At 36.7% G+C, this 70,323-nt stretch overlaps 8 protein-coding genes across 14 annotated transcripts; 3 read left to right on the top strand and 5 right to left on the bottom strand.

Moving 5' to 3' along the window:
- Positions 1-19,982: 19,982 nt before the first annotated feature.
- Positions 19,983-26,292, bottom strand: LOC140879888 (PH, RCC1 and FYVE domains-containing protein 1-like). 2 transcript variants are annotated; one of them, XM_073283846.1, is made up of 9 exons: positions 25,296-26,292; positions 25,045-25,131; positions 24,470-24,559; positions 23,710-23,790; positions 23,396-23,548; positions 21,209-23,275; positions 20,896-21,042; positions 20,533-20,825; positions 19,983-20,336 (listed from the first exon to the last, which is right to left on the bottom strand). In XM_073283846.1, the coding sequence occupies exons 1-9, from the start codon at positions 25,341-25,343 to the stop codon at positions 20,243-20,245; spliced, it is 3,060 nt and encodes a 1,019-aa protein (XP_073139947.1). In that variant the 5' UTR covers positions 25,344-26,292; the 3' UTR covers positions 19,983-20,242. The 2 variants fall into 2 exon arrangements, with proteins under 2 accessions (XP_073139947.1, XP_073139948.1); XM_073283847.1 differs by having other exon boundaries at positions 19,983-20,334; positions 20,740-20,825.
- A 235-nt stretch (positions 26,293-26,527) lies between these two features.
- LOC140879603 (uncharacterized) lies at positions 26,528-28,292 on the bottom strand. The gene is made up of 7 exons (XM_073283391.1): positions 28,196-28,292; positions 28,062-28,097; positions 27,849-27,986; positions 27,651-27,737; positions 27,512-27,559; positions 27,362-27,438; positions 26,528-27,200 (listed from the first exon to the last, which is right to left on the bottom strand). The coding sequence occupies exons 1-7, from the start codon at positions 28,268-28,270 to the stop codon at positions 27,053-27,055; spliced, it is 609 nt and encodes a 202-aa protein (XP_073139492.1). The 5' UTR covers positions 28,271-28,292; the 3' UTR covers positions 26,528-27,052.
- A 2,428-nt stretch (positions 28,293-30,720) lies between these two features.
- On the bottom strand, positions 30,721-33,330 carry LOC140879601 (uncharacterized). Of its 4 annotated transcripts, none has more exons than XM_073283383.1 (9): positions 33,203-33,330; positions 32,882-32,998; positions 32,607-32,689; positions 32,020-32,103; positions 31,802-31,877; positions 31,624-31,696; positions 31,349-31,422; positions 31,059-31,248; positions 30,721-30,977 (listed from the first exon to the last, which is right to left on the bottom strand). In XM_073283383.1, the coding sequence occupies exons 1-9, from the start codon at positions 33,294-33,296 to the stop codon at positions 30,908-30,910; spliced, it is 861 nt and encodes a 286-aa protein (XP_073139484.1). In that variant the 5' UTR covers positions 33,297-33,330; the 3' UTR covers positions 30,721-30,907. The 4 variants fall into 4 exon arrangements, with proteins under 4 accessions (XP_073139484.1, XP_073139485.1, XP_073139486.1 ...); XM_073283384.1 differs by having other exon boundaries at positions 31,059-31,182; XM_073283385.1 differs by having other exon boundaries at positions 31,059-31,152.
- Positions 33,331-34,696: 1,366 nt separating this feature from the next.
- Positions 34,697-37,432, top strand: LOC140879602 (sphinganine C4-monooxygenase 1-like). Of its 3 annotated transcripts, none has more exons than XM_073283389.1 (3): positions 35,093-35,221; positions 36,392-36,486; positions 36,653-37,432. In XM_073283389.1, the coding sequence occupies exons 2-3, from the start codon at positions 36,451-36,453 to the stop codon at positions 37,202-37,204; spliced, it is 588 nt and encodes a 195-aa protein (XP_073139490.1). In that variant the 5' UTR covers positions 35,093-35,221; positions 36,392-36,450; the 3' UTR covers positions 37,205-37,432. The 3 variants fall into 3 exon arrangements, with proteins under 3 accessions (XP_073139489.1, XP_073139490.1, XP_073139491.1); XM_073283390.1 differs by lacking the exon at positions 35,093-35,221 and adding an exon at positions 35,879-35,894; XM_073283388.1 differs by lacking the exon at positions 36,392-36,486 and having other exon boundaries at positions 34,697-35,221.
- A 10,487-nt stretch (positions 37,433-47,919) lies between these two features.
- Positions 47,920-48,663, top strand: LOC140878215 (uncharacterized). The gene has a single exon (XM_073281822.1). It carries the CDS (start codon positions 47,920-47,922, stop codon positions 48,661-48,663), a length of 744 nt encoding a protein of 247 aa, XP_073137923.1.
- Positions 48,664-49,540: 877 nt separating this feature from the next.
- On the top strand, positions 49,541-51,247 carry LOC140883410 (large ribosomal subunit protein eL34). The gene is made up of 4 exons (XM_073289857.1): positions 49,541-49,699; positions 49,887-49,966; positions 50,715-50,824; positions 50,920-51,247. Exons 1-4 carry the CDS (start codon positions 49,621-49,623, stop codon positions 51,011-51,013), a joined length of 363 nt encoding a protein of 120 aa, XP_073145958.1. The 5' UTR covers positions 49,541-49,620; the 3' UTR covers positions 51,014-51,247.
- Positions 51,248-53,637: 2,390 nt separating this feature from the next.
- On the bottom strand, positions 53,638-57,453 carry LOC140881499 (uncharacterized). Its single transcript, XM_073286858.1, has 8 exons — positions 57,279-57,453; positions 56,531-56,865; positions 55,919-55,990; positions 55,502-55,566; positions 55,171-55,324; positions 54,798-54,896; positions 54,592-54,681; positions 53,638-54,055 (listed from the first exon to the last, which is right to left on the bottom strand). The coding sequence occupies exons 2-8, from the start codon at positions 56,813-56,815 to the stop codon at positions 53,912-53,914; spliced, it is 909 nt and encodes a 302-aa protein (XP_073142959.1). The 5' UTR covers positions 56,816-56,865; positions 57,279-57,453; the 3' UTR covers positions 53,638-53,911.
- Positions 57,454-58,670: 1,217 nt separating this feature from the next.
- On the bottom strand, positions 58,671-63,378 carry LOC140879880 (probable apyrase 6). Its single transcript, XM_073283833.1, has 8 exons — positions 62,560-63,378; positions 61,955-62,067; positions 61,706-61,813; positions 61,553-61,607; positions 60,069-60,260; positions 59,895-59,962; positions 59,554-59,750; positions 58,671-59,199 (listed from the first exon to the last, which is right to left on the bottom strand). Exons 1-8 carry the CDS (start codon positions 63,149-63,151, stop codon positions 58,923-58,925), a joined length of 1,602 nt encoding a protein of 533 aa, XP_073139934.1. The 5' UTR covers positions 63,152-63,378; the 3' UTR covers positions 58,671-58,922.
- Positions 63,379-70,323: the final 6,945 nt, after the last annotated feature.

The raw sequence follows: 70,323 nt of genomic DNA, 5'->3' as shown, positions 1-70,323 counted from the left end.
CGATACATGAAAGACATCATGTATTCCAGATAAGGATGGAGGCAAAGCTAATCGATAGGCAAGATTGCCTATTTTCTCAAGAACTTCATACGGACCGATATATCGTGGAGACAACTTCCCTCGCTTGCCAAATCGTACAGTGCCTCTGAATGGAGAAATCTTCAGAAACACCCTATCCCCTTGTTCAAAATACAAAGGTCGACGTCGGATATTGGCATACTTCGTTTGTCTATCCTGTGTTGTCTTCATTCTCTTCTGAATAAGCTTCACTTGTTCAGTCATATCTCGAATCATATCAGGTCCAATGTCAGGTACCTCTGAAATATCATCCCAGAAAAGAGGTGATCGACACCTTCTACCATACAGAGCTTCAAACGGAGCCATTTAAATACTCGATTGATAGCTGTTGTTGTACGAGAATTCACAAAGAGGTAATGACTTTTGCCAACTAGTGCCAAAATCAAGCACTACAGCTCTCAACATATCCTCCAATGTCTGAATGGTATGCTCAGACTGTCCGTCTGTCTGTGGATGATAGGCTATGCTCAAGTGTAACTGAGTACCCAAAGCACTCTGTAAACTGTGTCAGAAGTGTGACGTAAATCAAGGATCACGATCTGATACAATAGACTTCGGCACTCCATGCAATCTGACAACGTCTCGGACATAAAGCTCTGCCATCTGATCGTGTCTATATGTCATACGATAAGGTATAAAACACGTTGATTTCGTCAATCTATTGATAATCACCCAGATAGCATTGCAACCTCTAGAAGATCGAGGTAACTTCGTCACGAATTCCATGGAAATATGATATCATTTCCATTCCAGCACAGATAAAATCTGTAACAAACCAGGAGGTTTCTTCCTTTCAGCCTTCACCTGTTGGCAATTCAGACATCGAGACACAAAATCAGTGATATCAGACTTAATTGGTTTCCACCAATATCGAGTCTTCAAATCGTTGTGCATCTTCCTGCCTCCAGGATGAATACTATAACGACTACAATGCGCCTCTTTTAGTAGTTGTTGTCGCACATCAGAAATATCAGGCACTACAAGGTGATTGTTTACATACAAAAGATCATCTCGAACCTGGTATTCAGACACATGCCCTGATCGAACTTTCTCAATCGAATTTTTCACATTCTGATCAAGTTTCTGTGCTTCTTTAATTCTCAAAAGTAACTCTGGTTCAACTTGAATTTGATAAAGTCGCAAAGGCTGATAATTCATATCAAATACTAATCCAGAACAACAACAGTCTTCAATCAAATGGGATATACCAATCGTCGATAGAGATAAAGAACATACCTTTCGACTCAGTGCATCCGCAGCTGCATTCGATTTCCCCGAATAGTATTTAATTTCACAATCAAAATCTTTAAGCAAGTTAAGCCATCTCCGCTGTCTCATATTCAGTTCTGACTGTGAAAACAAATATTTCAGACTCTTGTGATCAGAATAAATCTCAAACTGTTCCTCGTACAAATAATGTCGCCAAATCTTCAAAGCAAATACGATGGCGGCCAATTCAAGATCATGAATCGGGTATCTGGTCTCATGAGGCTTCAACTACCTCGAGGCATAAGCAATCACATGCCCTCGCTGCATCAAAACACATCCCAAACCTCGATGAGAAGCATCACAATAAACAGTGAAACCACCAGTACCTGAAGGAATCGTCAAGACTGGTGCACTGGTCAATCGCTTCTTCAACTCAATAAAATTGGATTCACAGGCTTTAGACTAGATAAAAGGAGCATTCTTCTGAGTTAACTGAGTAATCGGCTTCGCAATACTAGAAAAATCTTTAATGAACCGGCGATAGTACCCAGCCAAACCCATGAAACTACGTATCTCAGGAACAGATGTTGGTCTCGACCAACTGATCACTGCCTCGACCTTACTTGGATCAACAGCTATACCATATCCAGATATAATATGTCCAAGAAATACAACCTGTTTCAGCCAAAACTCACATTTCGACAGTTTAGCATACAGTTTCTCAGATCTCAGAGTCTTCAACACGGTTCTCAAATGCTCTGAATGATCAATCAAATTCTTCGAATATATCAGAATATCATCAATAAAAATTATCACAAAATCGTCGAGATATTTCTGAAACACATGATTCATCAAAGCCATAAACACAGCTGGAGCATTTGTAAGACAAAACGGCATAACTATAAACTCATAATGGCCATACCTGGTTCTGAAAGCAGTTTTCGGAATATCAGAATCCCTAACTCTCAGCTGATGGTATCCAGATCTCAGATTGATCTTGGAATACACAGAAGAACCCTGCAACTGGTCAAATAAATCATCAATACGAGTCAAAGGGTATTTGTTCTTTACCATTGCCTTGTTCAGTTGCCGGTAATCGATACACAATCTCATTGAACCGTCTTTCTTGCATACAAATAATACTGGAGCACCCCAAGGAGAAACACTGGGTCGAATGTATCCCTTGGCCAGTAAATCTTCCAACTGATATTTCAACTCTTTCAATTCTACTGGTGCCATTCGATAAGGTTCTTTAGAAATCGGTGCAGTACCTGGCATCAGTTCTATGTTGAAATCAATCTCACGATACGGAGGTAATACTGGAATCTCATCAGGGAAAACATCCGCAAATTCACTAACCACTGGCAAATCAGCCAGGTTCGGGCTAGTTTTCGAAACATCAACTGCATAAACAATAAATCCCTCTGCTCCTTTCTGCAAAATTCGGGTCATTGATAATACAAAAATCAGAGGAATCTTAGCACGAGAACTCTTACCATAGAATTTCCATTCTCCAGCCATCTCAGGTCTGAACCTTACTATCTTCTGGAAATAATGTACGGTAGCTCTGTACTTGTTTAGCATATCAATCCCGATAATGCAGTCAAAATCAGACAAACCAAGCACAAAAAAATCTATCTCTATCTCATTACCGTCATACTGTAACAAACAATTCTTAACTGTCTGAATAGATATAAGACCTCTCCCCAAAGGAGAAGAAACAGATACTACAATAGGTAATGTTTCAACAGGCAAAGCATGTAAGGATGCAAATCGTGCAGAGATAAACGTATGAGATGCACCTGTATCTATCAATACATATGCGGGATAACCATAAAGAGAACAGTTACCTGCAATCACGTCATCTGGTGCTCCTTGTGCCTGTTCCTCTGTCAGTGCAAAGACATGAGCCTGTTGTCTCTGTGGCTGACTGCCTGTCTGATTCCCTCCTGGCCTTGGCTGTTGCTGTGGATGTGATGGTTGGAAGGAATGAACAGAAGAGGCTTGCCTCGCAGGTTGAGCCACTGATCATGATGACTCTGCATCTCGTGACTCTCCAAAACCTCTCTGAGGACACACCCTCGCAAAATGGCCAGTCAGATGGCATATATGGCACCTCCCAGATACACCTTGGCACTAATCGATTGGATGACCTCCACCACAATTGTTACAAAACACTCTTGAATTCTGTTTCGTGCCACTGGAACTCAAAGAACTGCTCCCTGACTTTTTAAACTGTTTTCCCCGAGCTTGCAAATATCCTTTCTTGCCACTGCTACTACCACCACTTTCAAATCGAGGAGGTTGTTGCGAGATTGGAGCTGAGGTTTGTGACTGTCTTGGAGGCTGAGCGATATACGAAGCTCTTCGCTGTTGTATCAAACCAGCTTCCGCTCCTTTGGCACTGTTCAAAGCATCAGCAAAATTATTCGGTCGCCTTGTGTTCACCAAAGTAAAGACCTCCAGAGTCAGTCCATTAATGAACTGATCAGCCATTGCCTCATCACTATCAGCAACATGTGGAGCAAAACGTAGCAATGTAGTGAATTTTGCAACATAATCTTCAATATTTAAGTTGCCCTGCTTCAAGTTCGCAAATTCTGCACCTTTATCTTTGCGGTAAGACACTGGGAAGAAGCGTTGGTAAAACTCAGTTTTGAAGACATTCCACGTCAGTACAGTTCCTCTATGCTCCAAAGTTTTCTTGGCCGTGGACCACCAGCTCTTCGCAATCTCATGCAACTGATGTCCAATTAATCTGACTCTCCGCTCATCACCATAATCAAGCGAATCAAACAACATTTCCATGTCATCGAGTCATCCTTCACATACAACTGCATTTTCAATACCGTTCAGAGTAGGCGGATGGTATGATTGAAATCTTTTCAATAATGTTTCCATCGGAGTGGCAGTCATATCTGTCATATCTCGAGAGGTACTTCCCTGTTCATTGCTCGGGACTGTAGCTTGAGGTACTATCGGTGTTATCACTGTTTGTTCCGGCAGAGGAGTAGGAACCTGAGGTCTAAGAGGAGGTCGTCCTGGTCTTCGAGACATATCTGATTATCAAAAGGGTTAGGATACCACAATCATCAAATCTATCTCAGTCCTCCTCTGATCATCTTACCTCTGATCAAGACTCGGTTCTGATTCAATCTTAAAAAAAATAATCGAAGTACTCAACAAGACATGCTTCCAATCAATTCCGATAATCAGGTAGCATATCATAATTTATCAGAACACATGCCTCTAATCATTCCAGATATTCCAGTAAACATGCGTCTTTAATCATCATAAATCATACTTTCAAATAAAATAAATACAACATCATGTAATAAAATACTTGAAAGTAAATCATGCTAGCATTTACCACATGTAATTCAGTCATGTAATTAAATCATAACATAATAAAATAAATAAGCAAGGAAGATGACTCGATCTACCCCACTCACTATCTAACTCAGTCCAAAATTTTCTCGCTCTGATACCACCTGTTGCGATGACCCGACTTCTAATCTCTCATTAATCAAATCATCATAAATAATAGACAAAGAATCAAAGTCTAAATAAAGTTAAAAAAAAAAAATTTAAAGTTGGACACCTCGCTCGATCGGGGAAAAACACCCGATCGAGCGAGCCCTCAGCTCAGCTTCTCGGGTTTGCAAAGTTTTGGCCTCGCTCGATCGGTCATATTTCACCGATCGAGCGAGCCAAATGTGCTCAAGTTTCTGCCTTCGAAATGAAGGCCTCGCTCGATTGGCAGGAATCGCCCGATCGAGCGAGCACATGTCCAAAAGAAAAGGAACAGAAGTTTTTGCTGTCAACAACTAGCCAATCTTTCTCACATGCTCAAGAAAATTCATAGTATACTTGTACACCAACAATTCAATCTTGTAACCACAACTACCATACATCCTAAACGAGATATAGCTGAAGAGGAACAAGATCACCATAACTATAATCAAATCTCATGCTAGAATCAACTATCATATAAAAGTCATTATGCTACATCATGTTGTCTTAAGGATTTATAACATCAACTCAAATCCTATATACATCAACAAGACAACAACTTAATAACCAACAAGTCTTGGTACAAGTAGCTATAACATGATCATGTTTTAAGACTCAACACAAACATTGACAGCTCCAACCATCTAAACTCAGATCATCACGCTATTCTATCATCTCTTCCATCCCTTGTTCTTCAAGATCGCTTTTGCCATGTTCCACTCCCGCCTATTGCCATGACATATACAACACAACAATAGCCGGATAACTCCGGTGAGAAATATATTTCTCAGTAAAAGCAACTAAACATGCATAGCAAAGCATATATCAAATTCATGATATAAAAGTAACTACAATGCATGTTTTAAAACAAGGTTCTCTAGTTCATCATTTGGGATCCCGAGAAGAAGATATCATAACTAACCACCGACTCTCCCAATCGAGGTGGGGCTATTTATCTTGCTTCTCTAGACTTTGAAGCCATTATATATGTAAATCAGACGCTAGGCTAAGTCAACCACCCAGGCCATACATATATAATCCCTCAAATCGTCTAATCGAACGTTTCCGTTCATTTCAAAATCAAAGAAACAAGTCTTACAAGATGAATGCAATATATATCAATAAGATCACATTCATTAACATCAAGACTTATTCAACCATTCATAGAAAAGCATATAAAAGCAACTAAGCAAATAGGTATGTGATTTAGGGAACTCGATACAAACCATCTCGAGTTATAATCCCATTCAACATAGTAGTCCACTTTTACCTTTCAAATGTGATGTTTAAGGTGATTCCAAGCTATCCCAATCTGAACAACACAATAACTAAATCTGTATCAAAATCTGCCCTCAAGTTCAATCCAATTCTATTGGCAAAATAGACTCCAAACCTTGCTTCAACTCGTTCCCGGTTTGACGTTGACGTTCTTGAACTCAAAATACTTCAACCACAATCTGAAATGAAGTATATACATCCAACAACATCAATACAATTCAATCATATCCCAACTCAATAAAAGAAGATAGCAAAACAGTTCACAATCACAAGTCCGGCGGCGTAACGGCATAAAGTCGGCAACCGAAACTCAAAGCTACCTAAACTCACAATCATATACAACATATATCATGTGTATACCACTAAAACCCAGCATATCAGATGCTAATAATGTCTCATTAAAGCTGCTAAATCATCACAATAGCATACAATCACCGTTTCTGAATCCATCTTCACTATAACAAGATATAACACTTCAAAAACTTCATACAAAACACAACGTACTGATCTCTGCCATTTTCGAATTCTCAAACATGATGAACCAAAATAAAACTTACATCAAATCAAAGGCCTCGTTGTAAGGATTCCAGAACACTTTTCGGAATCGAATTCGGATAACCGGATCAAAAGATATGGTAATTTGAAAATGGTGAAGAAACTTAAGGATTCTTGTTCTTCTCCTTCGGTTCTCCTTGGAAATTTCTGATGAAACATGGTAATATACACGTGAGGACTTATCAGAATAACAAGTGTCCAACAAATTTCCCCTATTTGCACTTTGGCCCCTCAAGTATTCAAAATTTGCAATTCAGTCCTCAGTCTTTCATTTTATTCAATTTCAATCCTAAATAATTTAAGAATATTAGAATTTAAATCAAAACTCTAAATATTCCCAAATTAAATATTCTCGGATTAAAATTAAATAATTCCGGGCGTTACAATTTGAATGTAATAACATAATAATTAATATATTGCACTGAAATTAATTACTATTAAAATTATGTAAATTTATTTAAATTTTAAAATAAATTATAGTTTTAAAATGGAAAAAATTTTGGTAGGGACGTAAATTGGCATGACATTAAGTGAAACGACTCGATCCTACTACTACTATTTTTTTTTACAAATAAATAACTAAATATTTAATATAAAATATATTTAAAAACTATGCATCCATAAATGAATAAATAAATAACTAATATTTAATATATTATATATATATTTGAAACGTGTAAATATATATATTAAATAATTACTTTCTAAAATAATTATAAACATAAACAATTTCCCATAAAAATATTCCAACTAAAAAAAAACCATAATAAGAATTTGCATGCAAATAAAATAAGTATAACCCATGCAATAAAATCATCATCAACCTCTCAATAAAAATTCTCATCTAAAATCCATAAACCCATAATTAAATCATAAAACATGTGCGAAAAACATAATAATATTCAATTCACTGAAAACATGACTAGTGATGGTCACGGGCTAGCCAACTGTCGGGATCTCATACGTCCTCACCGCCAGTCGGGGCAAAATTCTCTACATCAGTGTCTACCTGCTCACCTGCACCATTTAAGTCTAGTGAGCCTAGAGGCTCAGCACGCTCTATCTCATAATAACAACATGAATAAAAGTGATGCACCATATAATACATGCAAGATCCATAATAAATAATACATATATATCCATGCATGTCTTATTAATACATGTATCATAATCATCACATAACATAACATACATACTCGTACGTAATCATCATGCATCATAATAAGGGCATATCGTCATTTAAAAATTCTGAAGGTTATATCCATGCTGTGTGACGTGTCATGTTGATTGATCAATCTAAAACCAGCGTACGTGGCGGTGGGATCCCCACCCACCTCTTGGCCCCTTCACCAGGCTGACCCCGGATCCGTAGGCAAAATAATCATAATCGTATGGAAAGGCAATCGGGCCCCAGCATCCCGACCCACAGTCCCGTGTCATATGAAAAGGTCTTCGGGCCTAGGCATCCCATCTTCAATCCCGTAGGTTGTCACACACCCACTTCAACTCCCTTAAAATATTTTTCATTGTCCAACATCACACATATACATATAGCATCATGCACATACATAAAATTTTTCATGATCTTATTTTCATAAAATATTGCCCGTAAATATATATTTAATTATTTAATAATAAATGTAAAAACAATAATTTTTCATACTTAAAATATTCATGCAATAATTAAATATATATTTACGGACCATGCATAATTTTCATGGATTGATTCAGGCTGCTGACTTCTAAGACTTAGGCCCATAAACTTCCAAACTGGCCCAATAACTCAACTTAAGCCCATTAACTTAAATTTAAGCCCAAATAATTTATTTAAGCCCAATAAGACATATTTGGTCCAATAACCAAGCCCAAGCCCATTTATCACCTAGACTGGCCCAATATTCTAAAAACTGGCCCAATAAATTCTACGGGCTCTAGGAGTATAAAAATTATTGGACTAACTTAAATAATTATTTAAGCCCAATTTATTAAACCCATGAAGCCAAATAATTAATTAACCCAAAATAGGCCCATAATCTCACTTAAAATATTAATTAAATTAAAAATTAAAACACCCGAACCTGACTAACACAACCCGGACCCGGACCCAACTGACTTGACCCGAAATTATTTTAGACCCGACCCGTACCCAAGACCCAAGCCCGACCCACCTAAAAACCCATAACCCGGAATTTTTTTAAAAAAAGAAAGAAACCCAATTTCCCGAAACCAAGCATGACCTGCACAAATTTTATGCTTGTCTCGGCCGTGTAGCAGCAGCCCTTTATGGCCTGCTGCCAGATAGCTCTGGCCACCCACCGGCCGGAGCTCCATTGCTTAGACGTAGCCCACGTCTGGGCGGTTCCAACGAGCCAAGCCTCGACTAAAACCAATCCCTACACAGGCCTAGCGAACCACTTCCGGAAATCCCGAAAACTGCCGACTTGTGAAGCAAACAAAAGTAGAAGGTTTCGGCCTTCATCCTCTTAGCCTCTAGCGACCGAACCAACATGAACTCTAGACCTATAGGGACCCTGGTACAACCCCTAACTAGTAGCAGCAGCCATGGCCGATCACATGAGAAGAAGAAAAAAAATAGAAACGTCAATGTTCATGGCTTTAAAAGAAAAACTGCATACACATACACGCATAGCTCCAATTAAAAACGAATATAACATGCTAAATCATATAATTCATGCTCATATCAGAATATAGGACTTAGATGGTGGCCAAGGAAAGAATTCAAACGTGTTTTAATTTATTTTTTGACGAAAAACAAGATCACGACGCGTAGGACGATCAACGGGACGAACGGCTTCAAATCCATGGATTAAATCTTCAAAAACTTGTGTGTGAAAGTGTGTTTTCTCCTGAATAACGTGATGAAAGAGAAGGAGATGGAGGCTAGGTATTATACGTGAAGAAAGATTGAAGATAATAGGCTAGAATATTATTTGTTTTTTAAAAATATATTGAGTTAGTATTTTTGGAAGATAACATATCATATTTAATACAGAAAAATATATAACTCTTAAAAGTTAAATATATTTTCATAAATTTTCGTAATATATATTTATATAATTTTTAAAACTCCTTAAAAGTCTTTTAAATAGCTTATTTTTGTGAAAATTGATTTCATATATATCTATATATATATAAACTATTATTTTATGAAAATAATACCTTAAAATAATATTTTAAGGCTCTTAAAATTATCTCAAAAATATTTAGAATAAAATCCATATATTTCGTCCGTCCACGGTCCCGACTACGCGATCGAAAAACTTTATTTCTAAAAATCTCATAAATAACATAAATACGGGTTAAATGCTATAAATAATATTTAAATCATGCAAATAAATTCAAGTAATCCACATAAAGTCATTTAACTCATTTTCTAAATTTTAATTTAATTATTATTCCTAGTTATGCATGCGAAATCACCTAAGAAAATTTTGGGTGCTACAACTCTCCCCCCCTTAATTTGAATTTCGTCCTCGAAATTAGATTACGTACCAAATAACTCCGGATAACGAGTCCTCATGTCGGCCTCAGTCTCCCAAGTAGCTTCCTTCTCGAAATGATTCAGCCACTGGACCTTGACCATCGGAATAGACCGCGTCCTAAGCCTCCTTTCCTCACGAGCCAAGATCCGAATGGGTCTCTCCTCGAATGCTAGCTCTGGTGACAATTGTAGAGGCTCAAAATCCAACACATGCGACGAATTTTACACGTACTTCCGAAGCATTGATACATGGAACACGTTGTGAACTGCCGCAAGGCTCGGCGGTAGGGCCAAACGGTAAGTCAACGTGTCAATCCTCTCTAAAATCTCAAACGGATCAATATACCTCGGGTTGAGCTTGCCTCTTCTACCAAAACGCATTACGCCTTTCATAGGCGAGACCTTCAAGAATACATGATCTCCTATGGCAAACTCGAGGTCTCGTCGTCGTCGATCAGCATAATTTTTTTGACGACTCTGTGCGGTCCTCATCCGCTCTCGGATCTGAGTTACGATATCCGTTGTCTGCTGCACAATCTCGGGTCCTAGCAAGGCCCTCTCTCCAACCTCGTCCCAATGCACAGGAGACCTACATCATCTCCCATAGAGAGCCTTGTATGGAGCCATACCTATAGACGCCTGAAAACTGTTGTTATAGGTAAACTCCACTAAAGGCAATCTCGACTCCCATGAGCCCTGGAAATCAATCACACATGCCCTCAAAAAATCCTCAAGTATCTGAATTAACCTCTCCAACTGACCATCTGTCTGAGGATGAAAGGCAGTGCTGAACAATAACTTAGTTCCCAAAGCTGCGTGCAAACTCTTCCAAAATGCAGAAGTGAACCTTGGATCTCGGTCTGACACGATAGTCACTGGAATACCGTGAAGTCTGACTATCTCCTTTATGTATAGTTCTGCAAACTGAGTCATAGTAAAAGTAGTTCTCACCAGCAGAAAATGTGCAGATTTGGTAAGTCGATCGACAATCACCCAAATTGTTGTGGATCCTCTAGTGCTCCTCGGTAGCCCAACTACAAAATCCATAGAGATATTTTCCCATTTCCACTCCGGAATGGGAAGTGGTCGTAATAATCCCGCTGGTATCTGATGCTCTGCCTTGTCTTGCTGACAAGTCAAGCATTCGGAAACAAATTGACCAATATCTCTCTTCATACCCGGCCACCAATACAAGGTCCTCAAATCTCGGTACATCTTTGTACCCCCTGGATGGATGGAATACGGAGATGCATGAGCCTCGGACATGATATCTGCTCTCAACTGATCAGTACTCGGTACCCACATACATCCTCTGTATCGAACAATGTCATCATCCACTGTATAAATAAGACTACCCTTCAACTCATCCTTGCGCCTCATGCGCTGCAACTGCTCATCAGTGGTCTGTCCCTCTCGAATCCGATCCTGTAAGGTCGGTTGTAATACGATAGTGGATAATCTTGGTGCATGCCCACTGGAGTATATCTCTAGGTCAAACCTCTGAATCTCATCCTGTAGAGGTTGCTGAACTGAAACACAAGACAACACTAAAGTCTTCCGAATCAAAGCATCGGCTACTACATTAGTTTTACCTGGGTGGTAGCTAATGTCGCAGTCGTAATCCTTAACTAACTCCAACCACCGGCGCTGTCTCATATTCAACTCCTTCTGGATAAAGAAGTACTTGATACTCTTGTGATCAGTGAAAATCTGGCACTTCTCACCGTACAAGTAATGTCTCCATATCTTGAGTGCAAACACAACAGCTGCAAGCTCTAAATCATGCGTCGGATAGTTATGCTCATGAGTCTTCAACTGTCTCGACGCATAAGCAATCACCTTACCATTCTGCATAAGAACAGCGCCTAAGACCATCTTAGACGCATCTGTATACACCACAAACTCCTCATGATCCATTGGAATTTCCAACACTGGTGCAGAAGTAAGTTCCTCCTTAAGCTGATCAAAGCTCCTCTGACACTCTTGACTCCAAACATACTTGGCATTCTTTTTGGTCAATGATGTCAAGGGTACTACTATAGAAGAAAAACCCTTGATGAACTTACGATAATAACCGGCTAAACCCAAGAAGCTGCGTATCTCAGAGGCATTCTTCGAAATTCCCCAATTCTGGACAGCCTCGACTTTTGATGGATCCACTGCTATGCCCTCCTTAGAAACAATGTGGCCCAAGAATGCCACCAGCTCGAGCCAAAACTCGCACTTGCTGAATTTCGCAAACAATTTCTGCTCTCTCAAAGTCTGCAAAGCTGTCTGCAAATGATGTCTATGCTCCTCCAAGATCCTCGAATATATCAGAATATTGTCAATGAAGACAATGACGAACTGATCAAGATATGGCCTAAAGACACGGTTCATGAGATCCATGAAAATCGCTGGAGCATTAGTCAGGCCAAATGGCATCACCATAAACTCTTAATGCCCATAATGTGTCCGAAAAGCAATCTTGGACACATCCTCCTCTCTGACCCAAAGCTGATGATAACCCGATCGCAGATCGATCTTAGAAAACACTGAAGCACCCTGCAACTGATCAAATAAATTCTCTATCCTCGGCAGTGGATACTTATTCTTCACGGTGACTCTATTCAGCTCTCGATAGTCAATACATAACCTCATGCTGCCGTCCTTCTTCTTCACAAATAAGACCGGCGCACCCCAAGGTGACACACTAGAGCGGATAAAGCCCTTCTCCAAAGCTCTTGTATCTGATCCCGCAACTCTTTCATCTCAGTGGGAGCAAGACAATACGGCGCCTTAGAGATAGGCACAGTACCCGACATCAGCTCAATGCTGAACTCCACCTCTCTGACTGGTGGGACTCCTACTACATCGTCCGGAAATACATCCGGAAACTCACGAACGATCTCAACATCTGCAATAGATCTAGAAGACGGCTAATCCGCTGCAACTACTAAACTTGCAAGGAAGCCCTGGCAACCCTTGCGCAATAAATTCTTTGCACGCACATAAGATATGACATGCGAAGCACCACTGCTTTGAGCTGCAAGGAATATGAAAGAATCTCCACCTGACGGATTCACTGAAACTGATCGCCTCCGAAAATCTATCGAAGCTCCATTAACTAATAACCAATCCATGCCAAGAATGAGATCAAATCTTGACATCGGTAAAACCACAAGATCGGCTCCAATCAGATTCCCTTGAAGCTCCAACTCAACACCATTAAGTACAATAGAGGTAGTAAGAATCTCGCCAGATGGCAAGGTAACATCATAGCCCGTAACAGCATCCTCAGGTATGATGCCTACCCGCCTAACGAATTCTTGAGAGATAAACGAATGCGTAGCTCCTGAGTCTAGCAACGCATACGTAGCATTACCTCTAACGAGGATCTTTCCTGCACTCAGAAAATGTCCCAACGCACATACAACTTAAGAATAATTAATAAAACCCATAATTCATAACAATGCCCTTAAGAATACTATTACCCAAATTCGTATTCATTTCATTTTATACTATACATGCAAGGACAATTAACCCAATTACTAACACGTAAAAATGAATTTCCCATTCAACTCATAATAGACATGCAAAACTATCGAATCTTAAATACAAAAGTTAGGATTACCCGTGATCAAAGACGTGTCTGGGTCAGCCTCCTCTACCTGCATGACATAAACACGCCCCGGGATGTTTCTCGCATTAGGGCAGTTCATCGCAACGTGCCCCGGTAGCTTACACTTGTAACAGACACCTGAACCAGCCATGCACTGCCCCGAATGAGGCTTCTGACAAGTCTTGCATAAGGGAATACCTCCAGGATTTGGGGCGGCTGCCCCTTTCTGCTGCGGCCTCTGTGGGCCCTGCTGCCTTTTCTGTGGTCTGGGAGGATTCGGGCCCTTAACCGGCCCAGTAAATTGCTTCTTCGCCAGCTGCGAAGACTGACCACGGAAAGGCTGCTGAAACTGCTTTTTCTACTGGTAAGCTGCTTGCATCTCCTTCCTCCCTTGCTCGGACCTCAAAGCTCTCTTCACTGCTGCACTATAATTCGCCACATCAGCCATGAAAACTTCGTGCTTGATATCCAGTCTAAGCCCATCAGTAAAGTGCCTCAGCCTCTCCTGCTCGTCATTCGCAATCAGGGGCGTGAAATGACATCCTCTCTCGAATTGCTTCACATATTCCGCAACAGACTTGTCTCCCTAACGGAGACTCATAAACTCCTTGATCAATCTGCCTCGTTCCTCTGCAGTGTAGTACTTCTCGAAGAACATAGTCCTGAAATTCGCCCAAGTCAGGGTCGTCAAGTTCACTCCGATTACAGATCCTTCCCACCAAAGAGCTGCATCCTCCTTAAGCATGTAGATAGCACATCGAACCCTGTCAGCATCAGTGACTCCCATATAGGCAAAGATGGTATCTAAAGATCGAATCCACTCCTCAGCAACAAGTGGATCGGTAGTTCCCCTGAACTCCTTGGGCTCATGCTTCTTGAATCTCTCCGCTACATCCTCCTCATGAGACTTCCTCGGCTGAGCAGCCTGGTTCTCGAGCAGTCTCGTAATCCCGGCCCACATGTTCACACTGGCCTGCTCGAATGGAGTAAGTGCAGGTGACGGAGGTGGATTCTGGTTCGTCTCATCGCCATTATTGGGGTTGGCTTCCTGAGGATTCCTTCGGGGAGCCATACTGCATTTTTCATAAATCTCTCACGTGATCGCAATGCATAACTAAGTATACTTAAAATTTTTCATACTTTAAACTAATATATCAAAAATCCTAAGCCCCATAAATAAACATAATTAAAACATTAAAACTTACAGACTGGTAGTGCGACTTCTGAGCTCCACGCAGTAGGCTAGTACCCTTCAAGGACCGCGCTCTGATACCAAATGAAACGACTCGATCCTACTACTACTATTTTTTTTACAAATAAATAAAAAATATTTAATATAAAATATATTTAAAAACTATGCATCCATAAATGAATAAATAAATAACTAATACTTAATATAATATATATATTTGAAACGTGTAAATATATATATATTAAATAATTACTTTCTAAAATAATTATAAACATAAACAATTTCCCATAAAAATATTCCAACTAAAAAAAAATCATAATAAGAATTTGCATGCAAATAAAATAAGTATAACCCATGCAATAAAATCATCATCAACCTCTCAATAAAAATTCTCACCTAAAATCCATAAACCCATAATTAAATTATAAAACATGTGCGGAAAACATAATAATATTCAATTCACTGAAAACATGACTAGCGATGGTCACGGGCTAGCCAACTGTCGGGATCTCATACGTCCTCACCGTCAGTCGGGGCAAAATGCTCTACATCAGTGTCTACCTGCTCACCTGCACCATTTAAGTCTAGTGAGCCTAGAGACTCAGCACGCTCTATCTCATAATAACAACATGAATAAAAGTGATGCACCATATAATACATTCAAGATACATAATAAATAATACATATATATCCATGCATGTCTTATTAATACATGTATCATAATAATCACATAACATAACATACATACTCGTACGTAATCATCATGCATCATAATAAGGGCATATCGTCATTTAAAAATTCTGAAGGTTATATCCATGTTGTGTGACGTGTCATGTTGATTGATCAATCTAAAACCAGCGTACGTGGCGGTGAGATCCCCACCTCTTGGCCCCTTCACCAGGCTGACCCCGGATCCGTAGGCAAAATAATCATAATCGTATGGAAAGGCAATCGGGCCCCAGCATCCCGACCCACAGTCCCGTGTCATATGGAAAGGTCTTCGGGCCTAGGCATCTCATATTCAATCCCGTAGGTTGTCACACACCCACTTCAACTCCCTTAAAATATTTTTCATTGCCCAGCATCACACATATACATATAGCATCATGCACATACATAAAATTTTTCATGATCTTATTTTCATAAAATATTGCCCGTAAATATATATTTAATTATTTAATAATAAATATAAAAACAATACTTTTTCATACTTAAAATATTCATGCAATAATTAAATATATATTTACGGATCATTCATAATTTTCATGGATTGGTTCAGGCTGCTGACTTCTAAGACTTAGGCCCATAAACTTCTAAACTGGCCCAATAACTCAACTTAAGCTCATTAACTTAAATTTAAGCCCAAATAATTTATTTAAGCCCAATAAGACATATTTGGTCCAATAACCAAGTTCAAGCCCATTTATCACCTAGACAGGCCCAATATCCTAAAAACTGGCCCAATAAATTCTACGGGCTCTAGGCCCATAAAAATTATTGGACTAACTTAAATAATTATTTAAGCCTAATTTATTAAACCCATGAAGCCAAATAATTAAATAACCCAAAATAGGCCCATAATCTCACTTAAAATATTAATTAAATTAAAAATTAAAACACCCGAACCCGACTAACACAACCCGGACCCGGACCCAAATGACTTGACCCGAAATTATTTTAGACCCGACCCGGACCCAAGACCCAATCCCGACCCACCTAAAAACCCATAACCCGAAATTAAAAAAAAAATAAAGAAACCCAATTTCCCGAAACCAAGCATGACCTGCATAAATTTTATGCTTGTCTCGGCCGTGCAGCATCAGCCCTTTATGGCCTGCTGCCGGCTAGCTCCGGCCACCCACCGGCCGAAGCTCCACCGCCCAGACGTAGCCCACTTCTGGGCGATTCCAACGAGCCAAGCCTCGACTAAAACCGATCCCTACACAGGCCTAGCGAACCACTTTCGAAAATCCCAAAACTGCCAACTTGTGAAGCAAACAAAAGTAGAAGGTTTCGGCCTTCATCCTCTTAGCCTTTAGCGACCGAACCAACATGAACTCTAGACCTATAGTGACCCTGGTACAACCCCTAACCAGTAGCAGCAGCCATGGCCGATCACATGAGAAGAAGAAAAAAAACAGAAACATCAATGTTCATGGCTTTAAAAGAAAAACTGCATACACATACATGCATAGCTCCAATTAAAAACGAATATAACATGCTAAATCATATAATTCATGCTCATATCAGAATATAGGACTTAGATGGTGGCCAAGGAGAGAATTCAAACGTGCCTTAATTTATTTTTCGACGAAAAACAAGATCACGACGCGTAGGACGATCAACGGGACGAACGGCTTCAAATCCTTGGATTAAATCTTCAAAAACTTGTGTGTGAAAGTGTGTTTTCTACTGAATAACGTGGTGATGAAGGAGAAGGAGATGGCGGCTAGGTATTATAAGTGAAGAAAGATTGAAGATAATAGGCTAGAATATTATTTGTTTTTTTAAAAATATATTGAGTTAGAATTTTGGGAAGATAACGTATCATATTTAATACAGAAAAATATATAACTCTTAAAAGTTAAATATATTTTCATAAATTTTCGTAATATATATTTATATAATTTTTAAAACTCCTTAAAAGTCTTTTAAATAACTTATTTTTGTGAAAATTGATTTCATATATATCTATATATATATATAAAAACTATTATTTTATGAAAATAATACCTTAAAATAATATTTTAAGGCTCTTAAAATTATCTCAAAAATATTTAGAATAAAATTTATATATCTCGTCCGTCCACGGTCCCGACTACGCGATCGAAAAACTTTATTTCTAAAAATCTCATAAATAACATAAATGCGGGTTAAATGCTATAAATAATATTTAAATCATGCAAATAAATTCAAGTAATCCACATAAAGTCATTTAACTCATTTTATAAATTTTAATTTAATTATTATTCCTAGTTATGCATGCGAAATCACCTAAGAAAATTCTGGGCGCTACATTAAGTGCCGAAAATATTGAAATAAATTGGTATATAATAAAAATCAATATAAAACATTAAATTTAGCAGTATAAATAATACGAAGATAATTATTGAAAAATAAAGCTTAAAACTTATTTAAATAGATGATTGATTATTATTTATTTTATTCCTATTATAATATGAGTAAATTTAAAGTTTTTTTAATTTTATATTATATCTAATAGAAAAAGTATTTGTTAAAATATTTCCTCATTTTTTTGTTTACATGTATTTTGTTTAACTATAAAAAAAATTACAACAATTATTATCAAAATTAAATTTGATATGATTTTGAAGGTTTTTAATGCAAATAAATAGAGTGATCAATTAATATATCAACATATTAAATATTATTTAAGTACTTTAACGTTCTAAGTAATTTTTATAGAAATAACGAAGTGATAATATATAATAAGTTTAAAATCACAGCATTTTAAGTTACTATTATATATATATAATTTTTTTTTCCTTTTTTATGAAGTTTATTTTAATTGTTATATTTCTATGTTAAATTAATCATATAAGTACTTTAACACTTCAAGTAATTCTAATAGAAGACAACAAAGTGATAATATATAATAAATTTAAAATCATAGTACTTTAAGTCATTTTTATAATTTTTTATTTATTTTATGAAAGTTTATTTTAATTGTTATATTTCTATGTTAATTAAGTGTTTTTTTAATTTATTTGTTCATTAGCCTATTTTCTTTTAATTTTTTGTCACGTTTTAAATTTGTTCATTAGCCTATTACTTCCACTTTACTCATTATTATCTAATTTATATAGAACAAAAGGATAAATAAGTATATAGACAATGAAAAAACTTTAGTCATACGTTCATACTTTTATAGTAAACTAATTTTTTTTGAAAATACTATATAATTTTTACTATAATCATTTATTTATTTTGCAAGACTTTTTATTAATATACTATTTGAAACAAATTTGGATTTTTGAATTTTTTTTCTATTTATTTAAAATATTTTATCAGAATTTGTCAAAATGGTATATAATTTTTACCATAAATATTTATTTATTTTCAAAACTTTTTAATATAATTTTTTGGTTACAATAATCTATTCCTTGATCGAATATTATTATAAAATTTTATATTGGAATATTGAAAATACATGGATGAAATGAAAGAAAAAAAATCATATAATAAATATGAAATTTATGTAACAATTTTTGTGACAATTTTACACAATTAATTAAGGGAGTAAACTCAAAGTTATAGGCTAATGAACAAATTTAAAATGTGAAAAAAAAATTAAAAGAAAATAGGCTAATGAACAAATTAGTTAAAAAAGAACTCTTAATTATTCTCATTATTAATTTAAATAAAAAATAATTTATATTTTATTTTTAACAATATTGCTGCTCACTTTTTTTATGATGTATAACAGTTAGACATCCGATTTGTGTCATTTAGTAGTCAATAAACATTTGGATTTTTTTTCACCTTCCAAAAGTAAAATATTTTACATTATAAAAATATTAGCCAAATATTGTGTGTGAAATTTTATATTATATAGTATACATAGTTTATCAATAATTAATTTTGAGGTAATAATTGAATATAAATGAAAAGTTAAATCCATATTCATTATTATGCAATAAATCACCACCTAAAGTTTGACTAAATTTTTAATCATTTTTTGCCCTTGTTTTTTACCTCATTTTTCCATAATTGCCCATAAATGTTTTTTGATTCATACACAATTTGAGGGCAAAATTATAAATGCACAATGAAAAACTTTGACCATCATTCATACTTTTATAGTAGAAGAGAAGATAGATGGATAGAAATAGATTAGATTAGATAGATAGATATTAGATATTAGATATTAGATTAGATTTAAAATATATCCGAAATTAATAGATGAAGGTAAAGTGCTTGTGCCTGTACTCATTAAAATATAATGCAATGGCCAATGGGATCTACTTACTGTGAAATGAAAAACTAAAGTTCCAGTAGGCTATGAAACGTAATGATTTCCTGTTCCTCTCAAGGTTTAGTCCTACGCTAGCAAATTAAAGTACCCTAACTAAAGCCAAGGAATGAAAAATATAAAATTTACAGCTGAGCAAAAATTAGCAATTACCTAAAAAGATGTACATCTATACGTGAGAATGGAAAACAGTTTTTAAGAATCAAAGCCGAAAATTGCAATATTTTCTGTGACGAGGGTAGCCAACTCCTGTAGCCTGAACGTGGGGATCCAACTCGATATGAACAAAGCAGCCAATATAGGATTGATCACCTTGAAATGCTATTGCGTGGTCTGGATGTCGTATCGCTCAAAGACCCTTGTTCCATTTTCAGTCCACCACCTCTCTGCCTCTTCCTCTGTGAAATGTTTTCTACTGTAGGAAACAACAAAACTGCTGAGTGGGGTGACCGAGGTGAACTAGTACAAATTATAAACGACCGTCTATAATCAAATCTACCTACAAAAAACTGAGTAAGATTTCGAGTGTTGAAGAAAATATGAGAATTCCACTAATTTTTTGAGAATAAGAGAGAAGGACAATTAAACAAGAAAAACTCTGTACAGATTACCTGAATCGTACTCTTCTTAGTTCATTGACGCCGTTTGGTAAGGAGACAAGAGTTATATACACACCAGGCTCATCGTGTATAATCCGCTCTGGCTTTTGTGCATCAGCCTTTGTTCCATTGGATAAAGGCGGACTCATTGAACCGTCACTAGATTCACTCTTGGGAGAAGTTATGCTGGTCATACTGCTTCCAATGGATGGGCGATTCATTTCACTTATTGGTTTCTCAATATTTGTATCCAAGTTGCTGCAGGCAATTTGTTCAGCAGGCAATCTTCGATTCATCTCCTTCAACTGCTTGAGTTTTGACTTGTCAATATAACGAGACTTAGAGATTCATTGTACGGTAATAAAGGTATCAAACCTGAATGGTCAGAGACTTGATTACTTCTTTGGCAACTTCACCTTTGTTGGCTTCATCTATGGCCCGTTCACTCATGTCTTTCAGTTGATTCGATTTTCTTTCCAAATCAGCTTCAAGAAGTTGATATTTGGTTGTAAGTTCTTCTAACTACAAAAGGATCAAGACATTGTATACATGGTGAAGGCTTCATAAGAAATGATAGAAAACCAGAACTGGAGTTTGACAAAACTCGACTTAGACACAGATGCCTAAAAGGATAATGAAGGAATCTAGTTATTACGTTTGATGTATGCTATATATTTAAAGACCTCACCTGTGCCTTTAAAAATTTGAGCTCTTGGCCTAGAGAATCATTGCTACTCCTTACGTCATCTGATGTTGCTTCTGATATGCGAAAAGGAGGTGGTGATGTTGTTGCATACCTTCCCAGAAATGGTGATGTTGACCGAGAAATCATTTTAGAACTAGGAGCAGATAATGAAATCAAATTCTTCAAAGCTCCATTCGAAGAAGTGCTCGCCCTCTCCCTCTCAGAAGGAAAAACAAGATTATCGTTTGACTCAGGTTTCATACTGAACGTGGAATTTCTTTCGGACTTGATTGAGTCAGCAGACGAGAATCTTGAAATTAATCTTGGTATATGAGGAGTCCCGGTTTCAGAATATTCACTCAGCCTACTAAGTGCGCCTACACTTTTAGCTTTATGAATACGAGGGTCTGATCCAAAATCCGTCACTCTCAATAATTTGGCAAAACAATCATCACATACACGGTAAGGCTTGTTCATGCTTGGGGCCAAGGAGGCTTTGAGGGACTTCCTAGTGCTACATGCTTTGCAAAATACGAGTCCACAATTATAACAGTTGTGACGTTTTCTTCTGAAATTGAAAGGGTTACGGCAGCCAGAGCACACGGAATTGTCTGCTTTACATATCCATTTATGAAGACATATGGCGGCAGTAAAATTTGAACCACAAGCTATATTCTTAACTTGTTTATCTTTCAAAAGGTTAACTTGAGTGGGTGTGTTACGGTCATCATTGTCACCATGGCCTAGTTGGCCACTTCTGCCCTTCCCCCAGGTATAAACTTCACCTTTCGAAGTCAAAACTGCCACATGATACGAACCACAAGCTATCTCTTCCACAAAACTGTCAGAAATATCGCCTTTTATACAAGTTGGCGTCTTTCCATCAGACCCTGGAACCCCCACTTGTCCATTAGCAGGGCTTCCCATGCTGTATACTCGTCCTGAAGACGTAAGAGCAACAGTGAGGTTATTCCCACATGCTACCCGAGAAAAATTTGTATCGGCCAAGGAAGAAATACACTCTGGAACTAATCTTGGCACATTTTCAACATGGCCAAGACGCCCTTTATCTCCATCCCCCCAAGTAAAAAGCTTTCCAGATAACGATATGTCAGATTGTCCTGAATTAGAAGATTGAGAAGTTACTTCCACAATTGCTGCAGTGTGCCATACACCACAGGCAACCCTAATCGTGCGTGATCCCTTTAAAGCTTCCACTTCTCTTGGAATATTGGTACCACAGCGATTTCCATGTCCTAGAGCGCCAAATGTTCCATCCCCAAATGTGAACAACCTGCCAGCAGATGTCAATATTGCTGTATGCCAAGGCCCACAAGAGATATATGACACTTGTACGCCCTCTATGGTGCCACCCACTTTTTTTGGGATCCAATGACTTGCCTCGCTTCTGTGACCGAGCAAACCACAGCCATGAGAACCATCACCCCAAGTATATAGATCACCAGAAAGTGTAATGGCACAGGTATGATACACACCACATGCTACCATTCCAATTCTCATCCCACTAAGAGCTTCAACAAGCTTTGGTTGGGATGTATCAGCTTCCATTCCATGCCCTAGCCTCCCACCCACTTCTTCACCCCAGCTGAACATTTCTCCTTGTTTAGTTACTAAAACAGCATGTCTGTGACCGCAAGCTATACTATTTACATCAAGAACCATAGTTGACTCCAGTGCCTTAGGTAAGAGATTGTCAGCCTTAATATCAATCGAATTATCACCTTTAGCCAAACCACCTCCTCCCACCACTCCGTCACCAGAGCTTTCTCCCCATATGAACACATCCCCCAGGCCATCAAAATCCTCCATACAAGAACCTTGACTTGATGAACTCACAGCACTAGAAAGGCTCAACCGAAATGTCTCACACCCAGACGTTCGGGAGGCATTGGAGTCGTCTACAGCCCCAGCGGAGAGCAAGATAGGAGAGTATGTTATTGATTCAGACTGAGGAATCTTGGCTACTGCAGTGTATGACACAATGTCAGCAAATGCTTTTCCCATTCGATTCTGAGAAATATTTTCAGCTCGCTGGGTATCTCCAGTATCCTGAAGAAATTAGACTTGTTTGATGAGAGGGAGTGATAGTATGGACATAGAAGGGAAATATTCCACACAGATTGGTTTATTTTCAAGAAGCAAAAGAAGAAATAAGATTCAGAAACTCACAGATGATGGGGGAATGACCCTTTGACCTTGTGGATGATCAGATAATGCACATTCACTTGGTACTTCATTTCTTAATTTCTTGTTGCTACCACGGGCAATTAGGGCTTTTAAACCAACAAACCAAGCCTCGGCTTCATCTTTATCTTTGCATATCTGTCAATTTTTAGAAACCAAATATGACACAGAAACGGTAAACATCTAAATCCAATTATTATTGCAGTATGGAATGCAAATATGTTTAACATCTAATATATCCCACATGACCAACATGTAATTAGAATACAATAAAAAAGAAAAAGAAAAGAAAACCTCACCAAATCCAAGGATCTATTATTATATATGAGTGAAAATGATTGGTATTCCTTCTCTGGCCGTGGATACCGCTGAAATATTGGCTGACAGGAGGAAGATGATCATGTCAGTCAAATGCTACGAATGTCAATACCATCATCACGTTTAGTAAAGGACGATTACTGTAAAAAGTTTCGACATACAGAATTTGAAAACGATAAGGAACATTTTACTAATTTTAAATATGTTGATGCAAACAAATCCATCCCCAAAACCAATTTTTGACTGCAGTTCAAGGAAAATCATCAAATAAGCCTGACTCTGAGATTCTAATGGCCTTTGAAGGTCGAACGTTTATCTACTTATTTGTGTAGCCCCTTTTGCAGTAAAGGAATCATCACCAAGATTTCCATTGCTTTTCCGATAACTAATGATAAATGCAAAACATTTGAATTTAGTATCCCAGTATACACTTGGAATTTTCCTCTCAGCAAACAAGGACAGATGGGTTTCTTTTTCTTTCAGACAATAATATTGAATAACAACAAATTGACCAAAATGGAACCAACCTATTAAGCAAATAAAACACAAAAAGGCTACTAATTTTCCGGGAAACATCATCGTGTAGTCCTAATAGGCAAAAGTACACATCGATCCAATAAAAATAATATCTCAAGTATTGTGCCTTTATATTGCATTTACTAACGAGGAATAAAATGAAGCAAAAACATAGATTTGTATACAAGCAACTCCTTCAATTTAGAAATCAAATATCACAATTACCGTCCTTTGTCCGGGAACTATCCGCGAAACTTGCCGTAACTCTAGTTGTTTTTCATCTTTGTCATAATACCATATCAATTTAGACTCATCCTGAAATTGATCCATAAGAACAAAGTAACTGAACTGGTACAAAAAGATGTAATATTTTCTGCACAATAAGAAGCTAAGGTCCATCAAATTCAACTTAAGAATCTGCTAGGATATTTATAATAAATAAAGCACGTAAAAATAACCGGTTGATCGAGAGCTGAAGTTTGATAAGGTTTTACTTTGGTGTAGAGTGTACTCAAATGGTACTTTGGTGATCGAGATATTCCGGCTCGAAGCATCAACAACTCAATTATTGAATTTACTATAAGCTAAGCCCATTAAATGAACTATCAGAACTTCCATATCAAAGAGGAAAATATACAAGGAGAATTATCATGTGAGCACGTACTTGTACTTACCAAAAATAAAAAATATATATATATCATGCAAATTACCACAACATGTATAAAGCGAATTACTAAAAAAATGCATAAAAATTGATAGGAATTTAAGATGGACAGAGCTTTTATGGCAATAAAACTTACTGTTGAAAGTCGAAATGGACAAAATTTTGGCTTCCCTCTACGCCCATATTTCAGCAAATATGCCCCTTTCTTTAGGGATGTGATGGCCTACTCAACAGAAACTTCTTAAGCATTAAAACTCAATCCCAATTTATCATCTTCTCTTTTTTCTAAAAAAATTACCATAAAGGAGCAGTATATGAAATCACTAACAAGTTCTCAACGCGATGATCAATTTGGAATGGAAAATGAACAGAGTAAATTTTGAGTACCTGGTCGATGTCTCTTTCCACCAGACTAGACCTCTGCAGATCACCCATTCAAGTTGTAATATGACTAGGCGCAGTAACCAAACAATTAAGCCAACACCCATTACAATAACAAACAAATAAAACACTCCCCTTCCTTTTCTGCACCATCTAACGCAGACCTGGGCTCCAAGATCCAATTTCTTGGTCTACCCCATCTCGTAACACCTCAAAGGCAAAATGGCTACTTCTTGGCGGAAAGATTTAAAGCATCAAGGAATATCAGGCCTTGGATCAAAATACAATCCACCAGAATTTTTTTATTTTTTTTTTAAAAAAATGCCTGCTTAACTCTGAAACAGCTGTAACCACTCGTAAAGAAGGAATCTGAACCACCCTAAAAAATAGTTCTCCAGAATTTCATACACATGTTTACATGACCATTGGAAAAAGTAAGCCTACAAAGAATTGGGAAAACGTCACTCATCATCTTTCTTCAAAAACATCAACGAATGCAATAGTAATGGAGTCGAATCAAGAACAAAAAAGGTGGGTTTTTTCTCCGCTTCCAATCATCAAATCTCTGGAAGCAACGATAACGAAGAAAAAAGAGACCGAGAAATATAATTTGAATGTGGAATCGGAAAGGGTGATTCTGTTACAGAGATTTGGATGGGTTGAGGCAAACGTGCAAACCTTGTATATATTTTCAATATTTTCTTTGCATTCTCTCTCTTTCTGTCACGTAAACTATTTGGAATCAACAAAATTTTTCTTCCGGGAAAATGCCAAAGCACCAACTGAAAGTTAGTTTGAATGTGGGATTTGATGATGGAGATGGCACAAGTTTGTTTATTTTCAAATAAGTCCAAAACAAACATTTTATTTCACAATTGCTCCCAATTATTTTGCATTTAATCGTTGTTATAATTATAATTTAATTTGCAGGCTCATCCAATAAGTTAGTGATAGTAGAAGATTAAGGTAGTGTTTGAGAGAGCTTATTAGAAGCACTTCTCAGTTTTTTCGTTAAAAAAATTGAAATTTTGTTAACGAAAAACTGATAAATGTTTTTTAGAAGCTCTCCCAAACACTAACTCCCAAATGATAATTTATCCAAGTCAACCAACCACCACGCACGTCTTCAAAGCACATTATTGTTGTATCAATGCATTGTATATACATTTCTCTCTGAACTATAATAGCAATAATAATACTATACTAATAATTTAAACGGACATTATTTAACATAGTACCAATATCCTATCTCGAGCATTTGGATACTGCAAGGGAAAAATTTTCTTTGCTGCAAGTTCTTTTAGATGAGGTTTCCTCTTGTCATTAGATGAGTAATACCAACATTTTTCTCCACGACTTCAAGATAATCAATTAGTTATTATCACTTACAATTGTTTAAATGACACTTCATATCATAAAATGTTACTACATCAATTATGCATTTGTCTGCAAATCCACGGTCCAGGCTAATGACAACCATAAGATTTGCATCAAAACAGGAAAATTCTGCACAGCATATCTAACCTGTTATTCGATCGATGGTCACTTGACGAATACACGGTATCCTAGAAATGCAACATAAATAGCAGACAATTTTTCACCCAAAATAATAATAATAGTAACAAAAAAAATCAGGAACAAAGCCAAACTTGTTTCCAATGGGATAAACTTGTATAATCTTAACTTGTGTCATAAAGATTCATTGCGAAAAGAAAGTTGACAATTCGAAGCATAAAAACAAGATGACTATTTCAAATTCAGAATCAAGCAGCTGCACCAAAAAGACTCCAGTCATTCACTTTGAAATTAGAGACAGCAACTTTAAAAATCTCCGCCATTGGCATAAAACCAGATTGTATAGCAGGTACTGCTAGGCCAGCTCCAACTGCGGAAGCACTTTCACTCAAAGGGCTACAATAGGAAAAGCAATGCAATGAACAAAAACTGATTGGTTTTGGCAACAATTGATATATTGTCACATCCATAATCAATATAGATTGAAACGAGAAGAAATTGTTGGATTAATGTTCTAGAAAATGCTAAAGAAGAAATGATTGAGCTTTTCAACTTACTTTATCAACATAGGCTCGTAACCAGTTATCAAAACATCTGTTGCAACTTCCTTGAGACGTAGATTAGCTAGATAAACCTAGAAAAACCGCGCCTTGAGATTCCAGAAACGAGCTTGAATACTGGCAGTTGGAAACAAGAAAATTGTTTACCTTTACAATGTTCTGTGCTTCCCTTCCCTGTCTTCCCTTTGACACGGCCTACAGGGCAAGAGGAAAAAACAAGAATTACATCATCCAATGAACTGAAGTGAATCAACTTGGAAACAAGTGTTAGGAATCTTGTGCACACCATTTGTCCAACAGCAGTAGTAATGATTGCAGGAGTGTTTATAAACTGCAATTGACAAGCCTCAAATATCCCTGACTGTTCGAGCACCTTCATTTATCATATCAGGTCGTTATTGAGGACGGGAAACGCCAAACTTCATCGTTGACTAATAAAACATAATCACTGGACTAGTATTGAATGAATCAAAACTCATCATACCACTGTCCCCTCGGCGTCTTGCTCATTGGCGAGGTCTCTAAGAAACCACGTAGCACTCCCTTGATCAGGCACATCGGCCTTCAAGTCGAGCAGTTCAAATACGAAGCTCTCATCGCGAGTTGGGTCTACAAAAACCTCCTGTGGAATATGCAAATTGATCAAAACAAGTGGGAAACACAGGGTGGTCGTAAAAACATACAAGAATTAACTGACCTGATGATCAGGTACTTGGCGAATGTCACTGACATCCTACACATAAAAAAAAAAAAAAAAAAAAAAAGGGATTTCACACACTAAAGCATCAATGAAAGCAAATTAATCCCTCCCAAAGAAAACAAATAGCTAACCTGGAAACGCGAGGGGAACGAAGTGGAGATTGCACCGCCGAAAAGAGGGCGTTGGGTGTAAATATTTTCAGCCATTTTGATTTTGCGTCTGCTTGGAGAATGGTGGCGTTAATGTGACGCCTGGTCCAATATATATGCGCACATAAATAAAAAAATGTGATTTTCCATCGAACTTGTGGGCTGTGGGCCTGTGGACAAAATATGCATACTATAACAGGAAACAAATTTCAATATTAATTGTACGGTAAAGTATCATTAGTATCTAAACCCAAACAAATATATATGTTCAGTCCCCTGTCAGAAAAATGTTTGTTTAAACTCCCTATGCCCACATTTTTTTCTCGGATGAAAATCAGTACAAAACATTGAAAATAAGGTACGAATACATGATATCCCAGTACAAAACATTGAAAATCTGGTATAAATTGTATGATTTTTGAGTACTCAAATATATAGATAAATATTGACATTAATGACAAATTGTATGTTTTGATGAAAATGAGTACAAAATATCAGAAATAGAGCACTAATATATGTTTTTTTGAGTACGAAATATGTTAGATCTGGTACAAATATATGATTTTTGAATACTAAAAATATTAATATTAATGACATATTTTTCTTATTAATAAAAATGTTCATGTTAATTTTATACTCAAAATCTAAGTTTTTGTACCAGATTTTCAATGTTTTGTATTGGAATATCATATATTCGTACCTTATTTTCAATGTTTTGTACTCATTTTCATCCGAAAAAAAATGTGGGCCCAGGGAGTTCAAACAAATATTTTTCTGACAGGGTACTGAACATGCATATGTGTTTGGGTTTAGGTACTGAATGCGAATTTACCCTTAATTGTAATTGTAATCACCTACCAAATCTAAAATTAATTTCAAACTTTCCAAATTCATATTAAAATTAAAATTAAAAATCTTGAAAAATAAAATAAAAAATATGTATCGATTAAGACATTTCATTATTGTTATTATTATTTGGTTTATCAATTGTTTCTTTATTATCTATCGTTAATAGATGTACTTTTAAAAAATAACCTCACTTACACGTTAACGTTTCCCACAAAATATTGTCAATTCAAAAATACAATTGTTACCTTGGTATCTTTTTGATGGTAAAAGGAAATATTTTTAATTTTGCCTCCATTGAAAATAAAAATAATAGAAGAATAAAACTTAAAAATAAATTTAAATTACTTTTTATTATAATAAAAATAATATTCATCGAGTTTTATGAGAATATATACTTTTGTAAAATAACTATACAAAACACTAAAAAACAATAATAAAATTTAATTCATAATTTTTTATCATAGACTTTACAACAAGATAATTATTTTTTTAAAAATTTAAATATTCGTTATAAAATTTTGTTCTACCAATTATCTAATTTCGCTCTTTACAGAAAGTAAAAAACAAATATAATAAAAAAATATTTGCAACAGTTAAAAAACACATATAAAAGGAAAATATGATAGATTAAAAAAATTTATTTAAAAGTAATGAACATAATTTTGGTCTTTAAATTCAAAGAAAAGTATAATATTTTATCTTTTTAGTTAAAATTTAAAATTTTAAACCATTTATAATCAATTTTTAAACTTCGAACAAACTGTAATATTTTTTTATTTTTTGCAAACAATTATTGTAAAAAAAACTTTTATATTTGGTTTTTGTGTATATACACTTAAAATTTTTTTATAATCTCACAAAATTCAATTAATTTATATATATGAAAATTTTACCCACTATATTAAATTAAAATAATAAAAATATTTAAATATAATTTGTAAATTATTATTTCAGTTTATTAAAAAATAAATTTAAATATTTTCCTTTTAGATATTGTTAAAAATGTGTTAATGAAAGTATGAAACAATATTTTCTAGAATTATAAGATTTTGTGGGACATGGAGTTTTAAAATCCTAAAGAGTTGTAGTATATAATGATGACAGAGGAAAATAGAAGGTCCGATATTATATCGGAGATACCATAATTTGAAAGAATTAATGCATCATTGTCAAAATTTAAATATTTAACCCAAAAAACATTCATTTTTTGTTTCCATAAATTTATTAGATTTTTTTTCAAAATTAATTTTAATAAAAAAATCAAATTTTTCGTCACACACAACATGTGTGCAAATATGCTAGTATTCATATATATTTTATCGCCCTTCTATATAATTTGCAAAAGAATTATATAAACGATGATATAATTGGTTAACACAATAAAATATTCAGCCGACGATGATACTGAATTTAGATCTATTGTGCATCAATACAAACATTTTTGCGTCAAGGAACCTTGCTCTTGGTTCAGTTTGTTTATAGACAAGCAAATGCAGCATCTCATTCTCTTGCTCAAGCTGCTCATTTATATGCTAGTACTTCTATTTTATTTGAAATTCCGCATTGTTTGCTCGAACATTTAGATGATATTTGTAATCCTTTGCAATTTGCATGATTAATGAAATTTCATTTAATTTCGAAAAAAAAAAAAACGGTTAACGCAAAATATGTCCTGGAAAAACAATATTTATCAATTAATTATAGTATGAAATTATGCAAGTCTCTACCCAAGTACCCAACTGCGTGCCACTGAAAGAAAAAAAAAAGCATCTGTCAAACCAGTTGAAGATGGATCATATCAGAAATTTCAAGAATCCATCGACAACTAGTTGTGCATTCATCCCTTCAAACGCCCACTGAATTCACGATGCGGTTCCCTATATCTGAGAAGACTTTGACATCCGTACCCCACAACCTGCACGCTCGTATGAAGAGTTGTATGCTCATTTTACAGTGTTTTAGGAATATCAAGAAATAATCAACAAATCAAACTGACCAGCAGTCGATTCCCACCGCGTTAGCCCCTTCTTTATCAGCCTTTTCATCGTCTCCCACATGAACCGTTTTACTGGCCTCTACAGATATATGATCTACAACATTCACTCGGTTTAAATAATCACCTAGAAATTCGAGGAATATCACTCGATGGAGCAACAACATCCAAGACAAGACTTTAAATGATAAGCCTAGTAAAGTAAAGTACATTCGCTTTCAGTAACAGATGGATACGAATTAGACGAGATCTATTAATGGCTTGTAAATCGGATTAGCGGCTTTCACACTTACCTAAAGCAGCTCTAAATATCTTCCCGTCTGGCTTCTCATACCCAACCTCTGAGGATATGATGACAGAGTCAAATCTAAATCCACAGAGAAAAATAATTATTGTAAGAAATAGTAGACAGTCCAACGGACCTAGGCCAAATGAGTAGTTCAAACCAATAAAATGGCCCCACGAGAGTTCCAAACAGTAGAAAAATTTATCTCGCTCAAATGCCAAAACAAAATTTAGTTACTTGTAAGCACTAGGTAATCACTTACAAGGAAACTTTGGTACTCACAAGTCTAATACATTGAGATCCTTCAATAATTTCCTCAAGCGGGTGTCAAAGTTGGACACGACGGCCATTTTGACTGAGAGATTATTCAGTTAAAAACATGAAAACAGGTTTACAACGACAATAAAAATTTTTTAAGATTCAATGATGGATGCAACAGAACACAAAGACACATGATGACCTCCAGAATCTTTCAAACACAAAATCGTTTCATAAGCTCCATCAGGAAGATGCCAAGCATCCCCATTTGCATAATGCTGTTAAAGAACATATCAGATGAGATTCTAGAAACCCATCGTGTTTTACAGGTACCATTACCTAAAAATTCCATGAGTAATATGATAAAGAAAATTTGAGAGAGCCACCTAGTTTGAACAACTAGAGCCCAAAAAAGCTCACCTCATACACTTCTTCAAAGTAATCCTCATTGTCACAGCCGGTGGCCTCAGAAACCACAAGTTTCCAAAATGGTCTGCCATCACCCTGTCAGTTATAGAAAAATTCGGTTCTTAGTTCAGAAAAAATTGATGCTTTTAAACTTGACCAACTTGTTAGGACTCCCACTATCATCAATAGTTGTTTCAAGAGCCTAAAATGTCCTCCATTTTAATCGGATTTAAGCACATAACCAGGTGAAGAAACAAAAGTATCACCAGTCTCTTTCTGATTTTTTTCACATTTAACTCTTTAAATAACTTACACAATGCGAAACATGCCTCCAGTGGCGATAATTGAGTACATTCCAAACACACGACATAAACAACAAAAGTGTCAATGATCAACAACTCTCATCAAATAGACTAGAGCATTCCATCGTCATAATTATATCATTGAAGACGTAAAGTAGCCTCTATCCTAAATAACCAGAATCAGAGTTCCAAAAGCATGAAAATAGTATATTTGGGTGAAAGTGAAGATTTGGATTCTTAAGTGTGTTTGTCCTGCCATTTCTTGAAAATTCCTTTGAAACTCGGAGACATATAAACCTGGTATCGAAGTTTTTCATGCCAAGGAGCTGAGAAAGCTCTTCTGAATCCTTGTTTTATCTCAGCTGCAGTAGTTTGTAAACCTGTGGTAGGCACCATTCCAAGAAGACACATCAACACTAGAATTCAACAACCGTGCAGCTCAATAGAATTAAATCGACACCAAGATATCATCTTTTACCGAGAAAATTCATTCAATGTAAAGAAAAACATATCATATGTCATAACTAATATCATGCCAAGATAGAATCGACCAGGTCCTGGCCCAAACTAACCATATTTTTGGCCGATGGTATGATAAGTGACTTCTACTGGCTTAGCTAATTGCAAGAGTGTGCCCCCGGCATCCAATAACAATCCATCATATGCTCTTTTCAAAATTCCTCCTTTACCTGTGCCACAAAATATATATATATATTCATACAGCAAAAAATAAAGAAACGGAGCTATGGGTCTGATATGCAGGCTGAGGTCGTAAGGATCAACCCCTCCGCCGGCGATACATCGCCCCTAGCGCAAGTTAGCAAAGGGTGGGTGGCCTTCCGGACAACGGACGCCACCATGCTTATTGGGTAGTGTTGTATGAGGTGCTTAACCTGTGTGAAGTGGGGCGCCACAAGAAATGGAAGAGAATTGAATGGGAATTGATTTCAAGGGCTTGAATGCTCTCAGAACAGAGTAGGCCTCCATTATTTTGCCTTGCCTTGCTGCGGCTCAATTTCATTTTATGATTATGAATTTATGATGATGATATAGGCGAAATCATTATTTTTTATTTTTTATTAAAAACATGTTAATAATTAATTTAATTTATTTTTATTTTTATTTTTTTTATACGAGGAGGAAAGGTAAAATTCGAAGTCGAGATTATGCCAATTGAAATACAAACTCGTCTCAATTAATTAATTTTTTTTTCAGTTTTTACATTTTTGTTATAATAAAATAATGATTTGCTAGAATGAAATTTGTCAAGAAGGCTATGTCGATTATGTTTATGTTTCCATATTAAAATATTCTGTGTTATATAATTTTTCGAATGATTATTATATTTAAACTACAAAAACTTTAAAATATTTTTATAGTAGTTGTTTTGTGATAATATAATCCACTTGTAAATTCAAAAATATAGAAAGCGTTGTTTTTTTTAAAAAAAAAACACATATATAGAAAAAATTATTTGAGTCAGTAACTGATATCTTATTTTGTATTTTTAATCATACCTTATTATTTTTCATTGATTCGTTTTGAACTAATAATTATTAATATATATAACAATTTCAGTTTGTATTAAATTTTCTTATTTATTAATGTAAATAGATTTTGCATTTAAAATTTAAGTCCTTTTAAATGTATATGTATATGTATATATATGTTAACTTCTTTGTATCATTAATTAAAATTTTAAAACTATATAATTGTATTAAATCAATAACCTTGTGTTTAAATTTAATATATAATACGGAAAAATTATCATGACTTTTTAACTCTATGAGTTATCAAAATTTTATGATTTTTGTAACTATTTTATTAAAATGACTTATAATTATAATTTGATTTTTTTTAGTTGTATAATTTGATTTTTTTTAGTAGAATTATAATTTGATTTTGATTTTAAATTATTGTAATAAACCAGTGAAATAATTTTGAAAGAGAGGAGAGGAGAGGAGAGTTCGTATGTAAATTAAAAATAAAAAAATCAATTCAAAAGTTTGGATTGGATCACAATTATTGACAATTATAATAGTACTTTATTATACCTTAATATTTGAATGTTAATAAATTTTATGAAATTTCATGAAGTTGTTAAAAGTTTGTTAAAATTCTGAAGATTTTTAATGAAGTTTTTAAAAAGTAAACATTATTTGAATTTTTAAAATTTTATATAATTCTATTTTAAATATCAATATCACGATAAGTTAAATCCTACTTATACAGGCACTGCCTTGAGATAGATCTAACGGTTGATAAATGAATTCAATATCACAATATTTTTCTAGATTCAACGGAAATCTAAATTAAAATAACCGTAGATTTTAAAAATCTAAAAAGTTAATCAAAATTGCTGTATTTATTTTAAAATACTCCTCCGTTGGATTTCCACGATTCCCAGACAACACATCGGACCACGGTATTCCTCCGCCCGCCCTAAAAATTCTACCATTTCCCTTCTCAATTTTCACTTGTCAGCTAACCAGCTTGGTGGGGTTCATGTCTCGATCTAGGATTCGTGTCTGATTTTTCATTTTTCCGTTGTTGATTTACAAAAATCAAGCAAATTCTTATCCATCACAAATCCTGCTGCCTTTAATCTAAACCCACTGTGTTTTCCTCCAAAAAAAAAAAAAAAAAAAAAAGCTTTCTTTAGGGAGGAATTTCGTATGGAGATATTGAAGGGTGGTTTAAACGTTTCAGATGAGATGTTGGGTACTTTTGCGCCGATAATTGTTTACTGGGTGTATTCAGGAATATACGTGATGTTAGGATCGCTAGAGAGTTACAGGTTGCACACAAAGAAAGAGGAGGATGAGAAAAATTTGGTGCCTAAAACAGATGTGGTCAAAGGGGTCCTCCTTCAGCAGGCTTTTCAGGCAGTTGTCGCCACTATGCTCTTTGCTGTAAGCTTATTCTTTTCTTTCATTTTGCTATATTTAGCTTGTGCGTCAATTGATCAATGTAATAAGCCTGGCCATGTAAGCAGGTACTTTTATCTATAATAATATGAGTGATTCAGTGGAGGGGGGAGGACTATTTTTGTGTTGCATGTGGAGCAGAGATGCATTTACAATTGGAATAATAAGCATGGTTTGGTTTTACCCCCATCATATTGTGTTGATAAAGAGGCGTGGTTTTATTTTATGCTGACAACGCATCTTGGAAACATTTATGGTTGTTCCTTTCCTTGCTTGTGATATTTTTTTTTTTTTTAAAACAGGTGCTTCATAACTAACTGGTTTTCAGTTGTTTTTTTTTTTGTTGGTGAAAAGGATGGATGATGTTTTTGGTTAAAGGGACTCGTCCTTTCAAAACTATTTTCCGAATCGTGTTCCTTTGTTATGCGCTTGAGCTGAATTACTGTCCTCTGCAAGGGCATCGATAATAAAGATGTTATCCTTTCGATATTCTTCAATTCATTGAATTTTGGAAGTGAATATCAGTTGTTTGTGATTCCCTGCTGATTTTTATAATTGTATTTCCATCTTGTTTGGGTTTTGTCTCTGTGGCTTGCAGCATCTGAAGAGAGTTAATCATCCTCTTGTTCCTTCGAGTCAATGACATCTGCCTTATTTGGTACCAATGCAAAAACTAACTTTGTCTTCTTAAGTGTCTCAGTGATTAATTTTTAATAAGTGGACAACTTAGATGGAGGAAGTTAAGGTTTCTAGGAATTATCTACTGCCACAGCTGTTTTACACATATCTAAATATCTTCCATCTGGCTTTTCCTACCCATGCGTGGAACCTGATATGGAGAAGGACTAGCTGATCTGAAAAAAATTCCAAACGTTTTCTTCTTTTGTGATGCACATGGAATCTGAAACCCAAGAAAATATGGATTGCTTGAATAGGAACATTATTTTTTTGTCCTTTCGTATTCCTTCTCAGGCCTTAGGGTGTCTCCGTTTTGCTCTTTGTTAGTGCTCAGGGTGGTGGTGACATGAAGACATTTTCAATTCCCTATCAGTTGCTTTGTCTTTAGAACAAGTATTACTGATTTGGGGAGATGAATCAGCCTACTCAGTAATTTAATGGCATTTTTCCCACTTAACTTTTATCTGCCATGTGCAGAGGTCCTTTTAGGGTGATTATGGATCCTCCACTTGCAATAACTTACGGATATATTTGTCATGAAGGGTGCACCTGCAGTAAATGTTATCTCACAAGTTACGAAATTCCCTGATGAATATGAAACAAATTTCGTAAATTTCTTGTTTTGACGGCAGCAGACTTTCTCAATTTATGAACTTCACTGTGAATATATTTAATAAATATTGCATGAATGTCATATATTACATCCCTACTCAATAAATGTTTAGTTTCATCATGTAGGTTACTGGAAGCGACAACTCCTCACATCCTCTTCCTGCTTCCCTCATTGTTCTTGCTCGACAGTTTTTTGTGGCAATGGTGGTAATAGATACATGGCAATATTTCATGCATCGATACATGCACCACAACAAGTTCTTGTACCGACACATCCACTCTAAGCATCACCGGCTTGTTGTCCCATACGCCTTTGGAGCTCTATACAACCACCCCTTGGAGGGTCTTATTCTAGACACGGTTGGTGGGGCTTTATCTTTCCTTGTCTCAGGAATGTCGCCTCGAGCTTCCATCTTCTTCTTCTCATTTGCTACCCTTAAAACCATTGACGATCACTGTGGTCTATGGCTGCCAGGAAATCTTTTCCAGCTTTTCTTCAGAAACAACTCTGCTTATCACGATATTCATCACCAACTATACGGAAACAAGTACAACTTTTCTCAGCCCTTTTTCGTGACATGGGATCGGATTCTTGGTACTTATATGCCTTACTCTATTGAGAAGAGAGCTGCCGGGGGTTTGGAGGCACGGCCTTGTAAAGAGTGCAAGGAAAACTAACTGGGACGAGAAATTGCTACAATTACTGGTGTGTATCGTTATAGTTTTTGTGTTGTATTTTCCTTGGTTGATGGTTTGGTGTCTTATGGATTATGATTTGTGCATATCCTTATTTATTTATTTTAAGTTGTATTATTATAGTTAGCTGTTTCCCGTGTAACCATTTAATTTGTCGGACTAATGCAACAGCTTTTCAAGATTCAAATGTCGCACTGAATTATTTTTGTATATTTGGTTCGTTACTTTGATAAACATTTTTAAGAATTAATCGAATCCAAAATAAATTATTTAACACAAAAAAATTTAATATGTATGATGTGCGAAACAACGCTACTTAATTGATAAAGTTCAACTCTAAGGACCCGATTTTACTCTATTACTTAATTTGTGTGTTAAAAATATGTATTTATAAATATCGGTTTATAGACGATATTAAATTGCATATTTGATTTATAAATCACACAGGAGTTGAAATAACTCAAACCGGGTCAAGTTTTAACCCCGAATGAATAAAATAAGACACACATTAAACCAATACATATCTAATTACTATATACGGATATATATTCTATTTCTCTCTCCTCGGTATTCATCATCGTCATCTTCTCTCTGCTTTCCCGATCCTCATTCTTTTCTTTTCAAAAATTTTTTTTCTCACTTTAAACGCTCATATCTTCTTCGTTTTTGGCTGGATTTCAAAAGTAAATATAGTTCCGGAATCCTCGCGACGAGAGCTATCTTTCGGTACCCATATTTCATATTTTTATTGAAATTTCCGAAAACCCGTCGCACCAGCCGCCGTCGTTCGCCGCCGTTCGCCGCCGCCGATCGTCGCCGGAGTTTAGGGGTAGGTTGTGTTAGTTGTTTAACCCTTTAATTCCAAGCTTTGAGGTATAATTTTGAATTTAGGGTTTCGAATTTTGGGTATTTCGATTTAATTGACATCCGATAATTGATATTTGATTTATTATTGGTTGTAGGTATTATATCGAAGTCGATTGAAGGTATTCGATATTTTTCAGAATTTATTTGGGATTTATTTCGAATTTTCAGATTTTTTTATATTGGGGATTTTCGAATTTAAGTGTTGATTATTCATTAATTGAGTGTTTAGATGCTCTAGAAAATATAAATGCGAATTTTCGAAATTTGTAGGAATTTTCGAAAAATTCAGATTGTTCTACTTGGGGTATTTTGACTTTTAGAGTCGTATATTCGATATTTGGTCATTGATAGGATGTTTTAATATTAAATATGAATTTTAGGATTTATGAGCAATTTTTCTGGAATTACAGATTCTGAAAATTTGGGATTGGAATATCCGAGAAATACTTGAGATATTTCTGTGGTAATTAAGTGTCGGTTGAGGTACGTATGAGCTGTTTATATTACGACGCCTATAATGGCATGTAATGATATTAAGTATTTTGTAATGAGTGATAATGTGTTTTATGTGCTTACGTGGATTATATGATTTCATTCACTCATTTACAAGTTTACATAGCACGTTGAGCCTTGAATCCTTTGATTGCTATTGATATTGATCTCTTGAGATGTATTGAGTCATCATGGAGCGAGTGACATTGTTTTAGTGCACTCCTGAGATAGCATGAGGCACGGACAGGTAGCTCATGTTGCCCTCCGATGCTACGTACGACACTCCTGATGATAGCATGAGGCTGGACGGGTCGCTCCTGTCACCCTCCGATGCTACGTGTATGGATTAGCAGTGATGATTCGAGGTCTGCTGCGTTCCTGGCACGGGTGGCCACTGAGTTTATTGTGATACGATTATTTGGACTCCTTTTGGTATCCCTTATTTCATTGATACCTATCACGCATTACATTGCATTTCATTGCATTGTACTTGATTTTATTCATGTCAGTTATATTTGTCGTAATTTTTATAGTTCGTCGTACTGGGGTCCGACCCCTGTTTTCTTTTTATGCTGTGGTTGTTTGTGATTCCATAGCAGGTTATCCAGAGAGATTTGACGCATCTGGTGGAGCGTCATCTAGTGGTACCCAGTGAGGCGAGCGTGGAGTCAAGTTTCCAGATATATGTATATATATCAGTTTAGCGAGTTTTATATTTGCCGGGGTGATGCCCTGTGTATCTGTATAAATAGTTTTGGACCTTGTTTTGAATTGTTATTTGTGTGATCGAGCCCTGCCGACTCTGCATGTGTTTAGTCCTGGCCAGTGCGGCTATAGGTTTGTAAATTGGAGTTGTGACTCTATTTTCGAGTATATATTGCTGGTTGTGTTGTACAGGTTTTTGGGATGTCCTATTTACGAATAGGTCATGCCGAAATTTCTGTAGGCCCAAACGCAAATTTTTAACTCGTTTTCGCTGTTTACATTAATTAATCCTGGTTGTTTGATCATTAAATATTAAATCAGGACACGGGCCCTTTCATTTGGTATCAGAGCGTATACTGGGATATGCTCGAATTAGAGTCTAGGACACTCGAGTTTAGACACTACCAAAATGGTTGCGTATGTGTGTGACTACTTGTTCTTACGTGACTTACTTGTGGTGTTTATTTTTGAACGTATTTGTTAGAACCAGTAGTTCTTGGCTTTAAAATTAGTTTATGAATTCATATTAGAACTCTGAGTTCCTATCATAGTTTTCTGTTTGTTAAGTTATTTTTGCCTGTATTTAAATCCTTGTGTCTTGTAGAATGGCACCAGGAGGAAGAGGTAGAAAAGGGAAGGAAATTGTAGAAGAGTCTGCAGCGGAAAATGTTAGAAATCTTGATGATATTGTCAGGGGAAGACGTGGTCGACCAGCTGTTCAGCCTCCGAAAGATGTGGAATTAGAGATGGAACAACAACCACGGGTAAATCCTGACAAAGGAAAAGCGATTCAGGCTGAGGCTGATCCAGTAGCCCAATTGACTGAGAAAATGGGAGGAATAAGATTAATAATTTCTCAATTTCAGGAGTTGCGTCCGCAAAAGTTCTTTGTCAATGAAGGAAGTGAGAAAGCTGCTAGTTGGTTGAAAAGTCTCAACAATATGTTTAATGGACTAGAATATCCTGATGACATTCGACTGAAGTTAGTTCCTTTTCAGCTGAAAGACCGAGCGCAACTGTGGTGGGAAACGACAGCAGAAACACTTTCTGATTCTGGTGAAAAGATCACATGGGAAGTATTTTGTAAGCAGTTTGCACAAGAATATGCACCACCATCTTATTATTCTGCTAAAGAAGATGAATTTAATCTGTTGGTGCAAGGCAATAAATCTGTTGCTGAATATGCTTCTCAATTTTCTGCTCTTTTGCCTTATGTCCCACATGTTGCAAAGAATGATCGGTCAAAGCTTTCACATTTTTTGAAGGGGCTTACACGAACTATCCACACGCTGGTGACTACTGGAACTCCATCTACTTATATGAAAGCAGTAGAAAAGGCCAAGAAAATTGAAGCGAGTCTACTCAGGGGTGAACCACAATCAATCCCAGCATCTGTTCCTCAAGGAGCTGGAAGCAGTTCACAGACACCAATGGGTTTACCTTCATATCAGCCTATTCAATCTTCTCAGCAAGCGAAAAGGCCTTGGTTTAAAGCTAAGGGGAAACCATTTAAAAAGAAACAGCAGTCTGGTTCATCGAGTTCCAGTGGTAGTCGTGCAGAAAGTTCAGTTGGATCGTCTGGTAGGGTATACTGTGACAGATGTGGTGGTAAGCATTTGAGTGCACATTGTACAGGATTTCCAGGAACTTGTTATACTTGTGGGCAGGCTGGACATTCGTCTCGAGTATGTCCAAATGCTGGAAGACAGCAATTTCAGCCACAACAGTTTGGCCAGTTTCCTGGACGACCATCATTCAGACCATATGCTCCTGTACCACAGTTTGCTCCTACACAGCCTTATATTCCAGTACAGTCCACTCAGCAGCCTAGGTATCCATCTTCTCAGAGTCAGCAGCGTTTTCCAGGTCCACAGCAGGCTCAAGTCCATGCTATGACTCAGGATCAGGCACAAGATGCACCTGGGGGAGTTATTGCAGGTATTTGTTATATTTTTGAGTATCCTGCACGTATCTTGATAGACATAGGAGCATCTCATTCATTTTTATCTGTTACATTTGCTGATGAGCATGAGATTGCTTTTACTCCGTTATTGGATACTGTGTCTGTTGCTACTCCTACTGGTGTTTTCTTGATGTCTAATGAGATAGTTTTGAATTGTGTGATTAGATTTGAGGATAAGATAATGATAACCAATCTAATCAAACTAGCTATGTCTGATTTTGACTGTATCTTGGGTATGGATACACTGATGAATTATAGAGCTACTGTTGATTGTTTTCATGGCATTGTGAGATTTAGACCGTATTATGGCAATAAGTGGAATTTTTATGGTAGTGATTCACAATCTCGCATTCCATTAGTATCGGCAATGGAAATGTTTAGATTATTGTCGATAGGAAATGAAGGATTTATGATTTATGCTCTAGATGCGACGAAGGAAGTGAAATTGAAAGTTTCAGATATTCCTGTCATAAGGATTTTCCTGATGTATTTCTTGATGAGATTCCGGGTTTTTCGCCTCAAAGGAAAATAGATCTTAGCATTGAATTAATGCCAAGAACAAGTCCTATTTTTCGAGCCCCATATCGATTAGCTCCAGCAGAATTGAAAGAACTCAAGACGCAATTGCAAGATTTGCTGGAAAAAGGTTATATTAGACCCAGTGTATCACCTTGGGGTGCTCCAGTCTTATTTGTGAAGAAGAAAGACGGAACGATGAGAATGTGCATCGATTATCGGCAATTGAACCAGACTACTGTGAAGAATAAGTATCCTTTGCCACGAATTGATGACTTGTTTGATCAGTTGCAGGGTACATCTGTATATTCTAAAATTGATCTTCGTTCTGGATATCATCAACTTCGAGTTCGAGAGGAAGATGTTTCCAAGACAGCATTTCGAACGCGTTACGGACATTATGAATTCTTAGTTGTGCCTTTCGGGTTGACTAATGCTCCAGCGGTTTTTATGGATTTAATGAATCGTGTGTTTCGGGAATTCATAGATCGATTTTTTATCGTTTTCATTGATGACATTTTGATTTATTCTAAGTCAAGGAAGGAGCATAAAGAACATTTGACCTTAGTACTTCAGAAACTCAGAACATCACAATTATATGCTAAGTTTTCGAAGTGTGAATTTTGGCTGGACAGAGTATTATTTCTAGGACATGTGATATCAGCACAAGGAGTATCTGTCGATCCTAGTAAAATTGAAGCTGTTCTTAATTGGTCTCGACCAACCAATGTCTCTGAGATTCGTAGCTTTTTGGGTTTGGCTGGATATTATAGGTGTTTCATCAAGAGATTTTCTGAAATAGCTAGGCCTATGACTATATTAACGCAAAAAGATCGACGTTTTGTGTGGACTGAGGAATGTGAAGCTAGTTTTCAGACTTTGAAAGAGAAATTGACTACGGCTCCAGTACTAGCATTACCTTCAGGCTCAGGTGGATTTGTTGTCTGTACAGATGCTTCTTTGAATGGACTGGGTTGTGTTTTGATGCAAAATAGACGCGTGATTGCGTATGCATCTCGTCAATTGAAACCACATGAGACTCGTTATCCAGTTCATGATTTAGAATTGGCTGCCATTGTGCATGCATTGAAAATATGGCGTCATTATCTGTACGGTGAGCAGTTTGTGATTTATTTCGATCATAAGAGTCTGAAATATTTATTCACACAGTCTGATTTGAATATGAGACAACGTCGATGGTTGGAACTGCTTAAGGATTTTGACTGTGATATTCAATACCAGCCAGAAAACGTGAATCAAGTTGCAGATGCTTTGAGCAGAAAAGTTCATACTAAGATGTTGACATCTTTAACTATTTCTAAAGTTCATGAGCATTTGAGAACTTCAGGATGGACTTATCGAGCTAAAGGTAATCATTTCATAGTTTCATCTATTCAAGTTGAACCATGAATAATTTCAAAAATCAAAGCAGCACAAAAGACTGATCCATATATTCATCACTTGAAAGAATTAACTCCAGCTGGTCAGTCAGGGAAATTCCTTGTTGCTTCTGATGGATGTTTGCGTTATAATGGTAGACTTGTGGTTCCGAATTTGATAGATTTGAAAGACGATATACTACGAGAAGCTCATTGTAGTCGACATAGTGTACATCCTGGAATTAGAAAGATGTATCATATCTTGAAAGCCCATTACTGGTGGGAAGGTATGAAGAATGATATTTCTGATTTTGTGGCTAAGTGTTTGACGTGTCAACAAGTTAAGGCTGAAAGAATGAGAACAGGTGGTATGTTACTTAGTCTTGAAGTACCACAGTGGAATTGGGAACACATTACTATGGATTTCGTGACACACCTACCTCGATCTAATCGTGGTTGTGATGCCATTTGGGTTATTGTGGATAGATTGTCTAAATCTGCCCATTTTATTCCATATGATCGTACGTGGACATATACGAAAATGGCAAAAATGTACATTGATCAGATAGTGCGATTGCATGGTGTGCCAGTTACTATAGTATCAGACCGTGATCCCAGATTTAATTCTAAGTTTTGGTCTAGTTTGCAATCAGCTTTGGGTTCTAAATTGGCCATGAGTACTGCCTATCATCCACAGACAGATGGTCAATCTGAAAGGACTATTCAGACACTTGAAGATTTATTACGAGCTGTTGTGATGGATTTTAGTGGTGGTTGGCAAGAATCTTTAGCTTTGGTGGAATTTTCTTACAATAACAGTTACCAAGTATCTATCGGGATGGCACCATTTGAAGCCTTGTATGGCAGAAAATGTAGATCTCCGATATGTTGGGAAGAAGTAGGAGAACGACAATTGTCAGGACCAGAGTTTATTCAAGAGATGAAAGAAAAAGTTGACCTGATCAGGAACAGAATGAAAACAGCCCAGGATCGTCAAGCCAGCTATGCTAATAACAGACGTAGACCTTTAGAATTTCAGGTTGGCGATTTTGTGTTCTTGAAAGTATCACCATTTCGTGGTACTATGAGATTTGGGCGTAAAGGGAAATTAGCTCCTCGTTATATCGGTCCATACGAGATTGTTGAGAAGATTGGTATTTTGGCATATCGTTTGAACTTGCCGCAGATTTTGTCTGCGATACATGATGTATTTCACGTATCTATGCTGCGGAAGTATGAACCAGATCCTTCTCATATCTTGAGGGCTGTTGATGTGGAGTTGGATAGTTTCCTTAGCTATGTTGAATATCCAGTGCAGATTCTTGATCGTAAAGAAAAGCAACTGAGGAACAAGACGATTCCTTTGGTTATGGTGGAATGGAGTAGACATGGGAGAGAAGAAGCTACATGGGAATTGGAGTCTCGAATGCGTCAAGAATGGCCTCATTTGTTTGACAATGTAATGAATTATGCCATGTACTCTAATTTTCCTATGTACTATCAGTGGTAGATGTTTAACCACTTTGTATATAAGTTTGATGTGTGTTTAATTTCGAGGACGAAATCTTCTTTTTAGAGGGGGAGAAATGTAAGGACCCGATTTTACTCTATTACTTAATTTGTGTGTTAAAAATATGTATTTATAAATATCGGTTTATACACGATATTAAATTGCATATTTGATTTATAAATCACACAGGAGTTGAAATAACTCAAACCGGGTCAAGTTTTAACCCCGAATGAATAAAATAAGACACACATTAAACCAATACATATCTAATTACTATATACGGATATATATTCTATTTCTCTCTCCTCGGTATTCATCATCGTCATCTTCTCTCTGCTTTCCCGATCCTCATTCTTTTCTTTTCAAATTTTTTTTTTCTTTCACTTTAAACGCTCATATCTTCTTCGTTTTTGGCTGGATTTCAAAAGTAAATATAGTTCCGGAATCCTCGCGACGAGAGCTATCTTTCGGTACCCATATTTCATATTTTTATTGAAATTTCCGAAAACCCGTCGCACCAGCCGCCGTCGTTCGCCGCCGTTCGCCGCCGCCGATCGTCGCCGGAGTTTAGGGGTAGGTTGTGTTAGTTGTTTAACCCTTTAATTCCAAGCTTTGAGGTATAATTTTGAATTTAGGGTTTCGAATTTTGGGTATTTCGATTTAATTGACATCCGATAATTGATATTTGATTTATTATTGGTTGTAGGTATTATATCGAAGTCGATTGAAGGTATTCGATATTTTTCAGAATTTATTTGGGATTTATTTCGAATTTCCAGATTTTTTTATATTGGGGATTTTCGAATTTAAGTGTTGATTATTCATTAATTGAGTGTTTAGATGCTCTAGAAAATATAAATGCGAATTTTCGAAATTTGTAGGAATTTTCGGAAAATTCAGATTGTTCTACTTGGGGTATTTTGACTTTTAGAGTCGTATATTCGATATTTGGTCATTGATAGGATGTTTTAATATTAAATATGAATTTTAGGATTTATGAGCAATTTTTCTGGAATTACAGATTCTGAAAATTTGGGATTGGAATATCCGAGAAATACTTGAGATATTTCTGTGGTAATTAAGTGTCGGTTGAGGTACGTATGAGCTGTTTATATTACGACGCCTATAATGGCATGTAATGATATTAAATATTTTGTAATGAGTGATAATGTGTTTTATGTGCTTACGTGTATTATATGATTTCATTCACTCATTTACAAGTTTACATAGCACGTTGAGCCTTGAATCCTTTGATTGCTATTGATATTGATCTCTTGAGATGTATTGAGTCATCATGGAGCGAGTGACATTGTTTTAGTGCACTCCTGAGATAGCATGAGGCACGGACAGGTAGCTCCTGTTGCCCTCCGATGCTACGTACGACACTCCTGATGATAGCATGAGGCTGGACGGGTCGCTCCTGTCACCCTCCGATGCTACGTGTATGGATTAGCAGTGATGATTCGAGGTCTGCTGCGTTCCTGGCACGGGTGGCCACTGAGTTTATTGTGATACGATTATTTGGACTCCTTTTGGTATCCCTTATTTCATTGATACCTGTCACGCATTACATTGCATTTCATTGCATTGTACTTGATTTTATTCATGTCAGTTATATTTGTCGTAATTTTTATAGTTCGTCGTACTGGGGTCCGACCCCTGTTTTTTTTTTATGCTGTGGTTGTTTGTGATTCCATAGCAGGTTATCCAGAGAGATTTGACGCATCTGGTGGAGCGTCATCTAGTGGTACCCAGTGAGGCGAGCGTGGAGTCAAGTTTCCAGATATATGTATATATATCAGTTTAGCGAGTTTTATATTTGCCGGGGTGATGCCCTGTGTATCTGTATAAATAGTTTTGGACCTTGTTTTGAATTGTTATTTGTGTGATCGAGCCCTGCCGACTCTGCATGTGTTTAGTCCTGGCCAGTGCGGCTATAGGTTTGTAAATTGGAGTTGTGACTCTATTTTCGAGTATATATTGCTGGTTGTGTTGTACAGGTTTTTGGGATGTCCTATTTACGAATAGGTCATGCCGAAATTTCTGTAGGCCCAAACGCAAATTTTTAACTCGTTTTCGCTGTTTACATTAATTAATCCTGGTTGTTTGATCATTAAATATTAAATCAGGACACGGGCCCTTTCATCAACTTACTTTAATAGTCTCATTAACCAGTTTTTGGTCATGTATCTTTCCACACAAATGTCTAACTGAATTATTTTTGTATATTTGGTTCGTTACTTTGTCAAAATTGAGTTTTAATTATTTATTATATTCGAAGTTGTTTTCATCTTTAGTGTCGCGTTAATGTTGATTGAAATTTACCAGATCAAAATTCCAAATGATATGATATATATATATATATATATAGTAATTTTCAGCTGTCCAACCATTCCTGCCAAACTCGTTTTCGACCACTAAAACTCGTTACCGGATTTTAGTTGTTTTTTTTTAAAAAATTCGTATCAGGTTTTAGTTGTCGGAGATGAGTTGGGCATCATTGGTTGGGCAGCTAAAAATTTCTATATATATATATCCCCATCAAAATACACGCAACCTGTGTAAAGCTAAAAAGTCTCCCAACGGAAAATTCGGTTCTATCCCATGGGATAGGTGGAAGCACATGATTGGTCTAAATTATGTAGACCACACATGATTGATGTGAGCCCACATCATTTGGATCAATGAGAGAGTTTCACATACCCATGGGGTAGGATCGAAGTTAATATAACGATGATATAATTATAATTTTAAATAAAATTTTACAAAATTAATTAAAAGAGTATAGATTAACAAAAAATTGCGTCGCGTCTTTTTAAGGAGTACTACACATTGTTTCTTGAAGAAAATTAAATAAGTAAATTTTGGAAATCGGATTCCATTGACCATTAGCCACAAGAAAACGTACCCACGTGCTCGAACATCTGTATCCCTGGATTCTCATGATCCCATTAATAACGATTTAAATTTAGAATGACGGATTAAGATCAGTAACAAATCTGATACAGCCTGGATTTAGTTTCCTTAATTAACTTTCTATTTAAATTAGGTTTTCTTTCAACACTTCGTTTCCTAATCAAATTAGACACGCACGTATATATATTTCCCTTTTGCTTCTTTCATCAGTTTATATTTGAATCAGCGAACACCATATATTATTTTATTCGGATCATAAAATTCTATTTTCATGTGTCTTTTTTTACCTATCTACCTAGTTTTGCTCTCCTTTTCTGGTTCATGAATTAATCTTGAAGAACACTACACTATGGATTCATACTATCATGAATGTCGTCGTCGAAACGTTGATTTCGATTCAACCACATGTACTGTAGGCATAGAAACAGGCCAGCCTGCAGATCATGATCAGTTCAATATTCAAGCCACCTTCAACTTTTATTGCCAACACAAGTACCGAAATTGGATTTTACGCCAAGATTCTACGGATTTAGAGTTTGTGGATGAGGTAGAGGACCAATATTTGGTTACCAAATCAATCCAATACAATTCAGAAAAGGGCAGTACCCACTGCAAAAATAAAATGCACAGAAGAGTTTTCGGATGGCTTAAAGATTTTTCACTCCCGACGTGGTCTGAGCTTTACAAGTTGGCCAAAGTTATATCGGAAACATGGGACATTATTGTGGAGCACTTGCCACAAGACTGCAACAATTTGAAAATTGATTTCGGCTTTGCTATAGTCCATAATCACATCTTTCATGATGAAAATATTGTAGACATCCATAGGGCGATTCGACGGTCCATGCAAGAAGCACACGAGCCTGCTATGGTTCCGGCTACAGATGCATCCATCGAATGTTTGAAGAGCAAGATGATTGATTCTAATAATGATCATGATGGGAGTTGCAGGATTTGTTTGGAAGATTTCGAACAAGCTGTACTAGTCATGATCATGCCATGCTCTCATGTTTTCCACAAGGATTGCATCCGCAAATGGCTTAAAGCCAGCCACTATTGTCCTATTTGCCGCTACCAGATGCCCACAAATTGATATTACCAATTTCTAGCTAATACAAATTGCATCGGTCACCTTACGTTCGTTTCGTTTTATCTATTAAACATGTATACGTGACTACATATAATTGTCTATGGAAGTTTTTAATGTCACATTAATTTCGATTGGAATCATTGATGTAATGTTAAGATCTCCAATTCTAGCTGAATAGAAATTATGTTTTCAGACTGTTATACATGAACATACATATGATCAATGAGGTAAAACATGGATCTGTAATGCCATTTTACAATTAAATTTACATTTGGATTTTATAAGTACTGTAAGTTTATATATTATATTCAATTACCAAAAAGATTTATGAATGGAATATGTTTTAAAGACTTCACCCATATTGTACGTCACAAAAAATTCAATACGAAAGTTTTAATTATCAAAATTTGACGATATATTTAATACAAATTCTACGATATAATTTCAAAATCTTACTATATATATATATATATATATATATATATATATACTATTAATTAAGGGAGATGAGTGAATAATAACTCAATTTTGGTGAAGCTTTTTTGAATATACCAATAATACCCTTATTTTTTTTTTTGTTTCCCAAATTTTAATTCACTTTTGTTTTTTTTACAAATATTCTTATTTTATAATTTAAATACAAAATTTATGAAATAAAAATAAATAAATAAACAAAATTATACAAGCACGCATTCGAGATGCTAATAAGTAATACTATATAGATGCACTGTACATTGGCATATATTTGTTTATTCTATTTGAAATGGGCCAAGAGTTATAACACTGCTAGGCCTGAATTTATTGGGCTAACCCAAAACCGGCCCAGTCCAGATATCTCGATCGAAAACTAGGGTTTCGTCCGTCTTTAGCCTCCATTTAAATAGAGCTCGTATTCTGCATATTCCTCTTCGTTTGAAAACTTCGAGCCAGTTCCCATATCCAAGAATCCGGCTGTGAAAAATGGTGCAGCGGCTCACTTACAGGAAACGACACAGCTATGCCACGAAATCCAATCAACATCGTGTTGTTAAAACCCCCGGTATCAATCCTTACTAAACTTGTGATAAATAATTTTTTTTTGTTTTGGAGACTGATCAATTGTTCTTTGCTTTCGAATTTGTGTGTTATATTTGCATTTCGCGTTTTGTAACTAGCCTCTTCTCAAATTTGTGTCATTTGTCGATTTCTTGTTCATGGATTGGTTTTTGTTATGCGTGTGAAAATAGGAGGGAAGCTAGTGTATCAGAGTACTAAGAAAAGGGCAAGTGGTCCTAAATGCCCTGTTACTGGAAAGAGAATCCAAGGGGTATGTATCTTTTCCCAATCGACTTTAGTGAAATGATTTGTCTGATTTGTTCAGTATATGTTAGTTTGGTTGTGTATTAATCTGGCTTTTCAAAATTTTCTGTTGGGCGTTGTTGGAAGGTGGAGCTTTATGTGAGATCAGGGTGGTGCAGAAATATTTCAGTTGCAATCCAACTTTAGTTGATTATATCTTATGAAATTTCCTTTGTACTCAATGGCTTTAAATTGTCACATTGCCACTTGCGTTTTACTTGTGGGATCTTCATTTTCATTGTAGTCTTTTGTTTCATATTATTTTGATGAATGTGGGATGCATATATTCACTTATCAATCTGTCAACATTCAACAATTATATCTTTATCCATGGAAACCTTGATCTTCTTGAACATGGAGGAAGATGATAAGCCGGTGGACAATCTTTGGATTATTTCGGTGAATATTAAAAGTTTGGGTGTATGTGGTGAAGCCTGTAAGATATATGTGACTTACATCAATACTTTTGTACTCTACGTGTTGAGCTAGATTATAAAGTGGTGTTGTAGATGGTTTGGAACAACTAAATAAAAGATGGTTTAGGAAGTAGCAGTTGTTAATATTGTCTCATAAACCAATGTCATTTAAATGGATGTGGTAATTTAGTTATAATTTGTAGTGACTATCTTTCCACTACTTGATTCTTCTGACTTGTCTTCCTGCGTAAATATTTACTATTCTGACATTACTTGACATTTTGTCAAATCTTATTTCAGATTCCTCACTTGAGACCTACTGAGTACAAGAGATCTAGATTACCTAGAAATCGGAGGACTGTCAACCGTCCTTATGGTGGAGTTTTATCGGGTAGTGCTGTCAGGGAAAGGTTGGTTTATAGTGCACTTAAATTATGATAATTTTCATGTTTGTTTTTAACAATTTTTTCTGTTGGTATAATGGTGTCTTACAATGTTTGTGTAGGATCATTAGAGCATTTTTGGTAGAAGAACAAAAGATTGTGAAGAAGGTTTTGAAGATACAAAAGGCAAAGGAAAAACTTGCTGCTAAGAGCTGAATTCAACCCATATGCGGAGATAGTTTTGAATACGATTAGACGAGGAACCATGGAATTGTATTGCGAAGCTCTAAATCTTGAGATTTATATTTTCTTGCTATCTCTGACACATGTCCTGTTATGTTAAGTTTGTTAAAGTTTCTATTTTACTGCATTCTGGGATTTTCTGGCCTTCCGCTTGTGACTCTGAAAATCAAATTTTGATTTCTTTGATTTAATGTCACTATTTGTGAATCTGTATCTATTATCATATCCTTGCGTGGTTGCGACTCCTTTTTGTTAAATAAATGGATCAACGCTTGTAGCAAGTATCTGGCAGCTGGAAAGCTAAACGGAAACGATATGATTCTTTGTTATTTGTTTTGCTGGTAAAATTTGAAATGCTCTCGTAGGATTTAGCCTACCATTCACGTAGATTGTGGCACATTTTGTTAGAGTCTGATTGAGTATATAGAATAGAGAGTCGCCATGACTACTAAGGCTTTCAGTCTATGTTTGAAAATGTTTTCTAATTCTGTCGTCTCTAAGGCCCAAAGCGTTATTGTCAAGTTTCATATGAATGTATTTTCGTTCCTATTGTTCTCTTCGATTATATAAAGTTGAATTTGATCCAAAAGCAATGAGACGTGAGTACCAATTTCACTTGCGAATCAACAATTTTATCATTTGTTACCGTACATCTTTATCATTCTGATAGACGAAGCCGTGGATAATCTTTGCTTTAGTTCCCAACAAGAATCTTGGGAAGAAACTTGTAGGTAGAAGAAAATGTAAAGAAGATGAAAATTATTGGAATTACTACAATAAGTCACACAAATAAATAATACCAAATAAAAAACTCAAACTTCTAAAACAATAAAATACCCAAGATAGCAGATGTACCTGAAGTTCGACCATAAAAGGATCGCCTTAACGATGATCTAATTACTTGGGAATGTCATAAAATCAAGAATCCAGTCACTTAGAGATAAAGCGACCTTCCAATGGTGATGTGTTTTCCCAGTGGTGTAAACTTCATATTTGCTGTATGATAAGATATATGGCTTGAGGAGCATCAAATGCCCTATAAAAGACGTGCAACTTTCGTGTATTTCACAAGTTCCCGTCTTTACTCCAAGTTCGGTTATGGATGGGATTCGATCCTCTTGGAACCCTCAGTTTGCACGACTTGTTTGGATGGAGTTTCTTCTTTTCTGATGCTCGTTTTTTATCTGTATTCGAGATCTTCTTGGCAACCGCTGCCTCGAGCATGCGATGATTTTTTTGCCATGATGATTGATCTTGTAAACCTTGTCTTAGGGCAAGATCTGTGCTTTTCAAGCAACAAACCGTATGCAAATGAACTGCTAATAGTCCTATACAGGTGAATATCAGAGTTGCTCTGTAAATACAAAGACACATGGTTTCTTTCAGGGGGGAAACTAAGGGGCATTAGAGTTTATGATCTATTTTATCCATGTTCTACTTCACCATTTATATATAACTCTTGAAATTTGGGGGGAATTTAAAGCATAAAGTAATGAGGGCCCAGAATCAATGCAAGAGTTTTAGATTCTCTCCAATCTTAAGTCTTGAGATGGAGGCAAAATTAAGGCTGGTGTAAGAAGAATCTGAATAGTAAGGATGAATAAAGGCGATTAGAGCAACATCCTTGAGAAGATAAGCATCTTTTGCCATTTGCCTTCCTGCGTTTCTATCATTTCTTTTGCTTTTGTCACCTTAGCAAAAGACCAATCACATAAATTCCGATTCCTAGTCAATTGGCCATGTCATCCTACCATGTTGGATTCCTAGGTATTTGCCATGTCATCCTACCCTTCCTATCACCAATACTATCAAGAAATTCCCTCGTGCACCTGATCTAACAAGACTACATATATACACTGGGATATGGCATGATATGAGTATCATCGCTAACGTTCGAGTCCACTCGGATGCACCAAGTTTTTCCTGTGGTTATTCCACTAGCTAATTCGGTTTGCTTACATGGCATACAATTCCGCTCTGTCATATGACATGTAGGTTCTGTTGTGAGTAAGCCTTCCTTACTCTTTACGAAACAAAGTTTGAGCAGCCAAAGCACTTCTTCTCTAATCATTCATAAAGCAAAAATGGCAAGAGAAAGGATAATTGGGGAATGGAACATCTTCCTCAAAAACCTAAACATTAGCTTTATCATTCGGAGATCTTGCTTTAGAATGAATTCCAAGCGCTCATTCCTATGCGCCAAAAATCCAATCTTGATTTCTTGTATTATTACCCTGTTTCTTTTATGCCTTTTTTGCCACTCTCTCGCGTCTTTGTTTCAAGACCCGTTCAAGTAGCTCTCTTTAAGCTATTATTAGACTTAACCATTTCCTTTTTTTTTTTTTTTTTTTTTGAAAGAGACCACTTCCTTGCTTTTGATAGTATTGATATTGATGATGTATGTTTCAAGCGTTGTACTAAAAAGCTACGAATATAAAATTAGGGAAATGCAAGGAATCTTTCGTTTAGTGGCAGAGTCTCAAAGCAATAGCATTTAGAACAATCAGCTACTTTATGTTGCTGCCACTGATTAATCGGAGAATAAGACTACCACACAGAACCATTCATTTTCCAGAATGGGTAGTGCACGTCTTCGGTAAATAGTTAACCAACTGGTATCAAATATCAATTATAGAACGACACAGAAAATTCATCGAACACATACAGTTTTGATCCATTTTATATATGTTTGACCGAAGAGATCGCTGATGCTCTAAACCAGTTCACCAAGTTTTAAGCTCATCTGAGAACTGATTCATATACACAGGCGGATTGTACCCCAGAATAAAAGAAAATGAAACGAAAAAGGAGAACTCGATGCATTAATGGATCTTTTCCAGCCTATTACGAGGAGTCGGTTGGTGATGGGTGTTAACTTTCGTTTCTTTGAGGATGTTCTGGTTGAGGGGTGGCCTGTGAAGTGACTGGCGGTGCAGCTGAGGTTACCAGAAGGCCTTGTCTTTGAGCTGATTGAACCACAATTGCAAATTGTGTAGCTGCCAATGCTGCCGCTTCCTGCAAAACAAAATCACAGGTGCAACGAAAGATTAACACAGGTTTACATTAATCTAAAGGAAAATGGTCATTAGTTCTTGACTAAGGTGGTGTAATATCTTTATTTTGCTTTAGTCGTCAATTTATTTTATTCCACAAGAATCGATTTAAAGTCTTTTCACACAGATGCTTCAAATTTTCCAGTAACATTTCTCAACTATGAGATTCCTGACTGAAAATTTTAGTCGCCCCGTGACGCTAAAATTTAAATTCTGCATGAAAATTACAAAGACTCCAAACAATTTACTCTCTAATAAATTAGTAATGCTTACCATAAACTTCAATATGAAATTATAAGTGATTATCATTTTAGCCCATTAAAAGTATTATAATATTTGATTTTAATTTGCAAATATATCCCTAAATAGAAAATTAGAAATACGAGTGAAAAGGACACGATAAAATTGACAATTGCTTCACATCCATAGTTACGAGACTAAAATCAACAATTTTCCTTGTTTAAGCTTTACAATGAGCTGAGTGATACTCATGTTTACCTGTCTTTGTCGTCGTCGCTGCAAAATACTGATGGCCCAGATCATAATGTAGCAAGGCAAAAGAAAGCCAACGGCTCGAAGTATGAACAACTGCATTCATTGAATAGTCAGTATGTATAATGATCCGGAAATTTGAGCAACACTTTTTCATTTTTTTTTCTCAAAGTAACATAAAATTAAAACATGAGAAGTTAATATCCACTCACGGAGAAGAAAGTTGACGCATCTTGTTGATCTCCATCTGTTTCCGCATCTCCATCATCAGAGATGGACAGAGCATGGCGCAGTAGCAGAAGAGCCATTAACTGCCAATTCAAATAGGATTAATTTACTTCAAGCTGCACTTGCAACATGTGAGAAATGTCTATTTACCAAATATTCGAGCTCTATTTGTCCAAGAAAATTCAAATGGAATAAATTATAAATGTTTTCTATCTTAATTCCCAGGGTAATGAAGACATCTTTAACCAACAGAAATAACCAAACTTGACACTGACTTTGACATTTTTCTTTCCGAATCTTTCGATGGAGTAGGCCGAAAATGAAAATGCCAAAAAAATTGTAGTAACAAATGCTTACGATTAGAGCAGCTGACCGGCAAAAGGCAGCCCCACTACTGTTTGTACCATTGTAATCATCATAGTCAGATTCAATTAATTGACGTTCAGCCTCTGCAAGTGCCAGAAGACGAGGATCATGCATATCCAGAGGCGTGCCAGACAGCCATACTCCCCTACAATTTTAACATTAAAAAAACAAGAAACTCAATGCGATTGTGGAAGATCAAATTAAATAACTCCATAAGATGTTGAACATTAGGCTATTTAATTTTTCTTTCTGTATCAAGAAATGGCAACTAAAGTTGAGAATTATGAGTAACTAATTCCAACGTGTAAAAACCAAAACATACCCTATATCAATGGTTGTTTCGTCAGGAGGAGGCCTTGGAGGTGCTGTATAACCAGGCTGGTATGGCTGTATGTCAAGTGATGAATGTATCAGCATATGAAAAAATTTAATAGTACAAAGAAAAAACAACTTGCTAACATCCTAATCTTATCACTTGAGTTAGCTGCAAGCACCACCAACTCCGAGTGATGAACTATATCGCATATGGAAGGTTTTATATAATGGTTCATAAAATGAGATTAAAAAGGTACGTTCTGATGATGGCTAAGTATTAGGATATGATCAAGACATTTGTACGCATATGCAACATGCGCAGAGATGATAGACCTAGAAGCAGATGCAGGGGAATAGCGGAGATCTATTTAAATAATCTCTCTCCAGTCTCCACGTATGAAAAATCAAATTTTAATTTACATACCTGGTGGCAGATCTCACAAGTAATGTCACCCTTTTCATTGCACCAGTGTTGAACACATTTTCTGTGAGCATGCTGTAAAACAATGGTATTCAGTAAAATATTTAACCAATGCTGTTTCCAAGAAAAATAGATCGAAAAAGATGCTATGACACATGCAAGGCTGACAAAATCACAAAACAGATAAACAAGTTATGAGAAATAAAATGCTGAATTAAGGGGACGGAACTGGATGGGATAAATTTTAATATATAACTGGAAGAATAAAAACCATTTTCTTCACCATCAGCTAATTTAGTCCATTTGCGTGCATGACTTTCCTCTTTCGAAATATGAAATACTGCTAAGCCAAAAATGTTCCAAAAAGCCAGGACCTTACAACTTTTCAATCCTTACTAATGTTGCTGTCTGGATAGAACAATCAACATTTCAATGGCCCAAAATTTTCATGTTCACTAAGTGTATCACAGCACTGCGATATTTAAAAATTAAACCTTCACACCAGAACTCCTCAAGAAAACACACCACCACAGATCAATCATACATACACAAAATAGCAGTACAGATTATACCAACCAATCCAAACCAATAAATGTTATAACATGGAACCTTTACCTTAAGACTACCATTACAAGCACAAGGACTCTCCAGATTGCTGAGAGAATCTTCCTCCTGACAAATGCGGCACTCCCCAACTCCGATAAGAGGCGCCTCCTCATCTGCCTCATTGTCCAACACCACCACCACTTTATCGTCTTCCACAGCTTTTGATGATGAGGACCCAATTTCGGGCCTTTTCCCAGTGGGCCCACATTCCACAGCCTGCTGCATCAACTGGCCAGGCTCGACTGTAGCTGGTTTTGAGATCTGGTCAACGTTTACCACCACATGCTCCCCCATTTACACCTTTCAGATACTTTTAACAGAAGCAACAATTGCCACGATAATTCCTGAAGAACAATCACGAAAACAAATCCCTCGAAGTTACAATCTAAGAAATGCCTAATTCCAGTTCAAGTACAAAGTTACAATCTTTTGAGCTGTACAATAATTAAAAAAAAACCCAAGAAAGACGATTGTTCAAAGAATAACAAGAAACCAATTCACGAAACACTCAGAATTGTAAGGTACTTGAACCAATTCAACCGAAAAAATCAAGCCTTTTACAACCTAAACTCTAATTCTACAGCAAATCGTGGGTGTTACAAGAAAAGGGCGAAATCAACCGAGCACGCTGAAATAAGCAGAGGGATCAGAGAATTTCTCAGCTGAAGAACAGGTAAAACCCAACAAGACTTGTGTAATAAAGCAAAGAAAAGAGATATAAGAAGAACAAGAGAAACATGGAAACCAAAAAAAGTACCTGAAAACAGAGAACTGGATAAATCGGAAACGGATAGAAAATCGCAAAATATTCGCTCAGCCAAGAGAAAAATGTGTATATAAATCGAACGCCCGATTCGCAACGTATGAATTGTATTATAGAGCCATCACGCGTTTTGATTCGAAACTGCTATTGACTTGTTCTCGATATTTAGTCTATGTATCTGGAAGGGGTGAGGTTTCCAATCTTTTTGCATTTTCTTTTCTTCTTTATTTATTAATTATTCATACCAAATATAAAAATATTTTATTTGTCAAATCCAAAAGTACAATTACATTACAACTTAAAATCTATTCTTTCAAAACGAAAGGATTGGATTAAACCGAAATAAAATTAAGTCTAATTTTTCGCAAAATTTTGACTAATCCATTAAAAGAGTGTTTGCAATAGATTGTACTTTTTGTAGAAGTGATTAATTTATAAATTATAAAAAAAATTAAAAAAAATTAAAAATTGATAATGTTTGGAAACAAATGTGAAAATCTAAAAATCAAAGTTGATATGTTTGATAAATAAGTGATTAGAATGATTTTAACAATGACCTTATTATTATAATCACTTTTGGAGAATCATAATTACCATATGACTAGCTTTTAAATTTCAATTAAATTAAGCATAAGCTAACACATAATCTAGATTTAAAAAACAAACAAAAATAATTTTTTTAAGCCAAAAGCTAAGAATTTTTTTTTTTTTTTTTTGTGATTACAAACACTCTCTAATATAATCCACAGTATTATTGGTAGACAATGGATCCAAAAGGAAATTAAGCGATTTGATATATCGACACAGATGAAGGGCAAATTGAGATTTTAAAAAGGAGGAGAAAGAAAGTTGAAAAATGGGGAGAAGGAAAGAAATAACGGTTCCTTTTGTCGTCATCATTAATACATTCAGACACAGGGCAGGCAGCCTGCTCATTACAATTTACATCTTATATATATATATGCTGTATTTCTTCAAGTTTTTTTATTTATTTAAATCTTAAAATCATAAAAATTTAAAAAATATACAAGATGATGGGGTACCTAAACTTATAGTGCAGTTTTGACCTTTTTTTCCCCCACTTAATAATTAAGTTTAGGTATGGATGCCGTGTACCTAATCTTGATTTTAATTCTCGTTTCTCAAAACAAAAAAAGAGCAGTACAAGAAAGGAATATTTTGATCTTAGAAACAAAAATTAGTTAATTACAGAAATACATGAAATAATATTTCAAAAAAAAACTATTATTATTTAAAAATTTCTTCTCATAAGCTATAGGGGCTTCGTGTCTCTAGCCGTTATCAGCAAAATTTAGCGGACCCATAAATTTAACCAAACATTATTTTTCCCCCTTCAGAAGAAGAAGCATTAACAGAAGAGTATCCAATCCAAGGAACAGACGATCCTTTCAATCATATATATATTCTAATTATATAAACACTGAAAATCTATGGACACAACCGTACCATACCTATGTTTTCCAGTAAAATACATGAAGGGCTAACCAGCGCCAGCCCACGCATCATCACTTCATCTCTAACACTAAATCGATGCCCCAATATAATGAGGAAGTTTACCAACTTCTTCGGATGATCGATAAACTCAGCAGGTCCCTCTTGCGAGCAAACCGTGTGAAGCTATGAATATCTACCCACTCGGGTGATTATATACTTTCCTTTCTCTAAATCGTAGATCGTTTTCAGCTGAGGCTTTCTCAGTTTCGAAATGATCCATGTCATGAGTATCAACACTAGGAAAATACCGAATAGAAGCATCAGTGCTGAGGAGTCGCCTCCTATTATGCTGGCAATCCAATTTGAATGTTGCATGTCCAATTTAGATGAGTATTGTAGGATGAAAGCACCTAATGCCCAGTCAAGCAGAATGTTCTCGACTTGATTAGCATATGCAATCCTGCTCGAATCACAAGAATGATAAGATGCACGCAGGTAATGACGAAGAACAAACTTTACTTTTAAAGTGGATACTACTAGATTTACTGATTAGTATTGATGTATAGCGTTCACCATTCACGGTTCAACTTTACTTTGAAAAATACTAACAAACAAGATGGTTTTAGCTGAATAGTTCAACATATAACTGCTGTCGTTTACGGTCAAGAATCACTTTTAAAAAGCCCTGCACAATAAAGTACTTTTTTAAGCTTAGTGTTTTTCTATCCAAACTAACCTGGATGCGATTATTAGTAGCTTGAGGTCGGAAAACAAGATTAAAGATTCATGTGCTTCGCTACAGATTAAGTAATACCTCGTATCATGCAGAGAAATTCCAAGATTATCATGTAGCAGGGCGATAATATATGCTGACGAGAAGCAATAACGAAGCAGTTCTTCTTCCTCAAGAGACGGGTACTTTCGTTTCAATTTAGACCAATTCTCACCACAATAATCTTGGCCAGAAACCATTAGATCAGAGAGAAAGGCTCTCTCTCTCAACCCAAAGAACTGAAAGTGGAAAGGCAGCAAATGAGAAAGGAGCGTTCAGAAGAGATTTGCCAAACAAAAGAAATTGCAAAAGGAGGAATGCCACACAGAATTTCAATATCAAATTCTAATATAATCTAAAGCAAGATAAATGCCAATTCGAACCTTAGAAGTGTGAAAGAAATTCTCTGTGGCCAAAAATTTTCCTTGGAGCTTGGGTATAAATTTTGACCCTATAAAAAGAGAATAAATGAATGAATACTAAAGACATCAATACAAAATATGAGACCATTACAAAACATGACACTGAAAATGTTGCCTAAAAGAAGAACAAAAAACCTCGGCCTTTCTGCAAAAGCTCTATAGAGGCAGATCTGCACCCTGAAAAATTGCCATTCGGAAGCAAATTTGATAAGTATCTATTTTTTTGAATCACAGAAGCAGGAGAGAGCTTCCAGGCCTCCTCATCATGTGTATATCCCCGGGGAGTACAAGGGTCCACTGGCTTTCCTGTCTGAAGGAATTCAGTTGCTGCATTAATAAAACCTTGTATTATGCAAATTTAGAAAACCAAGTTAATTTAGTTCCTATAGTCTTTATTAAACCAGCACAAGTTTCGCACAACACAGTAATTAGAGTGATGAGGTATGCACTTGAAAAATATGGATTTCAAATGTATTTTTGTTCTTTACACAAGTGAAGCCAAAAACTTTACATCCATCTATTACATGTTTATATAATATTTCATGATAATTAATATAGATTTCAAGTCCACTGTCATTTGAAATGCATCCTACCTTATATTACTAATGTGTAAACAAGTAAGGTCACGATTTAAGATTTGAATTATTGTAACAAAAAAATTATAATGGAAATCCATGAATTTGAAATTCATCAATCCAAACGCAACTTAATTTTTTCAAAAAATAAACTGGAAAACAGCAAACTTTGGAAGCCAAAAAAGTGATTGCCACAATATAAAACCTTCACTGAAGTAAACCATTCCGGTGCCACTTGGTATAGATATATGAATATGGATGGTTATCACTTTTTTAAGTTATCTAGGAAGTTCCAACTTCACCACAATCCATCCAATTTTTTACCTAAGAAACCAGGACTAGAAAACCAACGCAGAACTGAGTTGCACATGAAATTGAAGCATAGATATAAACAAATAAAGAAGGTTTAGAAGCTTTTCAAGCCAACTCAAATGCAATCAAATTTCTACTAAAAACACTATCAAATTTGTATTCAAAATTATCGAACTCGAGCAGCGCTCAAACATTTCTAATATATGTTCGAGGCAAATTAGAACCTAAACAATTTACTTGATAGCTTATAAGACTTTCATATATATATTTATCATATGATTTATATCATACAATACACTATTTGGTGTAATTGATAAGATATCTATTGATTGTCCAACCCACACATCAAACACCATTTAATTACTTACGCTACATAAACTACTGATATCTATTCAATTTTTTATCACTCATATTACACGGCCATGGCTTTCAATCATCCCATACAACATACTAACAATATCTAAATAAATTAAAAATGAACTAAATAGAGCTTGGTAATCAAATTTGAATTCGAAGTCGAGCACAACTTGAGGGAAAAAAAGTTCATTTTAAAGATTCAAGCAGGAGTAAGAAAACATTAGCATTGTTCTCCAATCTCCACAATTCATTGCACCCTTGATTTGAAAGGGTGCTTATGTAAATGTAATTATCAGAAATCACGTTAGAAGAAAAATTATAACAGATAAATTTTGAAATTCAACCAAGAAATAAAGTGTGCTCAACTTTACAGACCCATAACTTGGCCACCGGCAACAAGCGATTCTTTCAACAACTCAAATGCAACATTCTGCAAAAAGATGTGCAGTTTTTTAAATGACATATTTAAGAAAGCAGACAATTAGTAAATAAAAACCTAATAAACAAACATTAAAGTTGAATCGCTACCTGACCAAACTGAAGAAAGCTATGGCTGTACAGATTGTAAGTGAAATTTCCAAAACTAACTTTTCGAGAGAACTCAAGGGGAATTGGTTCATTTGTGGCAAATGTAAGCTGAAATTGTCACCAAAAATATATATACATTCATAACCAAATATAAGAAAAACTGAGTGACATGACATAAAAAAATTTAAAATATGCTAATTTCAGTTGCTTGAGAATCGAAATTTTATTCGCAGAAAACTCATTTTGAACCTGAACTGAAGCCCCACCAAGTTCAATAATTCCAGTTGTCTGTGTTGGATGGCCTCCAAGAGTTCCAAGAGCGTAGTTAGCGACAACCCAAGCATACAAGCCTTCATCAGAGCCTGAAATTTTTTATGAATTAAATCTTAAATAAAAAAAGATAAGCAAGTGAAGTATAAATGTATAACAAGTTTGACAGCTTGATTGATATATGATTATTCAAGGAATCACTTAAGTTAAAACTGACAATTATAATTACAGATTAAGATTGTCGTTAACAAGCTTCCCTTACCAAGGGTCAAACATCAAAATTTTACAAGTTGAATATCCCATTAGGATCTCCATATTGCACAACAAACCAAAAATGACTTATATAATTGATTGATAATCTACGTCCAATAATGAAATCTAGCATCCACCCAATGGCAGATTCTATACAGATGGAACCTCATAAAATTCGAGGATTTGCAAGAAGTCTATCTTCCAAGATACCAAACTTGCCACGATATGTTAAACATTAACAAAGATTCTAGCCAGGAACCCATTACCAGGATCCTTAATTGCATGCAAATTAGACTTTCGATATGATTTTGTCAAATAAATCTGATACAAACCTGAAATAACAGTGGCCCCATCATCCTTAAACTGAAAACCTGACTCCCTCAGAACCCTCCTACACACATTCAAGATTCTCTCCTGATCCTCATTCTTCAACAACCTCATTCCCGCAGTGGCCATCAACCGAATATCAACCTCCGTCCACAGCTCCTTGGGCACATGCCTCTTCGCAAATTCAACCAGCTCTGCCACCGCTGTTCCAGCTCCCTCCGGCTCCTCCACATAAGCCGATAACCCAGGATGCACCTTCATTGAAACCGATCCCTTCTCCGAAAAATCGAGAACCATTTTACCTTTCCTAACCTCGTACTTGAACACATGAATCCTCGTGCCCGTGCTTCCTCCGTCTATCACCACCCCATATCTCTTCGTTTCTTGATTCTTTCTCCCAAAAAACAAAATGTAGCAACTTAAAACTAAAGCTACAAAAATTGAAGAGTACAACACAAATCTTGATCTGGGAATTGTGTACTTGATGTTGGGACTTCGGAAACCGGGTCTGTTAGGACGGAATCTGAGTTTGACAGGATCCATTTGTTTGTCGTTCTCCAAACTAGGGTTTACAGTGCGGGCATTCGGACGGCGCATCAAAAATGAAAACTTTGACGAAACATATGATTAACACACTTACCATCAATAACAATAACACCACCAATAATTTCAAAAACAAAAATTATTTCTTGTGTTAGATCGAGAGGGCTCTTGAAATCAAAGAAGCCCTCTCTTTCTCCGACGCGTGGATGTCTTTCTTACCCTTTTTCTGACTCCCCCTCGCTGTTTCCGTTACCTTTTCTTTTGTGAAATTTTTCATTTTGGGGGGCAACGATGATCGCGGAATTATATAGGATGTTTCTTAGAAACCTGTCTGAATCGGGTCATTCATTTGATCCTGCAATCTTTCGGATCCGGGTCTGAATCTGAATCCTCTGTTTGTAATTTAGTTTTCCAATAAAGGGCTGTGATGTATAATTTAGCTTCTTTACATTAACACACAAGTTTTAAACTTTAATATCAAGATTATACTGATCGCTTAATTCAACAATTTATTTATAAAAAAAAAACTTGGACAAGAAAACGAGAGAAGCGTGAAAAGCATGGTTCTAAAATTCGCTAGCGCTAGTCGGGCGCAAGATCAGCGCCTAGCGCCTAGGCCGCTTAGGCGGGGACTAGGCGGCACTAGGCGGATTCCACGGTTTCAACTTAATAAATGAAATATTATAACTCCAAGACAATAATATCAAATTTAAAATGAGTTCAACATTTGAAGAAAGAGCAAACACCAATTTTTTTTTTAAATATGACACTCAAAATGTGGGCTTCTTCATTCGCTTTGATTCTTCAGCCTTATAATTTGCGAGATGCTCTGGTTACTCAATTATGCAGACAATGAAAGATGAATTTTGATCTAGGGCAAGCCAACGAATCAATTTTCTTGTCGTACATCAGTTTAGGGCTTATAAAACTTAAGCCCAACAAAAAAATTACATTTCAGTTTTTTTTTTTTGTAATTTGGGTTTTGAATTTAAAAGCCCAAATTAAAAAAAATCTGAAAATCCTACCCTATTTCCGCCTAGCCCCGCCTAGGACCGCCTAGGCGCCAAGGCCGACCGATTAGCATGTTTTCGGTGCGGCCACCCGGCGCCTAGCGCCTATGCCTAGCCCGAGTTTTCGAACATTGGTGAAAAGGAGTTCATTCTCATTCTTGATTTTCTTTTGCAAACAAAGACAGCAAGCACAAGTAATTAAATTAAACTTAAATGAATAATAAATTGTGATGCCCCTAAAAAATATACGGGTCTAACCCGACCCGAGCCCATAATCCATGTTTTTGAAAATATACTTTGAGGCCCATCTAGTTTATTTTATGAAAAACCCAGTTTGAAATGGTCCTGTTAGGAAATAAGATCATAATCATGAATTCATGAGCTTGAGCCCTAACTGGTATGGTTGGAGCCCGATCCGAGCCCAGGAAGGGCCCAATATTTGGAACCTTCTATTACTCTCGGGCACATGAAGATCATCAACAGATAAGGACAGTATCTAATGAATCCAAAATTTGACATTATCTCTAAGTTGGTGTTAGAGTCCTACTGGGTCAAGGCTCCTATACGAGTAGAATCCTACTCTAACACATGTTCTACCTCATCAAGGTAACCTACCCCTCCAAGCCCTTATAAATACAGGTATGGTTCATGGTTTATTCATTCATATCTTCTATTCACTTCTTGTTCACACACTCACGCACGCATATTCTCTTGTTCTTACTTTTTGTCAAGCTCTTTCACATTCGAGCATTGACTTAGGCATCGGAGGGGTCACGCCAAAACACCTTCGGCGCCCCCTAATTTAGCTTCTGCCTGTGCAGAGCTCCGTCGTGCCCGACCCGACCCGATTTGTGAAGGATTTGGAGATTTGCTTTACCAGACCGAACCCGGAGGAAAAATTCGACATCATCAATTGGCGCCGTCTGTGGGAAATTGAAGAAACAGAGTTAAGATGGTTGGCACGAATGTAGTAGATACACAGATGGAGCAACTAGTTGCGACCGCGGTTGAAAAAGCTATGGCTGCAAGGGCGGCTAATCTCCCTCCCCCAACCACCAGATCAGAACGAGCAATTAGAGGAAATTAAGAAATTGAAAGAAGAGATGGAGCTTTTGAAGAAAAAACAATCCGAATATCTAGCCACGCCAGTCCGGAATATTCCCTTCTTTCCCGAAATACTGGAGTCCGAACTCCCCAAAAACTTTAAGTTCCCACATATGGGAGAATATGATGGAAAAGGAGACCCAGAAGAGCACTTGTCCCGTTTCGAGAATGCCGCACTACTGCACAAATATTCTAACCCGATCAAGTGCCGAGTCTTCCTCAATACCCTGATTGGGCCAGCGCAGCAATGGTTTAACCTACTATGACCGGGGGATATCAAGGAGTTCAAAGATTTCAGCAAGGCATTTTTACACCACTTTGCTAGTAGCAAAAAACACCCTACAACTACTCTTAGTCTTTTTGCCATCAAATAGCAAGGCCAAGAAGATTTGCGCACATATATTCGACGATTCAGTGCTTTGTCCCTTGAAGGGCCTACTGCTACTACTGATCTGCTCATCAGCGGTTTCACCCAAGTACTAGCTACGGGGGATTTTCTTAAATCTTTGATCAAAAAACCACCATCTACTTACGATGAGCTGCTTGCTCGGGCGGAAAAATATGTGAATCTAGAAGAGATACAAGTTTCCCGATCGAATGGGTGGACGGGCAAGCCCTTGAGTCCAAAGAATGTTAGAACTCCTAACACGCCTCGGAGAGCGGGACCAGTTCCTCGACCCGAGCTGCTGGGACAATTCACCTCTTTCACCCCTTTAAGGATGGGTAAAACTGTAGTAACCCGGAACCCATTTTAAGATAATAATATATTAGACATGATTAAGGGTTAGTAATTAACCAACTCGGGAGTGTTAGTGGGCTTCAGAAGTCAAATTTGGGCTTTTGACTTTGGGCCAGATCGGAAGCTCCGATCCTGACCACTTCGGAAGCCGATCGGATGCACGGAGATCGGAAGCTTCGATCAAGAACGGAAGTTCCGATCTCTGTCAGCCAGCAATGCCGATGACTCAGCCTTGAGTTTTGACAAATGTCGATCGGGAAGCAGATCGGAAGCTCCGATCGCCGGATCGGACGTTCCGATCTCGACGTGTCGGACATGCATAGAATGAGCTGGATCGGAAGCTTCGATCCCAACATCGGAAGTTTCGATCGTGGCCGAGATTTTTGGCTATAAATAGGGCTCATTTGATTCAGTTTTGAAATACGAATTCCCGAGTTTCCTTCTTCAGTTATATAGTGTGAGATATACACTTGAGGGCCCTATCGGTTAATAATGAGGTTCTGAAATAACCAAGACGAGGTTATAGTCATTCAGGACAAGCGTCTTCAAAGGGCTTACTACGGATGAAGGTATGGTCCGGGAATCTATTTAAGTTTTGGGAGTACTTATTAGCTTAGTTAAGGCTTATAGAACTTAAGTAGTGATACAGTGAACTTTTGAATATAGGTGTTGAACCTAGGATCCTACTGTACTTGAACTAGCCTAGAGGTACGTATACATTGACTGAGATTGCCAGCGAGTATACATGTTTATATGTTGCATTTATTTGGCATTATTATATGGCATGATGTATGATTTATTGTTTTCTATACTCATATGTCATGTGCATATACACGTTGAGCCTATACCTTGATATACCTGACTATAGAGCCGCTCAGCTCTATACTCGATAGTCTGTCACTGAGAGTACCGCGACGGCGGGGGCATTTATGTCTGTCTACTCTGGTGTACTAGACGAGTGTGGTTGTACCCAGATGTTGATCCGTGCGGTGGCAGCACTCATGTGGCGCCGGTTCTGAGCATGACTTTTCAGATGACCCGTTACCAGTCATCATGTTGCATGCATCATATTTATACGTGTACTCATGTTTATGTACTGGGCGTTAGCGCTCACGTCCTAGTTGTTATCTTGGACACCCTATTCCATGGGGCAGGTCGCAGGATGGACGAAGCAGGTAGTTCAAGACATGACTAGGGAGCAAGAGCCTTGAGGATTTTATTATACAGCAGGATTCGATATAGCTGTATAATGTTTACTGTTTAAGTTTTTGATTTGGTTGTATCACTACAGTATTAAGCCTGGATTATTTACTAAGCTGATATGTAAATTATGGTTTTGTTTCCACATATTTTACTCTGTTTAAGTTATTTTGCTGTATTAAGTTTAATGCATGCTATTAGTTGCCAGTTAGTAGGTGATTCCATGCAGGGTCACTACATTTTTGGTATCAGAGCATGCTTAGATTTTGGGATTAGTACTTGGGATTTAGTCTAGTCTTGAGTAATTCTTGCGCATTTGGGATTTTAATGTGCAATTCTTTTCAGGATATGGCTGACGAGAGTCATGGTAGTGTTGGCCAGGGAGGTGGTCATCATCATCGTCATCACCGCCATCATGATGATCAGCATCGTCATCATGAGGGGAGACGTCGCTACACTATTAATAAATTCATGCAAGTAGGACCGAAACCTCTGGTGGGTGGCGAGAATCCTGAACAGGCGAGGAGTTGGATGTCTAAACTCGAGAGTACTTTTCGTGCTTTCGATTGCACTGAGGAGCAGAAGCTGGAAGTTCTTGAATTCGTTCTGGAGGATCGAGCATGGTTTTGGTGGGATGCCAAGGCTGCTCAGGCACGTACTGAGAGAGGATTGGTGACTTGGGGAGATTTCTGTCGGGAGTTTCAGAAATTGTATTTTCCTCCGGCTGTTCGCCAAGCACGATCTATGAAGTTGCTTACTTTGAGGCAAGGATCAATGACTATTGATCAATATCAGCAGCGATTTCTTGATCTGCTACCTTTCAGTCCTCATATCAATGAAAGTGATGCATCGAAGTATGATCTCTTTCTGCAAGGCCTGAACCAGGATATCTACTCTCAAGTTGTCGTCTGTGATGACCCGGTATCTTTTGAGACTTTGGTGAACCATTGCCGTCTTGTGGAGACTAGCAATAGGCGTGCACAGCTGATGATGCCAGCACAGCCTAGTGGATCTTTTGAGCCTCGAGCTCAATCTGTTGTGCAATCTGGACCTACGTCTTCTTCTACTCCTACTACTTCATCTGGATCTCGTGGTTCACGAGGTATGTTCCGTTTCGGAAAGAAGAAGAAGAAGAAGGAGGAATTTTGTAGTCACTGTGGAGGGAAGCATCCTGCAGCTTCATGTCGGAGAGCTACTGGTGCTTGTTATATTTGCGATCAGCAAGGACATCTGCGGAGAGATTGTCCTCAGCGCATGGGTTCTGCTAGTGGATCGGGATCACAGGTTGGATCTCAGGCTTCTATTGTTCCACGTCAGCAGCCAGCACCACAGAGTTCTTCTGGTTATCGTCCACAATCTCAAGGGCAGGTATTTGCTTTGTCTCAAGAACAGGCTACTGAGGGAAGCGATCGCATGTTGGCAGGTACCTTTCTGTTATGTGGTATTCCTGCACTTGTATTAATTGATACTGGAGCATCACATTCCTTTATTTCTAGTCGCTTTGTTAAGAGACATAGATTACCTTATGTATCATTAGATATGGATTTAGTTGTATCTACTCCGTTGGAGCAAGAGATAGTAACTAAGCGTCTAGTGATGGGTTGCCTTCTGGAGTTTGAGGGTGTGTTAATAGCTAATTTGATGATCTTAGTGATGACAGATTTTGACTGTATCTTGGGAATAGATATGCTGACTTTGTATCACGCTACTGTGGATTGTTATCAGCGTTTGGTACAGTTTCATCTGGATGAGGGTGATAGCTGGTATTTTTATGGTGAGGGTGCGCGACCTCCGATGCCACTTGTTTCGGCTCTGAAGGCATGTCATGTCTTGGAGTCAGGTGGGGAGGGCTACCTCATCTATGCAGTTGATATGTCCACGAGTAGTACGGGTATTGATCAGTTACCGGTTGTCAGCGAGTTTCCTGACGTATTCCCTGATGAGATTCCTGGTTTTCCTCCGATGCGAGAGGTTGAATTTGGTATTGATTTAGTACCAGGAACTACGCCTATATCCCGAGCACCTTATCGTCTGGCACCGTCAGAGATGAGGGAATTGAAACAGCAGTTACAGGATCTGCTTGATAAGGGATATATTCGTCCGAGTGTTTCTCCGTGGGGAGCACCTGTTTTGTTTGTCAAGAAAAATGATGGATCGATGCGATTGTGTATTGATTACAAGCAGTTGAATCGTGTCACCATCAAGAATAAGTATCCTTTGCCGCGGATGATGATCTGTTTGATCAACTATAGGGTACTTCAGTTTATTCCAAGATAGATCTGAGATCTGGATACCATCAGATGCGGGTACGAGATTCAGATATATCTACGACTGCTTTCAGGACCAGATATGGCCATTATGAATTTCTGGTGATGCCATTCGGTTTGACGAATGCACCGGCAGTCTTTATGAGTCTGATGAACCAAGTATTTCGAGAATATCTGGATAGATTTGTCATTGTCTTCATTGATGATATTCTTGTCTATTCTCATGACAAGGATGAGCATGCACAACATTTGAGAATTGTTCTGCAGACGTTACGAGATAAGCAGCTGTATGCGAAATTGAGCAAATGTGAGTTTTGGCTTGATCGGGTAGTGTTTCTTGGTCATGTTATTTCTAGTGAAGGAATATCTGTTGATCCTAGTAAGATAGAGGCAGTGCTGAACTGGTCTCGTCCGACGACGGTTGCTGAGATTCGTAGTTTCATGGGTCTAGCGGGATATTACCGTCGGTTCATCGAGAATTTTGCACAGTTGGCCAGGCCTTTGACACAGCTTACTCGGAAAGATGTTACCTTCATATGGTCTTCGGATTGTGAGGAATCGTTTCATGAGCTGCGGAGACGTCTTACTACTGCACCTATGCTAGCTTTACCTTCTGGATCGAGAGGATATGTTTTTTATACTGATGCCTCTGGTCAGGGGTTAGGATGTGTTTTGACACAGCGTGGGCATGTTATTGCTTATGCTTCACGACAGTTGAAGACGCATGAGAATAATTATCCAGTACATGATCTCGAGTTAGCCGCCATTGTTTTTGCGCTCAAGATTTGGAGACATTATCTTTATGGCGAGAAATTTGAGATATTCACGGATCATAAGAGTTTGAAGTATTTATTCACTCAGGCAGAGTTGAATATGCGACAGAGACGCTGGATGGATCTTTTGAAG

The sequence above is a fragment of the Henckelia pumila genome, chromosome 2, assembly GCF_033568475.1.
Source record: "Henckelia pumila isolate YLH828 chromosome 2, ASM3356847v2, whole genome shotgun sequence".
In the NCBI taxonomy this organism is placed as follows: Eukaryota; Viridiplantae; Streptophyta; class Magnoliopsida; order Lamiales; family Gesneriaceae; genus Henckelia; species Henckelia pumila.
The sequence above is the reverse complement of the archived record's forward strand: the minus strand, read 5'-3'. Positions and strand labels throughout refer to the sequence as shown.

Bases quoted from the DNA above. Each gene is read 5' to 3' on its own strand.
- LOC140879888 (XM_073283846.1), bottom strand. From the start codon at position 25,343: ATGGGTGATCTGCAGAGGTCTAGTCTGGTGGAAAGAGACATCGACCAG. The intron at 23,276-23,395 runs GTGAGTTTCTGA...TAATTTCTTCAG, and splicing joins GGGTCATTCCCCCATCATCT to GATACTGGAGATACCCAGCG. The intron at 20,826-20,895 runs GTTTGATACCTT...AAACTCAAGCAG, and splicing joins TCAAGTCTCTGACCATTCAG to TTGAAGGAGATGAATCGAAG.
- LOC140879603 (XM_073283391.1), bottom strand. From the start codon at position 28,270: ATGGCTGAAAATATTTACACCCAACGCCCTCTTTTCGGCGGTGCAATC. The intron at 28,098-28,195 runs GTTAGCTATTTG...TTTTATGTGTAG, and splicing joins CGTTCCCCTCGCGTTTCCAG to GATGTCAGTGACATTCGCCA. The intron at 27,738-27,848 runs GTATGATGAGTT...TGATAAATGAAG, and splicing joins AAGACGCCGAGGGGACAGTG to GTGCTCGAACAGTCAGGGAT.
- LOC140879601 (XM_073283383.1), bottom strand. From the start codon at position 33,296: ATGGAGGCCTACTCTGTTCTGAGAGCATTCAAGCCCTTGAAATCAATT. The intron at 32,999-33,202 runs GTTAAGCACCTC...TTTGTGGCACAG, and splicing joins TGGCGCCCCACTTCACACAG to GTAAAGGAGGAATTTTGAAA. The intron at 31,878-32,019 runs GTGAGCTTTTTT...GTTCTTTAACAG, and splicing joins ACTTTGAAGAAGTGTATGAG to CATTATGCAAATGGGGATGC.
- LOC140879602 (XM_073283388.1), top strand. From the start codon at position 34,985: ATGGAGATATTGAAGGGTGGTTTAAACGTTTCAGATGAGATGTTGGGT. The intron at 35,222-36,652 runs GTAAGCTTATTC...TTCATCATGTAG, and splicing joins TCGCCACTATGCTCTTTGCT to GTTACTGGAAGCGACAACTC.
- LOC140878215 (XM_073281822.1), top strand. From the start codon at position 47,920: ATGGATTCATACTATCATGAATGTCGTCGTCGAAACGTTGATTTCGAT.
- LOC140883410 (XM_073289857.1), top strand. From the start codon at position 49,621: ATGGTGCAGCGGCTCACTTACAGGAAACGACACAGCTATGCCACGAAA. The intron at 49,700-49,886 runs GTATCAATCCTT...GTGTGAAAATAG, and splicing joins TCGTGTTGTTAAAACCCCCG to GAGGGAAGCTAGTGTATCAG. The intron at 50,825-50,919 runs GTTGGTTTATAG...ATGTTTGTGTAG, and splicing joins GGTAGTGCTGTCAGGGAAAG to GATCATTAGAGCATTTTTGG.
- LOC140881499 (XM_073286858.1), bottom strand. From the start codon at position 56,815: ATGGGGGAGCATGTGGTGGTAAACGTTGACCAGATCTCAAAACCAGCT. The intron at 55,567-55,918 runs GTATGTAAATTA...CTTGACATACAG, and splicing joins CTTGTGAGATCTGCCACCAG to CCATACCAGCCTGGTTATAC. The intron at 54,056-54,591 runs GTAAACATGAGT...TTTGTTTTGCAG, and splicing joins AGCGACGACGACAAAGACAG to GAAGCGGCAGCATTGGCAGC.
- LOC140879880 (XM_073283833.1), bottom strand. From the start codon at position 63,151: ATGCGCCGTCCGAATGCCCGCACTGTAAACCCTAGTTTGGAGAACGAC. The intron at 62,068-62,559 runs GTTTGTATCAGA...AAAAAATTTCAG, and splicing joins TGGGGCCACTGTTATTTCAG to GCTCTGATGAAGGCTTGTAT. The intron at 59,200-59,553 runs GTATTACTTAAT...TGATTCGAGCAG, and splicing joins ATTTCTCTGCATGATACGAG to GATTGCATATGCTAATCAAG.